The following is a 72,089-nucleotide window of genomic DNA, read 5'->3' on the forward strand; positions in this document are numbered from 1 at the left end:
CTTCTTCCCGATGGCAGTGGTGAAATGAATGTGTGGCTAAGATGATGTTTGGCTCTGATGATGTTGGCTGCCTTTTTGAGGCAGCGACTACGATAAATCTCTTTGATGGTGGGGAGGTCAGAGCCGGCGATGGCCTGGGCAGTGTTTACAACGTTTTGCAGTCTGTTCCGCTCCTGGGCATTCAAGTTACCGAACCAGGCCACGATGCAACCAGTCAATATGCTCTCTACTGTACACCTGTAGAAGTTCAAGAGATTCCTCTCTGACATACCAACTCACCATAACCTTCTCAGGAAGCAGAGGCGCTGATGTGCTTTCTTTATGGTTGCATCAGTGTGCTGGGTCCAGGAAAGATCGTCGGAAATATGCACGCCCAGGAATTTGAAGTTTTTGACTCTCTCCACCATCGTCCCATTGATGTAAACAGGATTGCTGAGTCCTCAACCTTCCTCTTCCAATGTCCACAATCAGGTCTTTGGTTTTGCTGATATTGAGAGCCACGTTGTTGTGCTGGCACCACATGGTCAATCAGTCGATCTCACTTCTATACTCTGACTCATTGCCATCTGTAATTCGTCCCACAATGGCGGTGTCATCAGCGAACTTGAAAATGCAGTTTGCACTATGTCCGGCTACACAGTCATGAGTATAGAGTGAGTAGAGCAGGGGGCTGAGCACACAGCCTTGAGATGCTCCCGTGCTGATTATTACTGGGGATGAAGTGTTTCTGCCAATTCGAACAGACTGTGGTCTGTGGATGAGGAAGTTGAGGATTCAATTGCAGAGGGATGCGCAGAGACCCAGTTCCATGAGTCTCGTAACCAGCTTGGAGGGGGTGATGGTATTGAACGCCAAGCTGTAGTCTTGTTTTGCACCCTTGTTTTGAAGTTCTCGAGTTGTTATTGCCATTGGAACTTGGGCGGCACTGTGGCGCAGCGATTGAGTTGCTTCCTTACAGCGCCAGAGACCCGGGTTCCAACCTGACTACGGGTGCTGTCTATATGGAATTTGTATGGTCTCACTGGGACCACATAGGTTTTCCAGTGGTGCTCCAGTTTCCTCTCACACTCCAAAGATGTACAGGTTTGTAAGTATGAAGGAACTGCAGATGCTGGTTTTAAATTGAAGATAGGCACAAAATAACTCAGCAGTACAGGCAGCATCTCTGAAGAGAAGGTATGTGTGACGTTCGGGTCGAGACCCTTCTTTAGATTGATGTCAAGGGAGTGGGAGGTACATGGATAATGAACTGTGTAGATAAGGAAGTGTAAGGTGTGAAAACAGGACAAAGGGAAAGGAGATCAAGGAGATTATCATTGTTATTTGGGAGAAGGCAGCACAAAGCAAACAGATAAAACCTAGTCGGACATAATAAGACTGGTCGGAGAACTGGGAAGGGGAGGGAACGGAGAGAGGGAAAGCAAGGTTTACTTGAAGTTAGAAAAACTTCTGACTGCTAACCCCTGCTTTCCCCTCTCTCTCCATCTCCTCCATCCCCTCCCCTTCCCACTTTCCCGCAGAATTATACAGGGTTCTATTTCCCATCCCATGTACACAAATACATCGGCACCAAAGAAAACGAACACTTCCTTCAGAGCCACCTTAACACATCCATAAACCGGAGATATAAACATGGCCCTCGTCCAAGGTGACCAATCTCAAGATCCAGAAGCAGGAACATAAAATAACTCCCATCAGATCCAGCTCAGTCTCAATAGTGCACTGTGATATTTTTATTATGTTTGCAATCGTGTGGGTTTTATGTTTTGCTATTAATGTTGTTTTAAATGTTATGCAGACGTTAATGATCCATCAAAAGTTGTTTATGAACCTTTAACCATATTCCCATTCATACTCTCAGTTCCAGAGAATGCAAAGCTAACTACACAGTGTGCATTATTACTTATTCTGAATGTCAAATGTTTAAATGGGCTGCATAGCCAGCCTGAAGCCAGGCAAGGAGAGGTTGGGCAATCAGAGACAGAGGCATAACTTTGTGTCCTTATAGCTCCAATCTTTGTTCCTGTCTCTTGTGAGCCTTCCTTCTTTAGGTTCAGTCCTAGGTTTATTATTGTCAAGTCTAGCAATATACAGTGAAAAGCTTAGCCTTGCATCCAATGTAAACAGATCAGAAAATATCGAAGATGGACACAAAATGCTGGAGAAACTCAGCAGGTCTGGAGAAAAGAATAGGTGACGTTTTGGGTCGAGATCCTTCTTCAGACCCCTCTGCCTCGATATGAAACGTCACCTATTCCTTATCTCCAGAGATGCTGCTTGACATAGACCTCGTGTGAGTGGGTGATCGATGGCCTGAACGGACCCGGTGGGCCAAAGGGCCTGTTTCCATGCTGGATCTCTAAACTAAACTGAACTAAGTGAAAATGAAAAGTGCTGGGGCAACATGTGCTGCCTTGGGGTTAATGTGTGCAGCATCCTTAAACTTCAAGTCGCTGAATTATTTACATTGATGTGGCACCTTTCATATCCTGTGCAAGACCCTAAGCGAGCAACATCCAATGAAAAGCTCTTTGAAATCCTTGGCGGTGGGACTGTAAGATGGTTTTTGAGGCTTGCAGGGTTAGGAACTGCAGAGAAGGTTTACGAGGATGTTACCAGGACGTGAGGGTCTGAGCTACAGAGAAAGGTTGGGCAGGAGATTGGACTTTCTTCCTTGGATCGCAGGAGGATGAGGGGTTATCTTTTCGAAGTGTATACGATTTACCTAGATTTTCAGAAAGCTTTGGATACGGTGCCACACGTGAGGCTGCTGAGGAGGGTGAGAGCCCATGGATACTTGGGCCAGAGGTCATAGCCTCAGAATTAAAGGAGGTTTCTTTACGAAGGAGATGAGGAGGATTTTCTTTAGTCTGAGGGTGGTGAATCTGTGGAATTCTTTGCCACAGAAGGCTGTGGAGACCAAGTCAGTGGATATTTTTAAGGCAGAGGTAGATAGATTTGTGATTAGTATGGGTGTCAGGGGTTATGGGAAGAAGGCAGGAGCATTGGATTAGGAGGGAGAGATAGATCAGCCACGATTGAATGGTGGAGTAGATGTGATGGGCCGAATGGCCTAATTCTGCTCCCATCACTTATGACCTTCTGAGCTTATCATCATGAAAGGAATAGATAAGGCAGATGCACAAGGTCTTTTATGTTGATTAATATCATTCCTTCACATCAGACCACGGCCGCCAAAAACTTCACCACAAATCTCCCCTGCCCAGTTGCACAAGAATAAGTTTAAATTGGGAGAAAATAATATAGTGATCTAAAAGATACTGAACGCGATGTTGGAAAGTTTAGATATTTCAGTTGCAGTCACAAGTTAGTCAAGATCAAAAAGTAATCTTCTAAATGAATGAATATTACTGTAGACGTTACTTTAGATTTTCGAGTCACAAGAAACGGCGAGCCCGCGCCGACCAGCGATCACCCGGTACACTAACACACCAGGGACGATTTACAATTTTTTTTACCAAACCCAATTAGCCTACAATCCTGTACGTCTTTGGAATGTGGGAGGAAACCAGAGCACCTGAAAAAAAACCCACGGGGTCACAGGGGAAAACATACAAACTCCATACAGACAGCACCCATTGTTAGGATCGAACCCGGCTCGCTGGTGCTGTAAAGCAGCAGCACTACCGCTGCGCCACCGTGCCGCCAGTTGAAAAGTTAAGTTTGAACATTTTTACAATGTCTACGGCAAACGTTACAGAAAATGAAAAGCCAGTCGTTCATCTTTTCAGGTGATTCTGCTTCTGCCTCAGGACCTGACAGTTCCAACTGCTGAACCACAAAGAGCCGCAAACATCCCATGATAACTCTGCTTCCAACAAACTCCCCCCGTGGACGCAGACCAGACACAGGCTATCATTCATTGGATCTCCTTTTAATAAAGGAAAACCACACACACAAATTCTTCAGAGACAGGGGTCAGGAAATGCGAAAGACTCGCAGCCAGGAGATATCTGATAGTCAGTCCTGGGTTTAGCAAGGTTGAAACCCTATCGCTGATCCCTTGGCAATCTTAAATGGCACCACTGTTGTACAGGAAGTAATGCTTCAGCAGCACCAAGACGGAAAGCAGAAGGCACAAAAGCCTTATGACCTCTGGCACCAAGAGTTAAAAGCTCAATTTTCCAGTGATAAAATTATCAGGTTGATATAAAGCCTCATCTGTTGTGAACCATCCAAACAGCGTCACTCCTGCTGGACTGCTAAGAAAGTGAGTGGGGCAAAGTTTAAAGGAGATGTACGGGGCAGGTTTTTTACACAGAGGGTGGTGGGTGCCTGGAATGTGCTGCTGGGGGTGGTGGTAGAAGTTGATGTGATGATGGCATTTAAGACTTGAGTTTGAGTGGATTTGAGTTTAGTTTATTGTCACGTGTATCGAGGTAGAGTGAAAAGCTTTTGTCGCATGCTACCCTGTCAGTGGAAAGACAATACATGATTACAATCAAGAGTACAGATACATTTGAGTTTTGGTTTAGAGATACAGCAAGGAAACAGCGATCCCCGTACACTAAAGGGCCTGTCCCACTTTTGCGACCTTTACAGGTGACTGCCGGCAACCTTGATAGGTCGCCGAAATTTTCAACAAGTTCGCTGATGACACAACAGTGGTGGGTCTCATCAGTGACAATGATGAATCGGCGTACAGGATGGAGGTGGAGCTGCTCACAGGTTGGTGCAAATCCCACAACCTCATTCTTAACATGGGAAAAACTAAGGAGATGGTGGTGGACTTCAGGAGGGCGGGGAAACAACACCATACACCTCTGCACATCAACGGAGCTGATGTGGAAAGGGTCAGCAGCGTGAAGTTCCTAGGACTACATCTGTCTGATGACCTGACGTCCACGGCCAACACCACAGCACTGGTCAAGAGAGCCCAGCAGCGACTACACCCTCTCCGAAGACTACGTAAAGCAGGCCTCCCCACTACACACCTACAAACTTTTTATAGGGGGACTGTCGAGAGCACATTGACCTACGGCATCACTTCCTGGTTCGGGAGCTGCAAGGCGTACGAACGGCACCAACTAGACAGGATTGTGAAGACCGCCAGCAGGATTATTGGTGCTCCACTCCCTTTCCTGCTGGACATATACAGGAAGAGATATATCAGCAGAGCCATCTCCATCATCAAAGACCCCTACCACCCATCGCATGACATTTTCTCCATCCTGCCATCTGGGAAGAGGTACAGGAGCATTAGCTGCAAAACCAGCAGGATGCTCCTCAGCTTCTTCCCACAGGCTATAAGACTGCTAAACGGACTTTGCCCCCTGCCAAGTATCGCGCACCAACCACCAACCTGGACACACTGCAGCAGAGCCACTGTTGTGCCGCTGCCGATCGGAACGTCTGTTGAATGTTTAGTAGAGTGTTAAATTTGTTCATGATACATGTATTTTTATTTCTATTTATTTTTAATGCACACTGAATGGACACTGGTTGAGCAACGTTTTTTTTGTTTCCTCTGGGTATGTGAGTACTCAGGAAATGACAATAAAGATATACAATACAATACAAATTCAGTGGCGACCAGAAAGACGCTACGACCCTTTGGAGACCTCTCACGACCATCCAGGCGACCCCTGGCGACAAGTCGCAGGTGACCTCTCACGACCATAGGAGACCTTTCACAACCGTTGTCGTGAGATGTTTCCTATGGTCGTGAGAGGTCTCCAAAGAGTCGTAGCGTCTTTCTGGTCGCCGGGTGCCGGCAGTCGCCTGTAAAGGTTGCGTAAGTGGGACAGGTCATTTACACTATCCTACACATACTATGGACAATTTACAATATTTACCAAAGCCAAATTAACCTGCAAACCTGCACGTCTTTGGTGTGTGGGATGAAACCGGAGCACCCGGGGAAAAACCGATGCGCCCGGGGCCCGGGGATCGAACCCGGGTCTTTGACGCTGTGAGGCAACATCTCTACCGCAGCGCCACCATGTCACCCCCAGAGAATAACCGGAATAACATTTAGTGCAAGAGCTGAAGGTGCAGAAGGAGGAGGTGGGCAAGCTGGTGCGTGAGCAGCAGCTGGTCATGAAGGAGATCAAGGAGAAGGACACGGAGCTGAAGCAGAAGCGGCCACAGTTCATCAAAGCCAAGGAGAACACGTCGCACAAGATCAAGAAGCTGGAGTCGGCCAAGAAGTCCCTGCAGAACGCCCAGAAGCAGTACAAGAAGCACAAGGCGGACATGGACCTGCTGGAGCACGAGATGCTTTCGGTTGAGAAAGGGAGGCAGGAATTCGAGGAGCGGATGGAGGAGGAGAGTCAGGACCGCCTGGACCTGGAGGAGAGGAAGAAGGTGGAGAAGGTCAAATATTAAACAGAAACTCCCAGAAATTGAGGAGAACCAGAAGAGAATTGACAAGCTGGATTACATCAACACCAGCAAGTGTCTGGCGGAGCAGCAGCGCCAGGAGACGAAGCTGACGGAGGAGGAGGAGGAGGAGGAGCAGGCCAAGCAACGCATCGATCAGATCAACATGAACCAGCTGATGGAGCAGCTGGGAGACGCTCGCATCGACCGTCAGGAGAGCAGCCGGCAACAGTGCGAGGCCGAGATCACGGAGATCATCAAATGTCTCTATCCTGGCTCCATGGTAGGTCCCTTGGGTGGTGGGGTGGAGAGGAGAAAGGGTGGTGGCGTTTGAAGGGTGGTGGGTGTATGGAACAAGCTGCCAGAGGCTGGGACTATCCCAACATTAAAGAAACAGTTAGAATGGCACATGGATAAGACAGGTTTGGAGGGATCTGGACCAAGCACGGGCAGGTGGGACCACTGTAGCTGGGACATGTGGCTGCTGTTAGTAAGTTGAGCTGAAGGGCTTGTCTCCACATTGTATTACTCTGATTCTATGATTCTATAAAGCCAGTAGAGTTTTATCAGAGAGTCTGAGGGTTTCCACTGAGGTAGACAGTAGTTTGGATAGGCACATGACTATGCAGGGAATGGAGAAAAATGCATCACGTGCAGGCAGATAAGAGTTGAAATCATTTATGTTTAAGAAAGAACTGCAGATGCTGGAAAAATCGAAGGTAGACAAAAATGCTGGAGAAACTCAGCGGATGAGGCAGCATCTATGGAGCGAAGGAAATAGGCGACATTTTGGGTCGAGATACGTCTTCATGAAATCATGTTCGGCGCAGATATTGCGGGCTGAAGGACCTGTTCCCGTGCTGCTCTTTGTTCTAAAATACATCTTTACAAACACTGCTACACAATCTCCCTAGCAACCCACATTTTCTTGTGGCCTTACATCTGTTCAAGCTGTAATTATTTGGTCGGAATTTGTAACTTACCTACAACAGCCCAAATCATTATCGCTTTCCCTGCGGCTATCTGGTTATTATTTTGGGCAACAACTGGTGACAGGCGGTCGGAACATTGGAATCTTCCTGGCAAAAGACTGTCTTGGCCGAGCCCAAAGGCAAGAGATGGGCATGTTGTTGCAGGTGTTGGCTGCTGAGAATCGGCAGATAGTTCCCACTGTACCTTCATTCCAGACAAGGTGTGAACTTTACAGGGATGTTGTGGGATCAACTTTTGCTGGTACACGGGGAGGATTAGGCACAGGGTGTCTTGGTTTGTTCATATCGTTCATGAAACATGAAGCCAAGGGGAGCAGAGTGGGCTGAAACAGACGCAAAAATTACCCTTTAAAAGAGTTTCAGAAATTAATTCAGAGGTTTAAAATTGAAATGTTGGAGGATAAAAACAAAATAGTGGACCTATTGGAAGTGGTGCAGGGAGTGGATGTGAAAGCAGTTTCATCAAGAACTAACGTGAATGGATGATCGATGGTCAGCATGGACCCAATGAGCTGAAGCACCTGTTTCCATGGTGTATCACTAAACCAAAATTAAACAAAACCATATCAGCTAAAATAACTGGAGTCATGGGAAAACATGGGTGTACAAGTCTTAAGTGGAGGATAGAGTTACCTACGTGCATCCTAGCCTTCTTTCAAGGTTAATCTTGTGAATTCTCCATTGTACCAATGGTGGTGCAACCAAGAGTGTGAGCAAGGGAAGACTGACCTGAAACATCTTGTCCTGGAAGGAGAGAGAAAGTGAGGAAAGCAAAGACCTGCAGGAGTGTTTGTTCTCAAGAGCAATCTTCAACACAGATAAAACGTTTATTTTATTATGGTGTTAAGGGCCTGTCCCACTTAGGCAAATTAAAAGACCTACAGGTTTGTAGGTTAATTGACTTGGTAAAATTGTAAATTGTTCCTACTGTGTGTCGCCCTTAATCAGATAACTCAAAGACAGATCATCCACAGCCTTGATAGACACAAAAAGCTGGAGTAACTCAGCGGGACAAGCAGCATCTCTGGAGAGAAGGAATAGGCGACGTTTCGTGTCGAGACCCTTCTTCAGGCAGGATAGGGGTAAGGGAAATGTGAGATATAGACGATGATGTGGAGAGATAAAGAACAATGAATGAAAGATATGCAAAAGAGAAACAATGATAAAGGAAACAGGCCATTGTAAGCTGATTGCTGGGCGAAAATGAGAAGCTAGTGCGACTTGGGTGGGGAGGGATAGAGAGAGGGAATGCCGGGGCTACCTGAAGTGAGAGAAATAATATTCATACCACTGGGCTGTAAGCTGCCCAAGCGAAATATGAGATGCTGTTCCTCCATTTAGCCTCACTCTGACAATGGAGGAGACCAAGGACAGAAAGGTTTGTGTAGGAATGGGAAGGAGAATTAAAGTGTCCAGCAACCGGGAGATCAGGTTGGTTTAAGTGGGCTGAGGGTAGTTGTTCCGTGAAACGATCTCCCAGTCTGCATTTCTTCTCGCCGATGTATAAGAGTCCACATCTTGAACAACTGATAGAGTAGATGAAGTTGGAGGAAATGCAAGTGAACCTCTGCCTAACCTCATTCATCCACAGCCTGACTGACCTTAATCCTAAATGAGATCACCACCCCCTAACCACACATAACATCCCCCTAGTTGTGAACTTTAATGGAAACTGCAGCTGTGTCCAGTCTGTTAAACCCATTCAGAGTCTCATATGGTTCTCTAATGTAGGGCTATTGTACCAGATCCCACAGGACCCTTCATGGACTCTCCTGTCTCATTACAACACGGAGAAGAGGAAGAGAAACATAGTTCAGGCATGATTAAGAGGATGAAGTTGGTGATGGTTTGGTATAAACATTCCCTTTACTAACTCACATGCACCTAAATTCAAGTGTTTAAGTGGCTGTGCACATGTGTTCCACAGGGACTGGACATGTGTTAATGAGCCAGAGAAAACACAAAGTGCTGGAGTAACTCAACGGGTCAACCATCATCTCTGGAGAACATGTGTACGTAATGTTTTGGGCCTGAAACGTCACCTATAATCTTTCTCAGGAGATGTTGCCGGACCTGCTGAAGTTACCGCAGCACTTTGTGACTTCTTTTATAAAACAACATCTTTGTTCTTTGTTTCTACATGTTAATGGGCCAGATCATTGTGGATTCCTGATCTTTCCATCCTCTGCTGCCCCGTGCAGCTGAGTAGACTGTATTGTGATCGACGGGTAGTTCTGCTATAACATGTGTTTAAATAACACAAATTGGATCTAACATAGAGCCATAGAGTCATAGAGTGATACAGTGTGGAAACATACCCCTCGGCCCAACTTGCCCACACCGTCCAACATGTCCCCTCCTCATTAATCTCACCTGCCTGCGCTTGGCCCATATCCCTCTAAACCTATCCTAACTATGTATGCGTCTAAATGTTTCTTAAACGTTGTGATAGTCCCTGCCTCAACTTCCTCAACTACCCAGCCTGTGAATGCAGAGCAGAACAACAGACGGCCAACCATGTCATCTCTGGGTGTCCGCTCTACCACCCACCAAATAGAGCTCAGGGCCTGGCAGACATTGACGCTGAGACAACAACCTGGCTGCTCAACACCCGGCTTGAGATCTAACTATTCCTTTGGTTTATTTATGTTTCATTCGCAAGAAGTACTACCTCCTCCATACACCCACCACCCTTCATGTCAAGTTTTCCCTCAGGTTCCTATTAAATCTTTCCCCCCTCACCTTCAACCTATGTACTCTGGTTCTCGAATCCCCTGCTCTGGGCAAGTGTGTTTACCCGATCTTTTCCTCTCATGATTTTGTGCACTAACACACGTGATGAACTAGTGAACACCATTGTGTATTACGCCGCCCAAATCGATCATAATGCTATTTAGAATAGAATAGAATAGAATAGAATAGAATAGAATAGAATGCCTTTCATTGTCATTCAAACAGCTTGGTTTGAGCAAAATTGCATTTTCTACAATCTTACATTACAAAAAAAAACACACTCTTAACACTGTTTACACAAATATCCATCACAGTGAATCTCCAACACCTCCTCACTGTGATGGAAGGCAAATTCTTATCTCTTCCCTTTGTAACTTCTCAAGTCAAGTCAAGTCAAGTCAAGTTTATTTGTCACATACACATACGAGATGTGCAGTGAAATGAAAGTGGCAATGCTCGCGGAACAACAAAACAACCAAACAAATTATAAACACAATCATAACACACATATTATTTTACATAATAAATAATAGAAGGAAAAACGTTCTGTACAGTTAGTCCCTGGTGAGAAAGGCGTTTACAGTCTGAATTGCCTCTGGGAAGAAACTCCTTCTCAACCTCTCCGTTCTCACTGCGTGGCAACGGAGGCGTTTGCCTGACCGTAGCGGCTGGAACAGTCCATTGCAGGGGTGGAAGAGGTCTCTCATGATTTTGTTTGCTCTGGTGTTGCACCTCCTGTTGTATAGTTCCTGCAGGGGGGTGAGTGAAGTTCCCATAGTGCGTTCGGCCGAACGCACTACTCTCTGCAGAGCCTTCTTGTCCTTGGCAGAGCAATTTCCGAACCAGATGGTAATGTTCCCGGACAAGATGCTTTCCACCGCCGCTGCGTAGAAGCACTGGAGGATCCTCGGAGACACTCTGAATTTCCTCAATTGCCTGAGGTGGTAAAGGCGCTGCCTTGCCTTACTCACCAGTGCTGAGGCGTGTGATGACCATGTCATATCCTCAGAGATGTGGACTCCCAGATATTTAAAACAGTTCACACTATCCACAGGATCCCCATTTATACTCAATGGAGTGTACGTCCTCGGATGATGTGCCCTCCTAAAGTCCATGATCAGCTCCTTCGTTTTTTTGATGTTCAAGAGGAGGCTGTTCTCCTGGCACCAGAGTGCTAGATCAGCCACCTCCTCCCGGTAGGCCCTCTCATCATTGTCTGAGATCAGGCCCACCACCACAGTGTCATCAGCAAACTTAATTATTGAATTGGAGCTGAACCTAGCCACACAGTCATGTGTGTACAGGGAGTACAATAGGGGGCTGAGGACGCAACCCTGGGGCGATCCTGTGCTCAGGGTGAGGGACTTCGATGTATTCCCTCCCATCTTGACTACCTGGGGCCTCCCGTGGTCCAGCAGTCCAACTGCAGCGTTGAGGCGACAGGGGCTCCCGATGTTAAAGCCCCTGGCGGGCGATGGTAATGTTAGGCCCCACTCCGAGTCCTTTAAACCCCTCGATTCCAGTGGGAGAAGAGTCCGTTGCGGGAGCTCCGAAAAGCGGTCACCCACCAGGGACCTGCAAGCTCCCGATGTTCCTGTCCACCGGGCTTGCAGCCAGAGCCTCCGAAGCTCTGAAGTCGGGTCGCAACCGTGCGTCACCACAGCTCTCCCCGCTCCGAAGACGGCCAGCTCCGCGTTGGCAAGTCCGCAGGCTCCGCGACTGGCGCCCTCAGGTTGGTTCCGGTCGGAAGCCGCCGCCGGCTCCACGATGTTAGGCCCAACGACATCGGAGACGCGACAGGGAAAAGGTTGGGTCCCCGTACAGGGAAGAGACTAATGGTTCCCCCCTCCCCTACATATACATAGTTAAATAAAAATAATAAAAACTAGACTCAATACATACATTTAACAACCAAAAATTAAAAAAAGACAGACGGAATGTAGTCGAGCCGCTGCCGATAGGCGCCGCCACACCAATTTCAATTGGAAACTAGAGAAAGCTGAAAAGTGACTTTGAAAATTGGAAGCAGAATAAAAGGTCTTGGATGTATATAGAACATAGAGCATAGAACAGTAGTGCACACGATGTCAGTGCCGAACATGATTCCAAGTCCAACTCTCATCTGCCTGCACATAGATTCAGATTCAGATTCAATTTTAATTGTCATTGTCAGTGTACAGTACAGAGACAACGAAATGCATTCATTGGCAAGTCCGCAGGCTCCGCGACTGGCGCCCTCATAATCCACATCCCTCCATTCCCTGCATACCCTGGTGCCTATTCCAAAAGTCTGTTAAATGCCACTACTGTGCACTATGATCAGCCATGATCACAGTGAATGGCGGTGTTGGCTTGAAGAGCCAAATGGCCGACTCCTGCACTATTGTCTATTGTCTATTGCCTCCACCACCACCCCTGGCGGTGTGATCTAGGCACTCACCACCCGCCAGTAAAAAAAACTTGTCCCGCACATCCTCTTTTAACTTGGCAAAAGATGTATGTGTTTCAAGTCAAGAGAGTGTTTTATTGCCGCATGTCCCGAAACGGAACAATAAAATTCTTATTTGCAGCAGCAGCATAACAGGTCTGTAAACATCACACTGCAAGCAGAATTTAATAAACAAACAAAAAAAGTTCAAAGAATTAAAAAAAACTAAAATAGTACAAAAACAAAACAAAGTCTAAAGTTCCTAGTGCAACCCAGGTAGTTTGTAGTATGGAGTTTAGTTTGTTAGTGGTGTTCAATAGTCAGATAGATGTTGGGAGGACATTTGATGGTCACAGTGGACTTGATGGGCTAAAGAACCTGCTTCCATGCCTTATTTCTCCCTGACACTGTGACTGAATGATCAAAAAAACAAATTGACCGATCTCTATCCAATTACTATCTGCAAATAGGATGCCAGATATTCTCATTCAGTTTAATTTGTTATCATGTGTAACGAGGTACAGTGGAAAGATTTTGTTGCGTGCTAACCAGTCAGCGGAAAGACAATACATGATTATGACTGGAAGATTATAGGTTTGAAGAAAGGTCTCGACCTGAAACGTCACCCATTTCTTCTCTCCAGAGTTGGTGCCTGACCCGCTGAGTTACTCTAGCTTTTTGTGTCTTTCTTCGGTTTAAACTAGCATCTGCAGTTCCTTCCTTCCTACGATTATAGCTGTGTCCATTGTAAAAAGATATTGTTTTGAATGGTACAAAGGGCAACATCAAGATGCAATCTTTCTATTCTTGCAAAGAAATCTAGATTCGCGCAGCATTGCTCACTGGAGCACTTGGTCCAGTCACTATTCCAGCGCACACTACACAACATGGTTGGTCAGGCCAACCTATTAGTCGGGGAGAATTGCCTTGTGAATCTTCAGCATGCTTTTAAAAAGTTGAAATAGACATTCCTTCATGTAGCTTAATGAGCTTAACCATGCCCATTCCTTCATGCGGTAGAAGACACAGTGCAACCAAAGCATTATGCATACTGTTCAGATAATTACAAAATCATCCCCGCTGACACAGCTGAACTAGTCGCTGTCATCCTCTGAAAGCTGACAGCTGAAGAATAGCCATGAGTATAAGCCCATGATGCGTGAAAACACGTCTTTACATCAGCTTTGTAACCTCAGCAGTGGGTACACAAATCGTTCCTTGACTGGTGAACATAATCTCAAAAACCAAGGAAGGATTCCCGATCTCCCAATCTACCTCGTTGCAACCCTTGCACTTTTTTTACCTGCACTTTCTCTGCAGCTGTAACACTATAATCCAACACCATGTCCTTTCTTTTTGTTTTGTTACTACTTATTGTGCTCATGTATAGTTTGATTGTGCAGATGAATGGCATGGTCTGTATAGCACGTAAAACACCTCCTCTCCCTGTGTCTCGGTGTACATGACTACAATAAACTAATAGCCAATAATATTTCAGGTGGCACAGTAGTGCAGCGGGAAGAGCCACTGCCTCACAGCACCAGAGACCTTGTTGGATCCTGACTACAGGTGCTGTCTGTGCAGAGTTTGTACGTTCTCCCTGGTGCTGTGTGGGTTTTCTCCGGGTGTTCCAGTTTCCTCCCACATCCCAAAGACGTGCAGATTTGTAGGCTAAATTTGTCGGAAGGAACTGCAAATGCTGGTTTATACCAAAGATAGCACAAAATGCTGGAGTATCTCAGCGGGACAGGCAGCAGGTGTGGATTAGGTGTGGACTTGCACCTCCTCCAACCTCATCTATCCTTCCAGGTGCAGACTCCTATATATCAGCGAGACCAAGCGCAGGCTCGGCGATCATTTCACCTAAAACCTCCGCTCAATCCACCTCTCCCGGTTGCTAAACACTTTAACTATCCCTCCCATTCCCACACTGACCTTTCTGTCCTGGGACTTCTCCATTATCAGAGTGAGGCCCAGTGCAAATTGGAGGATCAGCACCTCATATTTTGCTTGGGCAGCTTACACCCCAGCGGTATGAACATTGACGTCTCTAACTTCAAGTAGCCCTTGCTTTCCCTCTCTCTTCATCCTTCCCACTTCCTAGTTCTCCAACCAGTCAGACTGTCCTCCTGATTAAATGTGATCTCTGTATGTTTCATTGTCATCTTATCCTAGCTAACAATGATCTATCCTACATTTTCCTTCAGCTTCATCCCCTTTGATGTCTCGTTCTCACACCTTACCCTTCCTTATCTCAGTATGTCCCTCTGCCCTGAATCTCAGTCTGAAGAAGTGTCTCGACCCGAAGCGTCACCCATTCCTTCTATCTAGAGATGCTGCCTGTCCCGCTGAGTAACTCCAGCATTTTGTGACTATTTTCAAGTTTGTAGTCGAAATGGCTTTGTAAATAAATGCCCTCAGTGTGTAGGATTTAGAACTAGTGATCGGGTGATCGATGGTCAGCGTGGTCTCGTTGGGCCAAAGGGCCTGTTTCCATGCTGCATCTCTAAAGTAAACAAGAATATCTGAGGTGGTAGCAGAGTGATGTGGGATGGACACCAGTGACAAGTGTGGTTTCCTATCAGACTTTACACAGTAGAAATTATATTGTTGCTCTAGGGTAGACACAAAATGCTGTAGTAACTTAGCTGGTGAGGCAGCATCTCTGGAGAAAAGGAATGGACAACTTTTTGGGTCAAGACCCTTCTTCACACTGCGTCTACCTTCGATTTAAACCAGCATCTGCAGTTCTCTATTACACATTTTGTCCTCTCCACTGTGAAATCTCCTCAAGGTATGTCTACTTTGCCCATTCCTTCTTTCCAGAGATGCTGCCTCACCCGCTGAGCTAATCCAGCATTTTGTGTCTGCCTTCGATTTAAACCAGCATCTGCAGTTCTTTCTTACACATGTTATCCTTTGTTGCTCTGTCTGATGAGGTGGGAGAGAGGGAGGTTGGTTGAGAAGTGAGTGGTGGGAAATGGAGAAAATACCAATGATAGCTCCATCAACTTTGGCAGATGTGCACAAGAATTAGGACATTTTGGTGCCCCTGGAAGAGAAGGAGAAGGTGAACAAAATGAGAAAAGGGATGTCATCCTTACCAGAGTGGGGTGGGAAGAAGTACAGTGAGGCTGGTGTGTGGTCACTGGGTTCAGGGAGGATCAATGACAAATCTGTTTCCAGACATGGAGACTGAGAGACCCAAGAAAGGAAGAGAGGTGTCAGAGATAATTCTGGTGAATTTGAAGACAAGTTGGAGTTTGGTGGCAAAGATGGAACGGGATGGAATATTTTATTCTCACATGTGACAATGCCCAGTGAAATGTTTTGCTTGCATACCCAAGGTATGCAAATAGCGACCACCTACGGCACTGACAATGTTACAAAGTACGCCGTTCCCCCTTTCTTCTCCCCCCCCCTCCCCTATAGCAGTTCCTCCACTCCAGGACCGCCATTTCCATGTTCCCCCCCCACCACCCTTCCCTCTCCATTGTCTATTGTTCAATCCTCTTCCTTCACGGCGGTCCCCCTAAGCCAGGTTCTCCATTGTTCTTCCCCCTCCCCCCCCCCCTCCCCCACGGCCGTCCCCCCACGCTCCCATTGACTACCGACCGTAGGACAACCCGTGAGGCCCTGCAGCCGCCGCGACGCCCCACCTCCGCCGCCGCTGAGGCTCCACATCGCCACCGAGGCTCCACCATTTCTGCAGAGGCTCCACACTGCTGTCGAGGCTCCACCATCTCTGCAGAGGCTCCACATTGCCGCCGTGGCTCCACACTGCCGCTGGGGCTTCACCGTCATTGCCACCAAGGCTTCACCGCTGCCGGTGTAGTAAAGTGCAGGGAGGAACTGTAGATGCTCGTTTACACCGAAAATAGACACAGAGAGCTGGAGTAACTGCAGGTCAAGCAGCATCTCTGGAGTGAAGGAATGGGTGACGTTTTGGGTCAAGACCCGTGTGGCATAGATGATGAGATTGGTGAGTTCCGTGTCAGTAGAGGGGAGAAGGTCGGGTGATTGATGGAAAAAGCTTGGACCAAGGCCTAGGCAGGCATGGCTAAGCCCCAGGTGAGTGCCCTCTTTGATCTGCAGGAAGTAGGAAGGATCGAAAGAAAAGTTGTGATGGAATTAGCACCTGGGACTGGAATGGTGAGCACAAGGCAGCTTGTCCAATGGCTCAATGCACCTTAACACTTGTGGTGAGTTACAGAGTGTGGCATGAAACAAGCGCACCACTAAGAACATCTGATTGAATTAGAGAAGACACAGTGCTGGAGTAACACAATGGGTCAGGCTGCATCTCTGGAGGACATGGACAGGTGACGTTTGGGGTCGGGACTCTTCCTCAAACTGATTGTGTGATGGGGGATATGAAGCTTGAAGAGAGGAGGGGCAGGACAAGCCTAGCAGGTAAAAGGCCGACACAGATAAGAATGTTGGAGGATGACATGTTATTGAATTAGTTGATCTAAAATCAGGATAAGAGAAGGGTCTCGACCCGAAACGTCACCTAATCCTTCTCTCCAGAGATGCTGCCTGTCTCGCTGAGTTACTCCTGCTCAGTTACTCCAGTCTATAAGATAAGGCGGGTCGGGAGCCTGATATAGAAAAACGTGTACAAATAACAGTGGTGGACAGCTCACCGGAACACAGAATGGGTTCTCTGTTTACTGGTCAATGGGGAAAGGTTATTCACCTGACTAGTATTTCATGTAAATGTTGCTCATCATCAACCGTGTCCACCTGAGGCCAGATTCGTACAACTGACCTCAATGCAGAGATGAAACCATTGAAGAAAAAACTGTTGTTTTTTTGCAGACGAAGAAAATTTAAATTTAAGTTTAGTTTTATTATTGTCACATGTACCGTGCAGTGAAAAGTTTTGATTAGTATGCTCTACAAACATATAAAAATAATACTATACATAAATACCATCAAATCAAACTCAAGTACAATAAGTAGAGCAATACAGAGTGCAGATTGGAGTTTTCAGCATTGTAGCGCGCACATCAGTTCCATCTGAAGGCGGGTCTCAACCCGAAACGATGCCCATTCCTTCTATCCAGAGATGCTGCCTCACCCGCTGAGTTACTCCAGCATTCTGTGTCTAAGTTCCATGGATGTTCACAATGGGGTGAATCAGACAGTACCCGAGCTTATGGAAGGACGTCCCAGATGCCTGATGACAGAGAGGATCTCAGCCATATCTGAATGGTGGTGCGTGCTTTCAACCTTCTGCATCTTCTGCCAGATGGGAGCAAAGAGAATGAGGATGTGGGTCAAGTATTTGATTTTACTTTGGAGTCACGTGAGTGACTACGTGAAGAGCCCGCTCAGCACGCATGCGCGGCATTGCGTTCAGCAGTGCAACAGCGGCCGCATCGGGAGTCAGGCGCTCCCGCTACAGATTGAAAGACGGACCGTCAGGTAAGTACCCTGAGGTCGGGTTTCCTTCACAGGAGAGCCTTCTGCTTTGTTTTACAGGCAGAGAACAAAAAGGCTCTTGAACAAACCTGTCCCCCGCTCGACTCCAACGGAGGAGCGTTCCATCTGGGGGAGGCAGCAACAGGCGGTAGGACCGCTTACCGGGCGCTCCGCCATCCCCGACACCGGGCCGAGCCCAGTCCCGCTAGCGCCTGAGCAGCGGACTGGTTGTATAGCCACCAGAAAAAGCATCCGGCCGGTGGCTTCCGACTTGTCGGACGAGGACGTCTCTCCACCCGCACGGGGGGAGAGGGAGCCGCCTGAGCCGCATAGAGCGGCTCCTGGAGCAGGTGCTCCAGCGAGACGCGCTGCGTGAGGGGCAGTCTCGCAGGGGGAGTTCAGGCACTCCCTCCACAGTGCCTTGTGCACTGGCCATCGCTTCCTCCTCACCCGAGGGCAGCTTTGGCGACCAGGACTGGGCTGGTCAGGAAGAGGGGATGCTGGCTGAAGAAGTCGGGAGTATGCAAGGGGTGCAGGACCAGGAAGAGCTGCTGGCTGTGGTGGACCGCTACGTGGCAGCCTCACGTGCAGGAAGGCCATTAGAGCCTAAACTAGCGGCCAGCTTTAACCACCTCTCCAACAGGCCCATACAGGAGCAGCTGGTTAATGAGGCCTTAGAATTGTACACAGCTCCAAAAAATTGTGAGTCTCTCAAAGTGCCGGCTGTCAACAGCCAAATCTGGGGGCACGTCGGGACAAATATTCGGAACCAGGAGCTGAAACTGCAGCGGATCCTCAGGCTCCTGACGTCAGCCATCACATCATTTGCTCGTTCCGTGGACAATACGGAGATGACCACAACCAACTCTCGCGCTGTTGTGCAACACGCAGTTCGAGATAAATAACCTCCGTAAATAAATTATAAGACCTGCCCTAAATCCAAAATTCGTGGGGTTGTGCAAAACCCCAGCCACTGAACCAGACACACTGCTCTTTGGCAAAGACCTCACAAAAAAAGTAAAGGATATAGAAGAGGCCTCTAAAAAACTTTCGGTCTCATGAGGGCAGGCCCCGGGACGAGCAAACCCAAAACAACAATACCCAAGCGGCAGCACCCCATCGCGTCCACCAGTCGACGTCTACCCTATGGGACTGGTGAAAGCTCGGGGTCCGCATATCACCACCTGAAGTCTTTTTTAGACCAAGGCCCAGAGCGGACCCCATGGAAAATGCGCCACCCCCAAACATCACCGCCATGTCAGACAACGCGCAAGACTCGCTGGTCTGGGAAGAGACAGAAGAAACACCCATAACCATGGATGTAGGTGGGTCTGGTTCCTACCAGCATATAGAAAGTAGGGGCACAATACTAACAGGGGGGAGATTACACCTGTTTAAGGAAGCATGGGAGTCTATCACGAGTGACAAGTATATACTCAATAGCATTAGTGGATACAAAATACAATTTATACTAGAAAAATATTCACTAAAACTAAAAAAGATGGTGGATGTCGCATCATCATTGACTTAACTTCACTAAATATGTTTGTTAAGGATGGACATTTCAAAATGGAAACGTTTGTTACTGCCAAACAACTGATTTCCAAAGGATACTTCATGGCAAGCATTGACCTCAAAGTTGCTTACTATTCAATACCCATTCACAAGGATCATCGCAGATACCTGGAATTTACCTGGATGGGGCAGTAATGGCAGTTTAAAGCATTACCCAATGAGTTAACATCAGCCCCAAGATTATTCACCAAGATACTAAAACCAGCCCTGGCAATATTAAGAAGACAAAAATATATGGTCATGGCATATCTTGATGATATTTTAATAGTAGGCAAGACCATGGAATTGGCATATCAGCTGTGTCAGCTACCAAACAGTTGTTCGAAACCTTGGGATTTGTCTTACATCCAGATAAATCTAAGTTGAAGCCATCCACAACCATGGACTACTTGGGCTTCACAATTAACTCAGCCCACATGTCTGTAACTTTGCCAAAAGACAAAACAACTGAATTGGCACAAGCATGCAATAATTTAATGGTCAACGAGCGACCAACTATTCGACAAGTAGCAAGAGTAATTGGGGAAATGGTAGCAGCATTTCCGGCTACACAATTTGGACCTTTGCACTGTCAAAACTTACAAAGAGCAAAGGTACAGGCACTAAAACGACATGCAGGTCATTATGATCGTATCATGAAATTACCCACTGAAGCAATATCAGAATTACAGTGGTGGGCAGAAAATGTTTGGCATAGTTTCAGCCCTATCATCATCATTAACCCTACTTTAGTTATCCAAACAGATGCCAGTGCTCAAGGCTGGGGAGTGACTAACTCCATATCCAGCATAGGTGGTAGATGGACTAACCTAGAGTCATCATTACTACTTACACTGGGCATTAACAATCTAGAGATGTTGGGTGCCTTTTATGGTTTAAAAGCATATGTATCCGATATGCATCACATGCATGTACGGTTACAAATAGACAATACCACGGTGGTGGCCTGCATTAACCATATGGGTGGCATAAAATCGATATCATGCAACAAATTGGTCAACACCATTTGGCAATGGTGTGTCGAAAGACATATTTGGCTATCAGCAACTTACCTGCCAGGTAAGCTAAATACAGTGGCAGACACCAGGTCACGCAAATTTAATGACAACACCGAATGGATGTTAAACCCCAAAGTATTTGCAAAGATTTTTAAGCAATATGGCACGCCAGATATCGACTTATTTGCATCAAGGCTAAATCACCAGGTACCTATGTATGTCGCTTGGGAACCAGAACCTGAGGCAGCAGCGGTAGATGCGTTCGCGCTGGATTGGGGAAATTTCTTCTTCTATGCATTTCCTCCCTTCTGCCTCATCAGCCCTGTACTATGCACAATACAAATGGACTCTGCTTCAGGTATTTTGATAGTACCCGACTGGCCTACACAGCCATGGTTCCCATTACTCCACGACATCCCTCCGAACATCCACAAGAAAACAGTACTTGTCCAGCATCAAAAAGTGGGAAAAGTACTGCTTGGATACAGGGACCACCTACTCAACCACTACAGTTACCAACGTACTGGAATTCCTGGCGAACCTTCACCACGATGAAGGACTCAGCTACAGTGCCATCAACACAGCTAGAAGTGCCCTGTCTATTTAAAACAAGCTCCAGGACAACAGACCATGGGGTCCCACCTGCTGGTGGTCAAACTAATGAAGGGTATTTACAACTCTAACCCCCCTAGACCAAGGTACACCCATATATGGGATGTCAGTGTGGTCCTGACATACCTCAGGGGATGGCCACCAGCCAGATCCCACAACCTGGAACAATCTATGCTCAAAACACTCATGTTGATGGCACTTGTATCTGCACAGAGGGTCCAGTCACTACACCTATTGCGACTGGACAACATGATTACAGCTCCAGACCAGATCTTTCATTATCCAGGGACTGATCAAACAGAGCAGACCAAGAACACCTAATCCAAACACCTACACCAAAAATACCGTTGTGTTTTTCTACAAACAGATACCGTTGTGTTTTTCTACAAACAGATTCATTGGTTGATTACTATAACACACTTCCTCCCTCAAGGACTTCGGCAGTGAGTGAAGTAATAACTGTTACATGGTTTGAAATCACAGAGCTTTAAAATCTTCACGTAGTCACTCACATGACTCCGAAGTAAAATGGTAAGATTAAACGAGAACTTACCAGTTTGAAGTTTGATCTGTATTTTATGAGGAGTTACGATGAGGGATTACGTGCCCTCCGCTCCCACCCTCAATAATATGGGTCAAACTGATAACTGATGTCTCCTTTTCTTTACTATGTTTATTTCAATAACTGTGTCTATCTGTGATTCCACACCGCTGCTTTGAAGTATGCCGCGCATGCGTGCTGAGCGAGCTCTTCACGTAATCCCTCATCGTAACTCCTCATAAAATACAGATCAAACTTCAAACTGGTAAGTTCTCGTTTAATCTTACCATTATGTTGGTTGCTTCACTGAGGCGGCATCAAATGTAGACGGAGTCAACAGTGGGGAGGCTGGTCTGTATGATGGACTGGGCTGCATCTACAACCCACCGCATTTTCCTACAGTCTTGGGCTGAGCTGTTCCCAAACCAAGCCGTAATGGAATCGGATAGTATGCTTTCTATGTTGCATCTGTGGATGTTTGTAAGTCATTGGAGGCATGTTGCATATGTTCAGTGTGAGGAAGTAGAGATGTTGCATGTTTTCCTGGCAGCTACATCATTGTGGTTGGTCCACGACAGACTGTTAGCAATATTAATGCCAAGGAACTTGAGCTCTCAACCATTTTCACTGCAGCATTGACGATGATTGTGGCATGTACCCCACCATGCTTTGTGAAGTTGATAACTAACTCCTCCACCTTGTTGACATTGAAGGTGAGGTTGTTGTCCTGACACTATTTTACTAAGCTCTCTATCTCCTTCCTGTACTCCGTCTCATCGTTATTTGTAATCTGGTCCACAGTGCCCTCATCTGCAGACTTTCAGACGTAGTTAGAGCTGAACTTTCCCGTACAGCCATGTGTACAAAGATTATAGTGGAGACTGAGAACATATCCTCGCAGAGCACCAGTCATGCAGTTATAGAGGCATTGAGTCATAGAGTCCTACAGCATGGAGACAGGCCTTTCAGCCCAACATGCCCACACTGGCCAACATGTTTCATCTACACTAGTCCCACCTGCCTACACTGTACATCCCTCTACACTTGTCCTATCCATGTACCTGCCTAAATGTTTCTTAAATGTTGCAATACTACCTGCCTCAACTACTTCCTCGGCAGCTCGTTCCATACATCCACCACCCTTTGTGTGAAAAATTTACTCCTTAGATTGCTATCATCTTTCCATCCTCACCTTGAACCTATGACCTCTGATTCTTGATTCCCCGACTGTGGGCAGGAGACTCTAACGGCAATCTACCTGATCTATTCCTCTTATGTTTTCATACACCTCAATCAGTGTAGAGAGTTAATGTGGAGGTGGTGATGTCACCACCTTCAATGCCTTTGATGCCTTTGATGCCTTCAATGCCTTGCCTTCAAGTGAAGGAATTGGTCCAGGTTGATTCCTAGGTCCAGGAGTTTGGAGATGAATTTGGATGGCATTATGGTGTTGAAGGCAGAGCTACGTTCGATAAATCGGAATCTAACATAGGAGTCCTTGTTGGCCAGGTGAGTTTAGGGCCAGGGAGATAGCGCCTGCTGTGGACCTTTTGAGAGGGCGAGCCAGGCTGTCTGGGAGGCTAGAGTTAACGTTTCAATCACTTCATCCCAAGCACCCCTGATGCCAGGTCAGTGGTCGGGCAGTTCCAAGGTACGCCTTCTACTTACCTGCTTTGATCCAAGATCCACTTGGCTTCCTACACGTAGAAAGGGAAGAAGAGAAGCAGAATTTGCACTCCTATTTCTACCTATTCATTGTCCCAGTGTCCTGGGTGGGAGGAGGGGTGGTTTCCTTGGCGATGCCCCTGCTTTTCAATGCCGAGCAAACGTTTCACATTCAGGCAGGAACAGATGATGCAAACCAGACCGGTGAACTGGAAGGCACACCGTACATCCCCTGCTCCAGAAGGGAAACATTGGAGAAATAAAATGTCTTGCCCACTTTGTCCCGCACACTACTTTGTAACAATGCACAGCATTATACCAGTGCCAACAATGCAAATCGTGCTCAGTGTTAACACATGGAGATTTCAGTATATTGCAGCTGACCCAAACATTCCTCTGGAGTTCATATCCAAGGAAAATAACCACAGCCACTCGAAGCCCAGAGCAACACTTCCTACCGAAGAATGTGGCAACAAAATGCTTCTGTCCTGTTTTCAAGATGAAGAACTGTGCCTCATGGAAAGTCTAATTAACCCTGTTGAAACCACAAGCTCTTCAAGAGTGCAGATGAATTAAGTCATCAGTTATGTCCTTTGGTAATGGGAATGGGGGAAAAAAACCCCACCAATGAAGATTCTGAGACTCATGCCATCAAAAACTGTTTGCTTCCCAAAACTAATGCTGGCAACTTCTCCCAAATCCCCCAGGTGTCTGCAGCCAATAGGCCATAGAAGCGGTGTAGGTTTGCTACTTGGACCACCAGCATGGACAGTAAGGTGCACACAAGTAGTGGTGGACATAAAAGCTACTGCTCTACCGCGCCAGAGACCCGGGTTCGATCCTGACTATGGGTGCCTGTCTTTACGTTCTCCCTGTGACCTGCGTGGGTTTTCTCCAATATCTTCAGCTCCCTCCCACACTCCAAAGATGTACAAGTTTGTAGGTTAATTGGCTTGGTGTAAAAGTAAAAATTGTCCCTAGTGTGTGTAGGGTAGTGTTAGTGTGCGGGTATCGCAGATCGGTGCGCCCTCTATCTCCCAACTAAAACAAACTAAACTAAAAACTGGTGTAATTCAGCTGGTCAGAATGCATCCCTGGTGAACATGGATAGGTGATGTTTTGGGTCAGGACCCTTCTTCAGACCGATGGTCAGCGAGGTCTCTGTTAGTGTTTTAAAGGACATATGTTCTCCCACTGATCATTGCCTCAGAATAAATGGACATACCTTTGGAAAGTAAATGAGGAGGGATTTCTATAGTTAGAGGGTGGTGAATCTGTGGAACTCATCGCCACAGTAGTCAGGGGATATTTTTAAGGTGTAGTTTGAAATTCTTGGTGAGTATGGGTGTCAGGCATTATGGGGGGAAGACAGGAGAATGGGGTTGAGAGTGCAAGAAAGATCAGCCATGATTGAATGGTGGAATAGAATAGATGGGCCAAAAGGCCTAATTCTACTCCTACATTCTCAGCAGCAGCCACATAGTGTGTTTCCATCACAGCCAACAATGGACCATTGTGGGCTCTGCCATACTTTGATCATCGTTATTTTTTGCATATCTTTCATTCATTTGTTTTATATCTTTCTCTATCACCATCTACATCTCTCGTTTCCCTTTCCCCAGACTCTCAGTGTGAAGAATGGTTTTCACCCGAAACGGCATCTATTCCTTTTCTCCAGAAAGAGGTGCCTCCTGACCTGTTGAGTTACTCCAGCTTTCGGTTTAAAACAGCATCTGCAGATCCTTCCTGCAGCATTGTCTGTTCTACATCATTCAATTCATGATGTTAAAGTGTGAACCCACGTCAGCAGCAGACCACAGTTTGAATTACTTTAGCCGCCTATGCTTCCCTGACAATCAGAGTTTTCTCAATGGGGTATTTGAGAAGAACTCACACATTCTTCCCAATCTAGCCTTGTGCCTTGCAAAGGTGCACACTATGGCGGAGAAACAACTGTCACGGTTTTCAATATGGATCGGTGAAGATAATTTTTAGTTTAGTTTAGTTTCGAGATCCAGCACAGAAACAGGCCCTTTGGCCCACCGGGTCCGCACCAACCAACAATCCCCACACACTAACACTATCCTACACACACTAGGGACATGTTTTACATTTACCAAGCCAATGTACCCACATTGCTGCACGTCTTTGGAGTGTGGGAGAAAACCGAAGATCTCGGAGAAAACCCACGCGGTCACGGAGCGAACATACAAACTCTGTACAGACAGCACCCGTAGCCGGGATCGAACCAGGGTCTCCGGCATTGCAAGTGCTGTTTGGCAACCACTCTATTGCTGCGCCAACGTGCCGCCCTAATTGGCAGGACATTATTTCCATGCAGCTGGCTCTTGATGCTCAGCAGCTGATACTGGGCCAGTTTGGCAAGGACATCAGTTGAAATAATGGCTTTGGCTCTCAGCAACATCATCATCACTTGAAGGTGTTTACAGATACGAATTATCTTTGCTTGAAAGACACGGAAATGTGATATTTCACACGTTTCAAGATGACCGATGTTTCATCCTATTAGTAGCAATGTTACAAAATGTTGAGATTTAAAAAATCATCTGCAATTTATCCAATCAGATAAAGCATAACAAGAAGTTTAATTTGACACCTAATTCACTTTCATATCTTCAGTATTAAAAGAATTAAATCCATTTTCATACTCGGAAATTAGTATCTTGTTCCCTATTGCTTTACCATTGACTTAACACACTAGCTGTGATCCAGGACAGTCAAAAGCCCATAACTTTCTTAAAAATCAAGAGAACAGAAATTTTCAGTTATTATAGATTGAAGCATTCTGAAACAAATATAAAACATCTTACTTGGATGACCTGAAATTAAAGCATATAATTAGTTAATTACCTGATTGTAGATCATTAGAAAATTGACGGAAATAATAATATACACCCAGACTGCCTTGAAAATTCAAAAATATGATATTCTCAAGATCAGAACTTTAATATTATTGTATTATGTGCTGTTAGTCCATAACAGATAGGTAAATAAATTACAATTTCTAGCAATAGACCAAGTCTTTATGGAGAAGATCATTTGCTAGCTGGTACATTGGCATATCATAATCAGTAGCATCATCATACTCCTCAGATTGTAACCAATAAGCAACTCTGTACACCTTGTTTTTCCACAACTTTTCAATTTTGGCATTGTAAACTACAAGTTTTTGCTCTTCAAACAACACATGTCATGCCTTTCTGCCCACTACTTTCCCATTAAGAATGTCCTGTAGATTCCATTTCTTAAGAAAACAATATATTTTTTTAAATAGCCTAAGTATCCAAATAACAAACTAATCCCATTCACACAAGAATTCACAATATTACATGATTTTTAAATCTCACTGTCATGAATTTATATGCCAGATGGAAGGAATTTAATGTTTAATTCCCATAAATTAATCTAGAAACATCCACTCAATATAATTAAAATTATTATTTTTTTGAACAATACATGGGACTAAAACTGATATTTAGTATAAAAATATTGTCTATGGATAGACAATAACACAAAATATAGACGATTTAGATGCTCTTATGACATGATTGTCCAAAAAAAAGAGCATTTAAATCATCGTGAGTGGGTTTTCCTGGAACGCTATGGATTGGAACGTTGCATTTGCAGTGAATTTGAAGCCCGTGTCGGCAGGAAAAACACTGTTGGTTCGTATAGGGGGGCCAAATCACATTTTTGCAACATAAAATTAGATTAAAGCCATCCCAAGAAACAAGATTATATGTAAAATAGACGACTTACCCTTTGTTTTGTCCCGTTCATGCGATCCGTCACGTTGTAGGCGTTGAGGGCATTAGAAGTCGCTTTTTATTTTAATATAATTATTAAATTGCCTTGCGATTAAACAAAAAAAAACCTGGGAACGGAAGTCAGATCGATTATTCTCCAGCAGCTAATAGCCCGAGGAAATCCGCCTCGGACAGGCGGTAGAAAACTGGATTTTAATCCTGCCTCCTCCCCCTCAAAGGCGCCAAAGTCGCGCACACGGCCAGTGGCAGAACTGCAGCGCCGCTGAAGGTTAGTTTTGTAACATCACTACTATCTCAAGGTCAGTTACATAGACTCACTGAAAATGTGCCGCACATGCACCTCACATCTCAATGTACACCGTCATATTCAAGGCATATGGGGAAAAAACCGGAACAGGGTACTGATTTGGGATGATCAGCCATGATCATTTTGAATGGTGGTGATGGCTCGAGGGGCCGAATGGCCTACTCATATTTCTATGGAATAGATCATCATTAATCATTGTCCCTATAACCTTTTCACCTTTGTCATTCCCCAGAGTTAACTTTAACGTTACGTTTCTTGTTGTTTTGAAATACTCTTTCCTGTACATTTAACGGTCACCAATAACATTCTGCTCTGCCTGGAGGTTCCAGTATTGCACCACATAAAATGTGTAGAACTCAGCAAGCGATAATGGCCGTGAAGATGATGACAGGGTGTACGGTAGACACAGGAAGGGATGAGTCAATAAGAATCAGGGTGAGGAGGTGATCATTATGGCATTCAACCGATTGCTTTCCATCGGATACTCTACTTCCTGAGAAGGCTCATGATTAGAGTGACTTGAGTGCAAGAAATTGCAGAGAATAGTAGAAGTGGCCAAGGCCGTCACACAAACCAACCTCCCCATCTACACTTCATGCTGCCTCGGTATGGCCAATACAATACAATACAATACAATACGGTTTTATTCGTCACATTGCACATAAAGTGCAAGTGAAATGAATTTGCCAGCAGCGGTACAATGATAAAGAACGCATAATACACAATAAAAATTTAACACAAACATCCACCACAGCATTCATCACTGTGGTGGAAGGCACAAAAATTGGCCAGTCCTCCTCCATTTTCTCCAGTGGTCGGGACCTCCACCCTCCGCAGCCTTCACTGCGGGCTTCCAGATGTTCAGGCAGGTAAAAGTCCAGGTAGGTCCAGAATCGGTGCCTTCCCCACCGGAGACCGCGGCTTTAGGTTGGTGTAGGCCGCAGGCCGGCAGTCGAAGATTTAAAGTCCCCGCCGCGCCGCAGCCAGAAGCACCGCAGACTGCAGGGCCAGCGTTCGAAGCTCCCCTCCAGGGGTGATGGTAAGTCCATGCCGGGCCCACGGTGAAAGTTGGCCGCGGGCCGGCATTCGGAGCTTCTTCTTCCCCCGGGTCCCCCACGAGGGATCCCGGGCTGCAGACGCCGCACCAGCTGCCGCGGGCCAGCGAAACGGAGCGCTCCCCTCCGGCGAGCCCCAGCGAAGACTCGCCCGCTCCATGCCGAGAGCCCACGCTGCACCTGCCGCTGAAGCCCCGGGCGCGTCTCCGGGAAAGGCCACGCCGATCCTAGCTGTTAGGCCATGGGGAAGGCGACCTGGAAAAAGTTGCCTCTCCGTGGAGGAGGCGGCCAAAGCGGTTTCCCCCTTACCCCCCCCCCCCCCCCACCACCCATACAAAGAAACATTAAAAACACACTTTAAAACATACAGCATATAGCCAGCAGCATAATTAAGGATGAGTCCCACCTCTGTCCTTCCCTCTTCTCCCCTCTCCCATCAAAAACGTACACCTCCAGATTCAGGGGCAGTTTCTTCCCAGCTCAATGGTTGAATGCGGCTTTATTTGTCACATTTGTGACTGCACGGTGTAATTTGTTTTTCACAGATTACACATGCAGGTGCCGCTATTTTTGGTGCCATTATTCAGATTTCGTAGTCCGGTCGGCCCGCGTGCTCGATGTACTGGAGCAGTTCCCATGAACCAAGTTCCTCTCCTCTCCTCGCCCGGCCATCTTTGTGTCCCAGGGGCACCTCCTTCACCCGACCTTTGAACCGGCATTATCCCAGTTCACCCTCCTACCAGCCCTTGCTCCTCGCTTCTGACGTCTTCAGTTCCTTCTCAGTCCCGCCGTCCACCAGGCCTTTGGGAGTGTTCCCGGCGCCATTAATTGATTACTTAAATTATTTACTGGACTTTATTGCGCACTAAACTTTAATCCCTTTATCCTGTTTCTGCACACTTTGGATGGCTTGATTGTAATCGAAGATAGACACAAAATGCTGCAGTAACTCAGCGGGACCGGCAGCATCTCTGGAGAGAAGGAATGGGTGACGTTTCGGGTCGAGACCCTCCTTCAGTCTGATGTCAGGGGAGTGGGCGGTACAGAAATAAAATGTAGTTGGAGACAGTAAGACTGGTAGGAGAACTGGCGAGGGAATGGAGAGAGAGGGAAAGCAAAGGGCTACTTGAAGTTAGAAAATTAATGTTCAAAATTGTTATTTTGTATTTATTTACAATATTACAGTTACAATATTTACAATGTTTGCAACATTGTAATCACGTGTAATCTTTCCGCTAAATTAATAGCACGCAATAAAACACCTTTTCACTGTACCTCGGTACACGTGACATTAATAATCAACTAGAGTTAACAAGGACTCTCTCAACTGATCATGTTATTTATCTGGCTGTGTAATATTTTCCTAGAGAACAATACTGACATTGCTTCACCATAGAATATGACTAATATCCTCTGGTACCTGGTCGGGAATTTGACGAGTTAATGGTGATATTTGTCCATCGCTCCGATGTAGTTTATTCTTGTAATTTATCAATGCCTCCCAGGAATCTTGATCTGCAAGGAACAGTAGGTCATATGACACTCATGTGTCCTCACCTTTAGCTGAGGACACATGAGTGAATTTTTGTGAATAATATTCACACCTGCATGGGATGCAGCTGCACCATAATTCTAGGTAGCTGGAGCTTGTGTAGATAATTCATTGCGCCAAGATCCATAAAGATCTCTGGAAAGATGAAGTCCATTCGGAAGCATTCAAGGCAAGGCATGCACTTGCTGCTTTCGGCTAAAAAAGCACGGTGGCGCAGCGGTAGAGTTGCTGTCTTACAGCGCTGACAGTGCCAGAGACCCAGGTTCAATCCCGACTACGGGTGCGATCTGTACGGAGTTTCTACGTTCTCCCCGTGACTGCGTGGATTTTCTCCGAGATCTTCGGTTTCTTCCCACACTCCAAAGATGTAAAGGTTTGTAGGCTAATCGGCTTTGGTTAAAAATGTAAATTGCCCTAGTGTGCGTAGGATAGTGTAAATGTGTGGGGATCACTGGTCGCTGCGGACCTGTCGGTCAAAGGGCTTGTATCTGCGCTGTATCTCTAAACTATTCTACATTAGTCCCATGATAAACCAGCGATATTCTCGAACCCTCAAACTGCAGAATATACCTTACCCTGCAAGTAGATTAGCAATTTGTAGACGTCGCATTTAAATACCAATAACAACTTTTATAATGTATTAAAATAAATCTCTCCCTCCTGACACTGATTACGGCCACTATTTCTTGGGCTTTGTTTCCGAAAGCAAGCAATCCTGATGGTCAGAACCCATTAAAGGGCCTCTCCCACTTTCACGAGGTAATTCACGAAATCTCCCGCGTTTTTCCCTTGATTCAAAGTCGCAGAATGTTCGTAACAAGTACGTAAGAGGTCGTAGGAGTTCGTAGATATATTGTAGCGGCTCGTTATGCTAGCCGTAGGTACTCGTGGCATCAGGTAAGTCGGGACGTTTTTTTCCAGCCCGATACAAAATGTCCACAAGTAAAAATATGGTCGGGACAAAATAAATTGCTACTTTTTACTGGTAAGGAGGGCATCGAAATAGTCGTGGTTATTCGTAGACATACTCGTAGGAGTTTGTGAACATAGTCGTGGAAAATCGTAGGAGTTCGTAGATTACCACAATCTTGATTTCTTTTAAAGTCCTTTAAACTCGGCAGAGGTTTTGAATTAAGTTGTGAAAGTGGGACAGGCCCTTTGGCTTTTCCCATCTAAGTATCATTCTACACCAAGCTTCTGGTTTCATTCCACACACCCATTTTGATTCCCTCATATTTACGGTAAACTGCCTTGAGTTGCAATAGAATAAGGCAACTGGTCCATGGATAAGTTTCCTTGTCTCAGGAACAGCTTCTTCCCCTCTGTGATCAGGCTTCTGATGATCCCCCCTTAAGTAGGGTACTGTCCAATTCACCTCCACCCCATTGCGGACATTGGACTGTCTATGGAACAGATGCGCTACAATGCTGAGAACTATAGCTGCACTCTGTATCTTCCCCTTCACCTATTCAACTTGAAGTTGACGATTGTATTTATGCATCGTACTTTCTGATCTGATTCGATAGCATGTAGAGCAAAGCTTCTCACTCTACCTCGGTACACGGGACAATAATAAATCAAAAATTAAACCCAAATCTAAATGGAGCTTTTATGAGATTTGCTTCCATTAAACTGCTGAGATCAGTGCTGAGTTTTGTGGAGAGACTATGTTTTTGATTAATGAAATGTAAACCGTTTCCTTGATTCCCCAACTCTTACTACTCAAACGTGACAGAAGTTAAATAACACAAAGTCTTGGTGCAGCAGCAATGGAGGGATTTGGTGTAATGAGGCATTGTGAAATCAACAGCAATGTTGGAATGATTCCTTCACCTATTTTACCCTATGAGATGTCAAGGTGTCCAGGCCAAGTATAGCCCTTGTAAAACACAGGTTGAGGTTCCTTTCACGATCATTATCACGTCCATTATAGCAATGTGGAATTAATCAATTGGTTTCCGATCCACAGGGGATCAAAGGTGTAGGAAGGAACTGAAGATGTTGGTTTGTACCAAAGAGAGACACAAATTTCTGAAGTAACTCAGCGGGACAGGCAGCATCTCTGGATAGAAGGAATAGGTGACGTTTCGGGAGTGAGTCCGAGGAAGGCTGTGGATATTTTTAAGGCAGAGATGGGTAGATTCTTGATGTCAGGGGTGATGGGGAGAAGGCGGGAGAATGGGTTTAGGAGGGAGAGATAAATCAGCCATGATTGAATGGCAGAGTAGACTTGCAGGGCCGAATGGCCTAATTCTGCTCCTATCACTTATGTACCCGAAACATCACCTATTCCTTTTCTCCAGAGATGCTGCCTGACCCGCTTAGTTACTCCAGCACTTTGTGTCTATCCACAGGAGATGAATCCTGACACTGTGTGGATTTTACATCTGTCACACTATGGTGACTGGAAGTAATTAAGGTTTGAAGATTTTTTCCCCTTTCTAAGCCTGACAACAGAAGGCAATAGCAAGTACCCTTCACTGTACCATTAAACAGCTTACTCAGCACTAATGAGAGCAACTCCAGGGCACCCCTGTGCCTGCAGCCTCAGAGCCACGCCATGTCTTAGTTACACACCATTACAATCTTACATGACTTATTTGATTTTATTGCTAAACCACAGAGGGATAAAAAAAAAAGAGCTAGCTGTGCTTGTGACTAACTAATCAGACAGCTTGGTTTAGTTAGTCATACGTTCCCATCGGGATGAGGAGCTTGTGGCTTTGAACCCTCCTCCATGATGTGAACATATAAACCGGACTGAATCAGTAGCACAGCATAAAGGGAGCCCTGCCTTTGTGCTGTCTCAAAATACCTCCAACCTTTTGTGGGCGCTGTGTTAGAGTTGCTGCCTTACAACGCCATAGATCCGAGTTCGATCCTGACTACGGGTGCTGTCTGTACGGAGATTGTACGTTCTCCCTGTGAGCACGTTGGTTTTTCCCGGGCTTTCCAGTTTCCTCCCACACTCCAAAGACGTACAGGTTTGTAGGTTAATTGGCTTCGGTAAACAAGAATTATAGGATAGTGTTAGTGTACGGGGATCGCTGGTTGTCACAGACTCAGTTGGCCTAAAGGCCTGTTTCCGCACTGTATCTCTCAACTAAAGTTAACATTGGTAGTTGTATTAATACTTTGGGCTTTTTGCACTAATATTGCGGTCATTTATTTATTTATCTTTTTAATGATCCATTATCTGTGAATAAGGCGTCTACAGACGTGTGATGCTGCTTTAAGGTAGAATGTATTTGTTCTGTTATTAGTGCATACGGCTATTAAACATTCTTGACTCTTGAAACAGAAAGATTCTTCTCTGCTGTTCAAAACAAGACTGATTTGATGATCATTCTTTCCAGAATTAATGGCAACAGATCAAACTAGATGGTCAGAGTTTTCCAAACAGTTTGTGATTTCTGGTGGTGCAGTGGTAGAGTTGTTGCCTTACAGCGCCAGAGACCCGGGTTCAATCCTGACTACGGGTGCTGTCTGTATGGAGTTTGTACGTTCTCCCCGGGACCTATGTGGGTTATCTCCAAGATCTGTAGTTTAATTGGTTTGGTATAAATGTAAAATTGGCCATAGGGTAGTGTTAATGTGCAGGGATCGCTGGTCAATACGGTGGGCGCGCTGTATCTCTAAACTAAACTAAAAAGTACTCAAAACAGTATCTCTATTGCACACGTAGCAATAATCAATGTGTTTCAAAGACATTCATTTTAAAGTATTCCATGTGGATTGAGATTGACTACAAAGGAAGTCCTTCCTTGTAAATCCTTGAAGAGGGGATTTCAGATATTGCAGACACTTCAGGTTTAGCAATAAAAAGTACTGGAAGCCAATCCAAATTAGAGATTTCACATATCATGGAAAAAACAATTTTTGATTCAATGTTTAAACATGTCATGCAACATCTGCAAACAGCCAAAGAAAGTTGAAGGGCAATTTCACAGCAGGAAGTGCCTCGTGTTGAAAGCTTTTTGCTGAATGGAGATTGGTCAGGTGAAAAGGTTAACCTCCTGAACAAATTGGAAAATCAGCACAATGGCACCGATTATCTGCAAACAAAAATATCATTGTTTGACTTGGTTAATCACACCTGCAGTGAAGAACCGCTGGGTTCAAGAGCGTCGATCGGACTCTCTTTTATAGCATTTTGCAATGAAAACATCTCAGAAGAACTGCACACTGATCCACTTTAAAGCTGCCTGTTATCTTAATTCCTCCTTTAATGTATTTTTTTTTCTTCCTACGAGCTTTCTGCCAATTTCATTCCACCACCGTCACATGGCTAGCGATTTATATGTTGTTGCTGCTAGCTACTTATTCCTAATAGCATCTAAATCTTTAATAACCCTCATGAATTAAACAGTAGGTTTACATGAATTGCAGATCATGTAAAGTGTTTCATCATCTGTAATTGGCCAAGGCACAGCATTGCAGTGTCCTTGCGCTGCGCCAATTATATCTACTGTATATCAGAAGTAGATTCCAATCCCTACAGTCAGATAGCAAGCTATTAACTATCATCATCCAAGCACCACAGTCGTCTGCATTCAGATGTCACCAGCTATCACTCTCAGGTCGCCTCTCTATTTAGTTTACACTTTTATTATGATATTTCACTTCTTGCAGTATTCCCTCCTCTGTTCTTGTAGTAAACAATGTAATGGTTGTGTGTTAGACTAGAAATCCAGAGATTCAGATTAATAATCTGGGGAATCAAGAACTAGACGGCACAGGGTTAATGTGAGAGGGATAAGATTTAGGAACTTTCTCACTGAGGGTGGTGGGTAATCAGGATCGAATTCGGGTCTCTAGTGCTGTAATAATGCCCCTGTTCCACTTAGGAAACCTGAACGGAAACCACTGGAGACTTTGCGCCCCACCCAAGGTTTCCGTGCGGTTCCCGGAGGTTGCGGGTGGTTGCCGGAGGTTGCAGGTAGTGGAAGCATGTAGGGAGACTGACAAAAACCTCCGGGAATGCACAGAAACCTTGGGAGGGGCGCAAAGTCTCCAGAGGTTTCCGTTCAGGTTTCCTAAGTGGGACAGGGGCATTAGGCAGTAACTCTACCACTGCGCCACCGTGACACCCTGTTGGAGTGTTACATCACAGGCCAGCTGCTGTTAATCTTGGCCCAGCAACCATTCATCGTCTTATAATAGTGCACAAGTTTGTGTAATCGTCCACTGTAAAAGTGGTGGACCAGAACCTCAGCCCATCTGGGCAGGACCTACACAGTGAATGGCAGGGCCATGGGGAGTGTTGTAGATGGTAAAAGAGAGGGGAAAACAGACCAGATGTGAAAGACAGCAACAAGACTGGATGTTCAAAGGAGAGTGAGAAAGATGGAGAAAGAGAGAGGCAGATAGACAGAGGGAGATAGTGAGAGAGAGTGAGAGTGAAAAGAGAGAGAGAGAGAGAGAGAGAGAGAGAGAGAGAGAGAGAGAGAGAGAGAGAGAGAGAGAGAGAGAGAGAGTGAGAGTGAGAGAGAGAGAGAGAGAGAGAGAGAGAGAGAGAGAGAGACTGAGAGAGAGAGAGAGACAGAGATACAGATACAGAGCGAGAGAGACAAACAGACACAGAGGGAGGGAGAGAGAGAGAGAGAAGGGGGGAGAGGGAGAGAGAGTGAGAGTGAGTGAGAGTGAGAGTGAGAGTGAGTGAGAGTGAGAGTGAGAGAGAGAGTGAGAGTGGAAGTGAATGGGAGAGACAGTGAGACAGCACTCATGTGAGAAAAGGAGGCAATGCGACAACGTTCCACATCTGCCTGCAGATGTTACATTGATACTTTGTCTGCAGTGCGAACCATTGACTTCCTTTCAGTGAACCTGGAAGATTAGCTTAAGCTGATACAGATATTCGATGTGAAGAATTGACATGAAGTGATTTACAGCTCACAGGGAAGCTGCAAAGATGCACAGCTGAAGCATGATGAACCTAGCCAGGGGCTTAATTTGGCTGACAATGCTCGCTGACCATCTGAATGATGATATCAGGGCTTAAGCCATTAAAACACAAAGGGGCACCAGAGCTGTACAAAAATCTAGTGAGGACTCTCTGACATTTGGTAGGTAGCAGAGTAAATGCATCCTTTTATAACAAGTGGCTAGATTCCATGTCCAAAATCAATGGAGCTGAACAGCAACAGCCTATTTTTCACGGGACTAGTTTAAAAATCTACCCCAAAATATAAAAAGACATTTGTAATCTAAACACTGATCAGTATAAGTCTTCTTCCAGAGTTTAAACAATATGTTTTTAGGACTTTCAGGCATGGTGGATGAACTGTAATATTTTGTCCTCAGCACCCACATAACACAACACAGAGAAGCAGCAGGAGAGAAGAGGATAAAACATCAGTCGATAGTCTGTTCCCTGTGATGGAGACAGAGAGAGATCAAGAATGCAGAGAGAAGTATCAGAGATAGGGTTAAAAAAGGGTCCCGACCTGAAACATCACCTATCCATAGAGTCCCTTCATCAGATAAAAGCTGTCCCGGGTCTGACCTCCCCAGAGGAGCATGGGTGAAGCTCAACAGACTTGGTACTGGAGTTGGGCGTTTCAATGCCAGCATGTGGAGATGGGGGCTCCGCCAGAGCCCTGCCTGTCCTATCCTATCTATGTACGGGTCTAAATGATTCTAAAACATTACGATAGTCCCTGCCTCAACTTCCTCAACTACCCAGCCTGTGAATGCGGAGCAGAACAACAGACAGCCAACCATGTCATCTCTGAGTGCCTGCTCTACCACCCACCAAATGGAGCTCAGGGCCTGGCAGACATTGACGCAGAGACAATATCCTGGCTTGAGATCTAACTATTCCTTTGCTTATGTTTAATTCGCAAGAGGATAGTCATCCAGCATGGAAACAGGCCCTTCGGCCCAACTTGTCCATGCTGACTAACATGCCCCATCTACACCACCTGCACTGCCTGCATTAGGCCCATATCCTAAATCTAACCTATCCATCTATCTGTCTTTTTTATTTTTATTTTTTTTTAATTAAAAGCATTGTACATATATCTTAATCATGATATGCAACATAATACATTTTGTGTACAACTTCTCTTTTTTTTAAACTTTAAGCTGTAATAGAAAAAGAGAAAGAAGAGAATAATGAGGATAGTAGTGAAGTGTAGTCCGCAGTAGTTGGCGTTAAATGAATGATGATGTTTAAGTAGACTGCGTGCTTGAGAATGTGAGAAGAGAAAAAAAAGAAGAAAAGAGAAAAGAAAAGAAAACAGGCCCCAAGGAGAAGAGGGCCTTAAGAAGGGAAAGGAAATAAGTAAAAAATCCAAAGAAGGTAGAGCTAAACAAAAAAGAAAGGGAATGTGCCTAATTCATAACAATTCACAACTATCACCTAGTTCTGAAACAATAACTTTCTAGGGTTATGCTGCACCATATTATACTTGTAACAAATCAATAAAAGGTGACCATATTCTGAAGAATTGTTCTTGTTTTCCTGCTAGAACGAGTCTCATTTAATCGAGATGTAATATTTCCGACATATTTGTGATCCACATTTTAAACGTTGGGATAGGAGCGTTTTTCCAGAATTTAAGTATACGTTTTTTTGCCGATATCAAACCATAGTTTAGGAAACATCTTTCAAATATAGTTAGTTCAGAACTGGCTTCCCTTGCTCTGAAAATAATCAATTCTGTATTTGGGTCCAGTTTTAATTTAAATATTTTTGAAAAGCTTTCAAAAATTTCCTTCCAAAATTTCTGAAGTTTTGCACAGGAAACAAATGAGTGTGCTATTGTTGCCTCTTTAGTTAGGCACTTATCACAGATGGGAGAGACATTTAGAAAGATTTGATTTAGTTTTGTTTTTGAATGATATAATCTGTGTAAAATTTTTAATTGGATCAGTGTGTGTCTAACGATAATCGAACATTTGTGTACATATGACACATAATCTTCCCAACTGTCCTTGGGAATTTCTATAGCCAATTCTTGTTCCCATTCTTTTCTATATCTATATTTAAAATAATATTATAAAAATATGTTAAATGATCCAATTCTACCTGTCTATTCATGCCTTGCTCAGTCCATCTTCAAATTTTGATAATCTTGTGAGTGTTTTTTCAAATAATCTTGAGTTTGTAAGTATCTAAAATATTGGTTATTTTCCAAATTGTCCATCTATCTATCTGTCTAAGTGTACTTTAAATGTTGTGGTAGTACCTGCATCAACTATATCCTCTGGCAGCTCGTTCCATACACCCACCACACTTTGTGTGAAAAAGTTGTCCATCAGTTTCCTGTTCAATCTCATCATAAACCTATGTCCCCTGGTTCTTAATTCCACTACTCTGGGTAAAAGGCCCTGTGCATCCACCCGATCTAATCCTCTCGTGACTTTACACACAGAGATGTAGACAAGGTGGATGCCCACTGTCTTTTTCCCAGGATAAGGGAGTGTGAAACTGGAGACATTGATTTAAGAGAGGGAAAAACAATTCTCCACAGATGCAGTCTGACCTGTTGAATTACTCCAGTACTTTGTGTCTTTTAAAAAAAATGCAGAGGTTTGATTCCTTCACGCCATTGTAGATGCACATGCACAGACAGACAGACACAAACACACAATGTAGACACACACACCAACACATACGCACATATGTATGCGCACACACATACACACGTGACAATTAGGCAGCAGTGTGGCATGGCTAGTAGAGTTGCTGCCTCACAGCGCCAGAGACCTGGGTTCGATCCTTGAGTGCTGTCTGTGTGGAGTTTGCATGTTCGCCCTATGAATGTGTTTTGTTTCCTCCAGCTACTGTGGTTCCCTCCCACATCCCAGACATGCAGGTTTGTAGATTATTTTACTTCTGTAAATTGGCTCAAGTGTGTAGGGAGTGGATGAGAAAGTGGGATCGCATAGCAGTGTGAACGGGTGATCGATGGTCAGCGTGGACTCAGTGGGCCGAATGGCCTGTTTCCAGACTGCATCTTTCAATTTAATTGATTACAGCAAAAATATACAGGGAATGATCTTGGTCAGTGAGCCTGCACAGAAACAAGGGGCCAGACCAACTGGCCTTTTATGCTGTAGCAAATGTATGCAACAACCAATGGTACCTTATTGCTCAAAAGTAAAACAAAATCATCTTCTTGTGTTAATGTATCTGGTTGTTAACTTTACTTTACATTACAGAAGGAAGAATTACACATTGCAAGAGCCCAGTGACTTTACTTTTAGAGATACAGATATAGGATGGAAACTGGCCCTTCAACCCATCGAGTCCGTGCCGACCAGCAATCACCTCGTGCATAAGCACGATCCTACACAGTAGAGACAATTTACAATTAACAGAAGCAAATTAACCTACAAACGTTCACATTTTTGGAATGTGGGAGGAAACCGGAGCATTCGGTGAAAACCACACAGTCACGGGGAAAACGTACAAACTCCGTACGGACAGCACATGTAGTCTGGATCGAACCCGGGTCTCTGACGCTGTGAGGCAGCAACTCTACCGCTGCACCGCCATGGCAGCAAGATCTACCGGGTCAGTTTCTTTACTATTAGACACCAAATATAACATTCAGAGCTCAACGCAACATCCCACAGCCTCCAAACAACACCCTCAGCAACATCAACAGTTCCCACACTGGAGAGATGGGCAATTTAGCTCCCAGTCACCTGCGGATTTGTGCAGTGGCCCCGATACACAGAGATCAAGGCATAGGCAGCTAAAGCCAAGTCTGCACAATTCCCTTGGTTTGTGAGATGTTCAGGAACGTTATAAAGATATAAAGTGGTCACGTGCGGTGGCAGGAGTGGTTCGCAACGAAGACCGGAGAGTGGAGGAGGAGGGAGCCGCACTTGGCTACGGACATGAGGAGTGGGCCTTCAAGGTCAGCAGCAGGAGGTGCCCCCAGCACACTGAGGTGGTTGGGCGAGGAGAGGAACGCTGGGTCTCGGGTTAACAGCAGCCTGGGGCTTACCTGGGTTTACCTGGATGGACTGGGCCAGTGGTCACTACTTTTTGCAGTCTTTTCCGCTCCTGGACGTTCAAGTTGCCGAACCAGGCCACGATGCAACCAATCAATATGGTAACTGGGCATTTGTGGGATGTGCAAAAGAATGTCACTGTGCAGTGTACACTTGGCAATAAAGAACCATTGAACCATCGAGAATAAGACACAGGAAATTATCAAAATCATGAGGGTGGCTAGCAGTAATGTAGGAATACATAGTAGGCTTTGACATAAAACATTTAATCTATGCAGTTTCATGTGAAAATATGTCAGCAATCAAAGCCATGGGATAAATGTATAATTTCTAAATTAAGTCAGATGATTGTTCAGACGTGAGGGAAAATCTAGCAGGTCCAGCCAGCGAAACAGAAGAGACTTTCATCCCTTCATTTGGCCCACATCGCGACCCCACGCCCCAGACGAGAAAGGGCAGCGTCTAACCTCTGACCAAGTAGCACTCTGATGTAAATGAGGATTGTCTCGGGAAGCAGCAATGCAATAAAAGGCTCTTTTTTAGCCAGCATTATTTTCATTGGGATTTAGCTTAGTTTTTGGTTTAGTTTAGAAATACAGAGCAGAAACAGGCCCTTCGGCCCACCGAGTCCGCACCAACCAGTGCACATTAACACTACCCTACACACACTAGGGACAATTTACATTTTTATAGCAAGCTAATTAACCTACAAACCCATATGTCTTTGGAGTGTGGGAGGAAACCAAAGATCTCGGACAAAACCCACGCAGGAAATAAGGACAACGTACAAACTCCGTACAGACAGCACCCGTAGTCGGGATCCAACTTGGTCTCCGGCACTGCAAGCGCCGTAAGGCAGCAACTCTACCACTGTGCCACCGTGCCGCACGAGTGGTAACTCCGAGGCAACTCATTAAACCCGCCTCCCCTATACTAGCTGTAGACTGGGCAGATTGACCAATGTCACACGCACATTTCACACGCTCAGCTGTCGGGTGAACTCATTATCACTTTCTCCACAGCCAACAATGGACCATTGTGGGCTCTACCTTTCCTTGATCATCGTTGGTGGCTTTGATTTGTCCTCTTGCATTCCTTTCATTAATTTGTTCTTTTTACCTCTTCATATCTCTAGTTTCCCTCTCCCCTAACTCTTAGCCTGAAGAAGGGTCTCGACCCAAATCTATTCCTTTTCTCTGGAGATGCTGCCTGACCCGCTGAGTTACTCCAGCATTTTGTGTCTATCTTCGGTGTAAATCAGCATCTACAGTTCCTTCCTACACAACAGGGGGGAATAAAGATCACCTGCCAATGGCGTGTTCTGGTAGACCATACCGATGGCTTGAGACAATTATTTGACTTCAGACTCTAGACTTAAGAGATACAGCGCAGAAACAGGCCCTTCAGGCCACCGAGTCCGTGCTGACCTACAATCATCCCGTGCACTAACACCATCCTACACACACTAGGGAAAATATTCAATTTTTTGCCAAGGCCAATTAACCTACAAATCTGTACATCTTTGGAGTGTGAGAGGAAACCGGAGCACCTGGAAAAAACCCATGCGGTCACAGGGAGAACGTACAAACCCCATACAGACCGCACCTGATTTAAGAAACAGTTAGACAGGTTCATGGATAGGACGAGTTTGGAGCGATAAAGACCTGTGTGGCTGGGACATGTTGGCCGGTGTGGGTAAGTTGGGTTGAAGGGCCTGTTTCCTCACAGTATCACTCTATGACCCATGGTCAGGATTGAACCCAGGCGCTGGTAGGCACTACGCCATGATGTCACCCCGAATTATGCTTGTCTTGGAGCTGTCTGTAGATTTAGATTAGACTCCTGATGTATCAGACACAACATAAAAGCACCTTGGGGATAATGTAATCTTCTGGCAATCATGTAAAATGGGAAAGAGTGCATCAGATGCCTATTACACAGCATCCACTGAGTCTCAATTCAATTGATATCAGTGGGAGAAAAGCATAATAGGTGGTTAATCTAATGTCACCCTCTCTATAACGTTGCCCAAAGGAAAATGTAACTGCAGCACATCAACTAACTTGCTATACACATGTTTATTAAACCAACTGTGGTATATATCAGGCTGACACAGAAGAATAAATGCACTCAAATGCAGTTAAAAGTCCAAGGGAGTGATTTCCATTTTGACTGATAAGCGTAGAAGGACTGCAGCCAAATGTTTGATAATTATAGTGAATAAACTCACACAGAGCCCAGAGTTGTTGCCGGTCTCCGCACCCCTAGTGTTGCAAAATCAGGTCACATTCCAGACAGCGGGAATGGATTCCTATTGCCAAAAAAAGGCTTGTATTCCACAATAGAAATGTGTTGCCGAGTGTCAGTTTTAGTCTGCCTTACGAGTGAGTTGCCCTCTGTGGGCGGGGAGATTAGACGATAACATATAATTGAATCTAATGGAAGGTGACAAGGTTAGTTTGATGCTCCACAGAGATAAATAGGAATTGCTCCGTGGCTTGTGATGATAACTGACATAAAATGAAAGATGATCGTAACAGCTGGTGCAACACCACAGTCGACATGCTGAACCAAGGTGACATTTTAAATCCCCCCAAAAAAACCCTCTGTGCAAGTAAATGGGATATCTGGGGTGCAGCCAGCACACCTCATTGACAACTTGCAGCTGCTGTTCAGGGAAAGAGAATCAATGTGTGAAGATTAATCAAGCTAGATTCTTGCATCTTTTGCAGGTGCACAATGCGGACCCTAAAGGGCCTGTCCCAGTTGGCCATCATTTGCGCATAATTTACGAGACATCATTTACGCGTCATGATGCACGACGCGCGCGATGTGACACGCACGTGATGCGTGCATGGTGCGCATTACGCGTGCATGGTGCGTGGTGACATAAGCAGTGACGCGCGGTCGCTCGTGGCGTCCCAGGATATTGGGATGTACAAAATCTTCGCGCACCATCTACGTGAAGCGCAAATGACGGCCAAGTGGGACAGGCCCTCAAGAATGGAGCATTAACTAATGGCCTGTTTTGTACCTTGTTCCTGCAGCTCAGTATTTTTTAGCTTGTTTGTTGGGAAACATAAATATTAGAATAGGTGCAGGCCATTTAACACCATATTGTATCCCAAGGGCTTTTGTGATATAAGCTCTATTTCAACTAATTGTTGCTCATAGTTTCTCAATTGTTGCACACGATCTCAAGGTGCAAAACTTCTCCTCCCTTTATCATATCAGCAACCAGTCCTTCTCCAGCAACCAACCATTTCATTAGTTTAATTTAGTTTAGATACAGAGTGGAAACATGCTCTTCGGCCCACTCAGTCCAAAACGACCAGCGATCCCCGCACATTAACGCTTTCATACCACAGAGACAATTTTTACATTTATACCTTACAGACCTTGTACGTCATTGGAGTGTGGGAGGAAACCGAAAATCTCGGAGAAAACACACGCAGGTCACGGGAAGAACGTATGAACTCTGTACAGGCAGCATCTGTAGTCAGGATCGAACCAGGGTCTCTGGCGCTGCAAGGCAGGAACTCTACCACTGCGACAAGATGCCACCCAATAGGTATCGACCATTTCACACCACAATGCATATTTGCACAATCTCAAGGTGCAATAATTCCTCTTACTTCCCATCATATCAGCAGCCAGTCTTTCTCCACTAGCCAACAGTTTTATTACTAATGACCAAAGATGTCGCATCTCATCCTTATCTATCCCTACAATTCCCCCACTGAAATGTTCAATTCCAGAAGGATGGCAAATATTATGGTTTAGGAAGGGACTGCTGATGCTGGTTTACACTGAGGATAGAGACAAAAAGCTGGAGTAACTCACCAGTTCAGACAGCATCCCTGGAGAAAAGGGATGGGTGACATTTTGGGTCGAGAAAACTAATAATCATCAATTTCCACAGATCTTGGATGGTTCATCCACTTATTTATCTTTGCTCTCCTTTCTCCAAAATCTTTTGCTAATACAAATATATCCTTTCAAAAAATGTAATTCACCTCGACACCCATGGCCATTTTGGTACAGAGTTCTATTTATTTGATGTAATTCTTCCTAAATTAAGTGTAGATTGACCTGGTGATACAGGAGGGGCGGCATGGTGGCATGGTGGCATGGTGGCATGGTGGCATGGTGGCATGGTGGCACGATGGTAGAGTTGCTGCCTTATGGGCCTGTCCCACTTAGGCGATTTTTTCGGGCGCTTGCCAGCAACTGTCAAGTTGCCGGGAGTCGGCTGAAAAACCGGCGACTGGAACGGCAACTGTCAGAGTGGAACACGCACGCACTTCCTTCACCAGCCCGTTATGCAGGCGGGGGACAGGGCAAGCGGGGGGAGCGTTGTCTGAGTGAAATTCACACGGTGCAAAGCCAATGTGATACAGACACACACCGCGATGAACAGGAAGGTAATTAAGATGGTGAAAGCACAGTCTACAGGAAAGGTCATGTAAGTCCTTTAAAAGAGGAGGGGGGGAGGAGGCAGAGGTGGGTGAGCGGGGAGAATGGCGAGAAGGGGGGAAGAAGGAGTGGAGACAACTTTTAAGAAGCCAGAGATACACGGCTGTGAAGCTCGGCGGACATTTAACATTACCAGTCGGTTATCCTTGGTTCTGAAAACTACTGCTTATGGGGTTTTTTTCCGAATGAGCCAATGAAATTCACCGGTCAGCACCGTCTACAACCTACGAGAACCTACGCCAACCTTCGACCCACTGCAACCCACTACCACTGCACTTACGGCACGAGAATTCTTGCTACTCTCGATGGCCATTTCATTCTGGTCGCCGCTAATGTTGCAATGAAAAATTTGCGGAGACCAAAATGAGACTGCGACTAGCTCCCAGAATGCGGAAACTCCTCACGACCATGAAGGCGACTCCCCGGCAACCGCCCGCGAACATGTGGCGACCATGTGGCGATCGCATAGTCTCCTGCAGTCGCCTAAAAAGTCCCCTTAGTGGGACAGGCCCAATACAGCGCCAGAGACCAGGGAGCGACCCTGACTATGGGTGTTACCCATATGGAGTTTGTACATTCTCCCAGTGACTGCGTGGGTTTTCTCCGGGTGCTTCGGTTTCCTCCCACATTCCAAAGACATGTAGGTTTGTAGGTAAATTATCTTTTGCAAATTGTCCCTAGTGTGTAGGATAGAAGTGGTGTATGGGTGAGCATTAGTCAACACGAACTTGGTGGGCAGAAGGTCCTATTTTCACATTGTATCTCTGAACTAAACTAAACTAAAAAACTAAACTAAATTAAATTAAACAAACTATAGTATTATGTTCAATGCTATGAATTTCTCCATCAGAGGAGATAGTTCCTCTGAACTTAATTTATCAGCCTTTTTTATTGTACTCTACACAATTCAGATCACCATACAATCTTGTTTACACAGAGCAAATTTGGTAACATGCATTTATAATCTAACTGTTTCAGCTCTAACATCATAACGATGAGAGCATTGTAGCCCCCTCTCATGTAGGCACATTCATTTCCAAGAACTAGACAATGGGCATGGAGAAAACTCTTTACAACTGAAACAACTTTATTTGCTTGATCTATCACCCCATGTAAGATAACACAGAGTCATAGAGTGATACAGGGTGGCAACAGGCCCTTTGGCCCAACTTGCCCTCGCTGACCAACATGTCCCATCTACACTAATCCCACTTACTAACTTCAGATAGCCCTTGCTTTCTCTCTCCATTCCCTTCCCCTTACCAGTTCTCCCACTAAGCTTACTGTCTCCACCTGCATTCTATCTTTTGTCCCACCCCCTCCCCTGACATCAGTCTGAAGAAGGATCTCGACTAATTTCTATGTTTCTATGTTACTAACTTCAGATAGCCCTTGCTTTCTCTCTCCATCCCCTTCCCCTTCTCTCCAGAGATGCTGCCTCACCCGCTGAGTTATTTGTGCCACCTACCCGTGTTTAGCCCATATCTCTGTAAACCTATCCTATCCATGTACCTGTAAAAATGTTTCTTAAATGTTGTGATAGTACCTGCCTCCACCACCTCCTCCGGCAGCTCGTTCCATACACCCTCTGTGTTTGCTCTCAGTTTCCTATTAAATCTTTCCCCCCCTCACCTTAAACCTATATCCTCTGGTTTTCGATTCCCCTACTCTGGGTAAAAGACTCTGTGCATTAACTATTCCTCTCATGATCTTATCCACTATAAGATCTCCCTTCATCCTCCTGCACTTCAAAGAATAAAGTCGTAGCCTGCTCTTCCTGTAGCTTAAGCCCTCGAGTCCTGGTAACATCTTCGGAAATCTTTTCCGCCCGCATTGCATTGACATCATAATCATCATAATCATAGAAACATAGAAACATAGAAAAAAGGTACAGGAGGAGGCCATTCAGCCCTTCGAGCCAGCACCGCCATTCATTGTGATCATGGCTGATCGTCCCCAATCAATAACCCGTGCCTGCCTTCCCCCCATATCCCTTGACCGCAGCCCCAAGAACTCTATCTAACTCTCTCTTAAATACATCCAGTGATTTGGCCTCCACTGCCCTCTGTGGCAGGGAATTCCACAAATTTACAACTCTCTGGGTGAAAAAGTTTTTTTCTCACCTCAGTCTTAAATGGCCTCCCCTTAATTCTAAGACTGTGACCCCTGGTTCTGGACTCGCCCAACATTAGGAACATTTTTCCTGCATCTAGCTAGTCCAGTCCTTCTATAATTATATATGTTTCTATAAGATCCCCCTCATCCTTTTAAACTCCAGTGAATACAAGTCCAGTCTTTTCAATCGTTCCTCAGATGACAGTCCCGCCATCCCAGAGATCAATCTTGTGAACTTACTCTGCACTGCCTCAATCACAAGGATGTCCTTCCTCAAATTAGGAGACCAAAACTGCACACAAGACTCCAGATGTGGGAGTTTGATGGCAGTCGGGGCAGTCTAAGCTCCTGCATTGGGACGGTCAAAACCCCTGTGGCTTGGAGTTCCCGAATTCGGTTCCGAACCAGGGACAGCGAGCTTCACAATGTGCAGGGGCTGTCCGACTTGGGAGACCTAATCCGCGAGTTCTGGCGAGTTTGCCCTCGATTCATACTCGCTGCATGCTCGACACGAGGTCCTAGGAGGTCTTTGTAACTCTCCTTCATGCTCGAGAGTAGTCCCCGTGTACTCGAGGCCTCAGCTAGGTCGAGATATATTTTTTAACATGTTGAAAAATGCCCGCATGTAAAAAAAGGTCGCCATGGAAAAAATCGATACTTTTTTTACTTGTAGGTTTAGTCGTACTAGGTCGTAGTAGGTCAGCATGTTAGTCATAGGTAATCGAGGGTAGTCAAAGGTAGTCGTAGATAGTCTTCAACATAGTCGAAGGGAGGTCGAAGGAGATCGAAGGAGGTCGTCTTCACTCTCCACTATTCGGCGCACAATTTTCCCGAAGTTAGTCATAGCTAGTCGAAGCTAGTCTTCAACATAGTCGTAGGAGGTCTTCAACATGCCATTTTTTTAAACTCTCTTAAACTCTTCTAAACTCGCCAATTAGGTCGCCCAAGTGGGACAGCCCCTTAAAAGTCCACAGCTCCCGCAGGTTGGAGCAACAAATGCCAAACCCTGGCAAAGGAATCACCCGCTCCAAGATGTTAAAGTCCACAGGCTCCGAGGTTTTTGAGCTCTAGAATTCCCATACAAGAGGCCGCCAACTCCACGATGTTAGGCCGCAGTGCAGGTGGAGATATGACACGAAAAAAGTTGCATCTCCGTCGAGGTAAGAGATTAAAATAAGTTTCCCCCACCCCCACCCCCACCACCCACAAATACAAAACCTAAAGCTAAAACACACATTTTACAACAAACTAAAAACACAAAGGATGAAAAAGACAAAGACAGACTGTTGGCGAGGCAGCCAGAGTCTAGCTGATCTTTAGACATTTGCCAAACTTTATATCTCCATGGGTGTTTGTACATTATCATTTAGAGGAGCATCCTTTTTTTTAACACCTAAAATGGATGACCTGCCATTTTCCTCCCCCGAACTCCATCTGCTAAACTTCTGCCCACTCACTCAATCTCCCGATGGTTACTGAAGCCAATAAAAATAAGAATCAGGAGGGATGTTAAATGGATGACTTATTTTACACTATTGCCCGAAATCCAGCTATCCACTGTCGGTAAAATGCTCGCACATGTTTCCAGGCCAGGATTAAACACATGCCGGTTAGATTACGGAAGCAGGTGTCTGAGGCTTTGGGTTTAGTGAATCTGGCTCCTTACTTTAACTTTGCAGCTGGCGATGTAAGCTCCACACTCTGAGATCAAAGGTTTTAACGTGGCTCAAATCATGCTCAGTGGTAGCACTACTGGCTGTGGGTCAGGAGACTGTGGTTTTAACCCCCTCACATACATTGGAAGACTCCTCCATGTAGTGCAGAGGGGAGGATTGTACAGTCAGAGGTGCTGCTTTCTGATATATAAATCTGAGTCTGGGGAGTCTAAAGGAGGGTCTCGACCCGAAACGTCATCCATTCCTTCTCTCCAGAGATGCTGCCTGCCTCGCTGCCTCGCTGAGTTACCCCAGCATTTTTTGTCTAACTTTGGTCGGCCCTTCGAGACAGCACCGCCATTCATTGTGATCATGGCTAAACGTCCCCAATCAATAACCCGTGCCTGCCTTCTCCCCATATCCCTTAATTCCACTAGCCCCTAGAGCTCCAGATGTGGTCTCACCAGAGCCCTATACAACTTCAGAAACAATTGTGCGATTTTGATTTAAAAAATAGTTGAGGTTTCTCCCCTTGACCCGCAAATTATTCCTTTTACACCAACATAGGTTCAAGGTGAAGGGGAAAAGATTTAATAGGAATCTGAGGGGTAACATTTTCACACAAAGGGTGGTGGGTGTATGGAACGCATTTTCACAGGATGTAGTTGATAAACAGTTAGGCAGGTACATTGATAGGACAGGTTTGGAGGGATATGGGGCAAACGCAGGCAAGTGAGACTAGCGTAGCTGGGACATTGTTGGCAGGTGTGGGAAAGTTGGACCGAAAGGCCTGTTTCCACACTGTATCACTTTATGACTCTATGACTCTAACATCTAAACAAATGATCTTGTAATTTATGATTTTGGTGTTTAGTAAGTCCTTGCAGTGAGAATTGTTTACTGGATTGGGCGGCAAGGTGGAGCAGCGGTGGAGTTGCTGCCTTACAGCGATAGAGACCGGGGTTCAATTCTGACTACGGGTGCTGCCTGCACGAGTTTACACGTTCTCCCCATGACCTGTGTGGGTTTTCTCCGGGAAGCTCTGGGTTCTTCCCACACTCCAAAGATGTCCATGTTTGTAGGATAATTGGCTGTGGTATAATTGTAAATTGTCCCTCGTGTGTGTACGATATAGGGATCACTGATTGGCGCAGACTCGGTGGGCCGAAGGGCCTGTTTCCACACTGTATCTCTAAACTAAACTAAATTTCTTGCACTGAAATGTCTTAAGGTTGTGTTGGGTGCTCTATAATCAAAGTTCTTTCTTTCTTATATAAATAAAACTGCTTTCATTGGTGGGGCATTGTATTTAAGAGTCAAGAAATCACAATGCAACTTTATAGGACTTTGGTTTAGCCATCTTTGAGTATTGTGTACACTTCAGGTACCATTACAGGTAGGATGTGGAGGCTTTGGAGAGGGTGCAGAGGAGGTTTACCAGAGTGGTGCATGGATTAGCTGTAGGGAAAAGTTGGATAAACTTGAATTGCTTTCTCTGGAATGCCAGATGTTGAGGGGAGACCTAAAAAATGTATATACAATGATGGGGGGCTTAGATAGGGTGGACCATCAGGACCTATGGATGGAAATATCAAAGACTAGTTGGCACAGCTTTAAAGTGAGAGGAGCAAAGTTTAAAGGAGATATAGAAGGCAAGTTTTTTACACAGAAGGTGCTGGGTGCTTGGAATGCGCTGCCTGGGGTGGTGGTGGAGGCAGATACATTTAAGAGATCCCTGGATAAGCAGGGAGTGGAGGAATATGGATTACGTGCAGGCTAGTAAGTGTCGGTCTTGACATCATGTTTGGCACAGACATTGCGGGCCAAAGGGCCTGTTCCTGCGCTGCACTGTTCTTTCGAGATACAGAGATACAGCTGGGACACAGTACTTTGGCCCATCAAATCAGCGACAAATAGCCATCCCTGCACACCAGTACTATCCTACACACTAGGGACAGTTTACAATTTTACCAAAGCCAATTAAATTACAAACCTGTACGTCTTTGGAGAGTGGGAGGAAACCGGAGCTCCCATGTGGTGACAGGAGGAACGGACAAACTCCGTACAGACAGCACCTGTAGTCAGCATCAAACCCGGGTCTCTGGTGCTGTAAAGCATCAGTTCTACCGCTACGCCACCGTGCCGTCCTCCTATGTTCTATGTAACTAAAGGAATACCTGAATAATTATCCCTCAAACAGTACTGTGTGTCAGCAGCTATTGAAGGTGCGTACAGTTTTGGTCTCCAAATCTGAGGAAGGACATTATTGCCATAGAGGGAGTGCAGAGACGGTTCACCAGACTGATTCCTGGGATGCCAGGACTGTCTTATGAAGAAAGACTGGATAGACTTGGTTTATACTCTCTAGAATTTAGGAGATTGAGAGGGGATCTTATAGAAACTTACAAAATTCTTAAGGGGTTGGACAGGCTAGATGCAGGAAGATTATTCCCGATGTTAGGGAAGTCCAGGACAAGGGGCCACAACTTCAGGATAAGGGGGAAATCCTTTAAAACCGAGATGAGAAGAATTTTTTTCACACAGAGAGTGGTGAATCTCTAGAACTCTCTGCCACAGAGGGTAGTTGAGGCCAGTTCATTGGCTATATTTAAGAGGGAGTTAGATGTGGTCCTTGTGGCTAAGGGGATCAGGGGGGTATGGAGAGAAGGCAGGTACGGGATACTGAGTTGGATGATCAGCCATGATCATATTGAATGGCGGTACAGGCTCGAAGGGCCGAATGACCTACTCCTGCACCTAAATTTCTATGTTTCTATGTTACGCAGTTTGGCATCACACTCTCTGACAGGGTGCATGGTAGCTTCTGATTAATGATTTATTTATTTTTCTTTACTGGTATAAACATTGTGGGCTGAAGGGCCTGTTCTTGTGCTGTACTGTCCTGTGTTCTGGGTTCTGGGCTGTGAACTGGGTTTGGTGTAACAGCATTTATAGAAGTTTTTACTGCGGCGTATGTGGAAGTAGAGACAAAATTCACAATAAAATTCCTGTCTTAACCCCGAAGGTCAAAGTTAACCTTTTTTGCCATCTCTTCCCATAAGTGGTGTTGGTCTGTTAAATAGCGTGTTCTTTGACTTCAGCAAGACTGATTTATTCTCAATCAATCGACAAGAATGTGGAGGGCACTCACATTGAATGCGACCTTTCACAATGCCCTACTTTGTTGCACTTGGGTCTATTTCCTTTGTCATTTGGGATCTTAACTATATCTCAACTTTATTTAGAGAGATACAGCGCGGAAACAGGCCCTTCGGCCCACCGGGTCTGCAATGACCAGCGATCCCGCACATTAACACTATCCTACACCCACTAGGGACAATTTTTACATTTACAAAGCCAATTAATCGACAAACCTGGACGTCTTTAGAGTGTGGGAGAAAACTGAGGATCTCGGAGAAAACCCACGCAGGTCATGGGAAGAAAGTACAAACTCCGTACAGACAGCACGCATAGTCAGGATCGAACCCAGGTCTCTGGCACTGCATTTACTGTAAGGCAGTAACTCTACCGCTGTGCCATCGGGGCCGCCCTGTGGGAATGTGGGAGGAAACCAGAGCACCCAGAGAAAACCTCTTCTCCTCACCCTCACTATAGCTTCATTTGTCTCCCAGCCTGAAGAAAGATCCGGACCAGAAACGTCACCTGTCCATGCTTTCAAGAGATGCTTCCTGTCCCGCTGAGTTACTCCAACAAGACATTTTGTGTCTTCTTTTGTAAACCAGCATCTGTAGCTCCTTGTGTCTTCTCAAGAGTCAAGAGTGTTTTATTGTCATGTCCCAGATAAAACAATGAAATTCTTACTTGCAGCAGCACAACAGAATATGTAAACATAGTACACTGTAAACAATATAATAAACGAGAGAAAAAAAAAGTTCAATGTGTGTATTATCACAAATACACATATATATAAATCACATATATACATCCAGGGGCGCTGTTGATGGCTCTCTTTTTATCTTTTTTTATTTTTAGTTGTTTAAAGTATGTTTTTAGAGAGTTTTGTTTTCAGTATTTATATGTGGGTGAGGGGGGTAGGGTAAGGGGGAAACCGTTTCAGTCACTTCCTGGCGAGGATGCGACTATTATCCGAGTCGCGCCCTAGCCCCCTGCCTCGCGGCCTACCAACTGGATTGATGCGGCCTTTCCTGCCAGGGACCGCACCAGATACCAGGGAGAAGCACTGGATACATCGCGGAGCGGGCGAGGCCTTACCTGGGATCGCCGCGGAGTGTTGGGAGCTGTGGTTGCACTCAACATAGCGGAGCTGTGGTTGCGCTCCAGCACGGGCGGCGCTGATCAACATCGCGGAGTCCTGGGGCCGCCAGCGTTGAATCTCCGCCCAGCTTGGCCTGTGGACTTCGGGAGCCGCGGACTCAGGTGGGAGGTGGCCGATTCAGAGGTCCAGGCCGCTGAGGATGTTCTTCCATTCGACGTTGTAGTTCCATCGACCCAGCAAGAGGGCCTGATAATCAGGCCGCCCTGTAGCGGTGACTGCAGTGGGCTCGGGAGGCCACGACCATGGGTGAACATCGGGGAACATCAGCAAGGAGGTTGACTGGACTTTGGTGCCTTCCCTCACAGTGGAGAACTTTGGTGCCGCTGTGGGGATGTTTGTGTTGTCGACTATCATGTTCTGTGTTTTTTAATTTTTTTTAATTCGTATGACTGTATGGGAAATAGCATTTTGTTATCTCTTATTTGAAGACAATGACATTAAAGTTGAATCAAATCAAATCAAATCAAATCAAATACTGTATATACACACATATATATTCTTGTCTCGTTTCCTGTTCCGACAAAGGGCCTTTGACATGTGCTTTAACTTGTTTCACTTCCCACAAATGCAACCTGCTGAGTATTTCCAGCATTTTCAGTTTTTCTTTTAACCCAGTTGAAACTTGATGGACAGCATAAACATAATAAACTGAATGTCATATTCTGTTTAAGAAAGAACTGCAGACGCTGGAAAAATCAAAGATGCTGGAGAAACTCAGCAGGTGAGGCAGCATCTATGGAGAGGAATTGGCAACGTTTCAGGTCGAGACTCTTCTTCAGCCTTTAAGTGCCATGGAGTCATACATCATTTCTGATCCAAGTACCTGTAAAGGTAAGTTTTCATTTAGATCTGAACCTTACCAATACACCTGTATACAATATTTCCAGCACAGATTGTTGGACATTTGGCAAGACCTACCAGATTATATTCCTCACTTCGGCAAAAGGCAATTAGGTGACCCTGGGATGCCTTTGTCACTTTAGTGTTGTATAGTGTCCTATTGTATATGGTTACTCGTGATCATGGCTTTAAGGCTACTATACTTTCTTCCCAACAGTAGTAGGAAACAAATCTTAAAAGTCACGTTGTGTTTTGCTTTAAATACTTATTGTGTATCCAATGTGGTAATTATAAATATCGCTCCAGCCACTGATCAGGAAGCCCTGATTTCCTGACATCTTTATGTAGCTACATTGGGTTTATACAGTATCTACCAGGTGTTTCAAGTATTAATGTTATGTGGATTTGCCTAGGTCTTTATGAATTCTGCTTCAATCAACCCCTTAGAACACCAAAAAGATTACTAATGTTAGCAAACCTAAATCTAAAAGTGCACCAAAGTTTCCAGACAGTAGCATCAAGTGTCACCAGAGTGAGATAAACATTTAGGAAGTTCTCTATTTTGACAAGGAGCTCCAGTTTTACAAATATTAGATTAAACACTCACACGGACCTTTAATTATTTATGTGGAAAAAATTCTCTAGACTAACACCTAAACGTGGTCTAAAAGATGAGCTGGAAGCGCTACGAATAACAATAAGATTGTAGCTGCATCCATAGAGGTTTTCACCGTTTTGCTGGTAAAATCGTAAGGAGGACGTGAAAGATGACTTGAGGTGGCCGAGACAGAAAGCCTTCACAGCATTATAATACTACTCGCAAGCCTGCGAGGAATTCCCAGCCCATATATTACTTCTCATTCTGGGTTTGCCTTTCTCATTTGATGGCCGGGCCAGAAGATGAAGCAGCGGCCACTAACTCGGGTGAACTGGGGGCCTCTGTCTCAGTCTAACAGCACCTGCTTTGTCTGTGTGCAGAGACTGGATTCTCCCCTTCACTGACTTCATTCTGTGCTTGGAATAATTAAGATGACAGGACAGATGCTCTTGAACTGAGAGGGTGAATGAACAGGGGAAGAACCTTCTGATGGATCGATTTTCAGTAATACGATTCCCTCTCTTTCAATCATTACCACTGCTTTTATTTCTCTGCCCCATCTATCGGCCTTCCAGACATATTGATGCAGATTCAAATAAGGGAATGGAATGCTCGTTGTCTTTGGCAATGAACTGCTGACATGCAATCAGGGAAGAAAGCGTGGGTCATTGGGAAAAGATTTGGCCTATTACTTTTGAGTGCAATCAGAATGAAATGAACCCTCAAGGGTAAAGCTACGCAACACACACTGCGATCAGCAATCAGGCTTGAGAGATTCAAAACAGAACCGCTGTAGACGACACTTAAAACTGTGGTGATTGTGAAGTGGCCCTCGGGTTTCATTTAGTTCAGTTTGGAGATACTGCAAGGAAACAGGCCCTTCGGCCCACTGAGCCCATGCTAACCATCGATCGGCAGTTCCACGTTATCCCACTTTTGCATCCACTGCCTACACACTAAGGGGGATTTTACAGAGGCCAATTAACTTACAAACCCGCACGTCTTAGAGGCGTGGGAGGAAACTGGAGCACCCATGAGGAAACCCACGCGGTCACTGGGAGAACATGCAAACTCCGCACAGACAGCACTCGAGTTCAGGAGCGAGCCCAGGACTCTGGTGCTGTGAGGCAGCAGCTCTACCACTCTTCCACCATTGGCAGGTTTGTATTTTAGACTCCAGAGACACTCTGAGGAGGCAGAGCTAAAGCCTCTCAGATAAACCAGCCCCATTGACCTCCTGAAGCTGCTGCTGGCAGCCATCTACAGTAACTGTAGCCAAACCATGAATCGAACCATGAACCAGAAACCAGTAACATTGCTGTCTTACAGCGCCAAAGACCCGGGTTCAATCCAGACTATGGGTGTTGTCTATATGGAGTCTGTACGTTCTCCATGTGACCACATGGATTTTCTCCGGGTGCTTCGATTTCCCCCCACATCCCAAAGACGTGCGTGTTTGCAGGTTAATTGGCTTCAGCAAAATTGTGACTTGTCCCTAGTGTGTAGGATAGTGCTAGTATATCCTTCCACATCCCAACGACGGACAGATTGGTAGGCTAGTTGATCACAGTTAATTGTCCCTGGTGTAGGTTTAGGTTTATTATGGTCATGTGTACAGTGAAAAACTGTGCTTTGCATGCTATCCAATCAAATCAGAAAACACTACACATAAATACGATCAATCAATAACCCGTGCCTGCCTTCTCCCCATATCCCTTGATTCCACTCGCCCCTAGAGCTCTATCCAACACTCTTAAATCCATCCAGTGATCTGGCCTCCACTGCCCTCTTTGGCAGGGAATTCCACAAATTCACAACTGTCTGGGTGAAAAAGTTTTGTTCTCACCTCAGTCTTAAATGGCCTCCCCTTTATTCTAGGACTGTGGCCCCTGGTTCTGGACTTGCCCAACATTGGGAACATTTTTCCTGCATCTAGCGAATCCAGTCCTTTCATAATGTTATATGTTTCTATAAGATCCCCACTCATCCTTCTAAACTCCAGTAAATACAAGCCCAGTTGTTCCATTCCTTCATCATAAGACAGTCCCGCCATCCCCGGAATTAATCTCGTGAACCTATGCTGCACTCCCTCAATAGCAAGAATGTCTTTCCTCAAATTAGGAGACCAAAACTGCAGACAATACTACAGGTGTGGTCTCACCAGGGCCCTGTACAACTGCAGAAGGACCTCTTTGCTCCTATACTCTAATCCTCTCATTATGAAGGCCAACATGTCATTAGCTTTCTTCATTGCCTGCTGTACCTGCATGCTTACTTTCAGTGACTGATGAGCATGGGCACCCAGCTCTCGTTGTACTTCCCCTTGTCCTAATGTGATACCGTTCAGATAATAATCTGCCTTCTTGTTCTCAGCATTGTAGCGTAACAGGTCTAGAGACAAATTTCAACCACATTAAGCTGGAGGGAAAAAGAACTATACCTTTACTAAGCTAACCCTAGCTAAGGTGAGCAGCAGGATAGAGGTGACCAACTGGAGTAAAATCCAACGCTTCTACCAACCTACACAGTGTCATAAACAACCCTGTAGGATGGAAGTAGGCCATTCAGCCCATGCCTGTGTAAATTAACCTATTCCATACTACAGGGTTCATAAAGATACTGTGAAAGTTGGTGGAAATGTTGGGATTTACTCCAGTTTTCTGTGGGTTGCTGTGGCTATTGAATGGGGTGCTTTCCTCTGTCTAACCCTACCATGGTTGCAATGATGATACAGCAGGTTGGCTGGTTATAAACCTGCCAATACCTGAAGCCAAAATGGTGGGCTGCCAGTGTCGTCCAGCATTCCTGCTGGTCGTTCAGCAAGATTTACAACTCTGTCAATGAAATGTGAGGAGCAATGTGAAGGTGGTGGGTGCCTGGAACGTGCGGCCAGGGATGATGGTGGAGGCAGATACGATAGTGGCATTGAAGAGACTTCTGGATGGACGCATGTAATGGCGGGATATGGGTTATATCCAGTTGGTGGCACGGCAGTACGGTTGCTGCCTTACTGTGCCAGAGGTCCGGGTTTGATCCTGATTGCGGGTGCTGTCTTTACGGAGTTTGTACGTTCTTTCCGTGACTGCCTGGGTTTTGCCCGGTGCTCTGGTTTCCTCCCACACTCCAAACATGTACAGGTTTGTAGGTGAAATGTATTCTGTAAAAATTTTAAATTGCCATTAGTGGGTAGGATAGTGCTAGTGTGTGGAGATCGCTGGGCGGTGCGGACCTGGTGAACCGGAGGGCCTGTTTCCGCACTGTATCTCTTAACCAAACTAAATGAAACAAATCCAAACTAAACTAAACTAAATGAAACTAAACGGTCTGATAAGAGTTTGTCCTGCAATCTTGTTTGGCACGAACGTTGTGTAACGGAGAGCCTTTATTGTCTGTGCCGAACATGATGCCAAGACAATGTCTGTGCCTGTGCTGTACTCTTCTAAGTTCTATTTTCTATTTTCTGCATCTTTGACATGAAATTCATGTTTCCATGCCCAAATATTCCTGGTGTGGGTATGACAAATTTTGATTGATAATAAAGTAAACCGTCATTTTTACGGACTTCTTTATAACGGTTTTCCGTCATGGTGAACAGTCATTATGAATAGGGTGTCTACACAACAATAATTATAGAGGAGCACGGTGGCGCAGCGGTAGTTGCTGCCTTATGGGCCTGTCCCACTTAGGCGATTTTTCAGGCGACTGTCAAGTTACCTGAAAAACCGGCGACTGGAACGGGGTCTGTCATAGTGGAACACACACGCATCGCTTCATTCACCAGCCCGTTATGCAAGCGGGGGACAGGACAAGCTGGGGGAGCGCTGTCTGAGTGAAATTCACACGGTGCAAAGCCAATGCGATACAGACACACACCACGATGTACAAGGCGGTTGGCGCTGTAATTAAGATGGCTAAAGCACAGTGCATGGTAAGTCCATTAAAAGAGGGAAGTAGAGGGGGGAGAAGGAGTGGAGACAACTTTTAAGAAGCCAGAGATACACGGCTGTGAAGCTCGGTGGACATTAACATTACTGGTCGGATATCCTTGGTTCTGAAAACTACTGCAAACGTTTTTTTTCCCAATGAGCCAACGAAATTCATCGGTCAGCACCGGCTGCAACCTACGAGAACCTTCGACCTCCTGGCAACCCATTAGGACCTCCTTGCGACCCACGTACGACACGAGAATTCTCGCTACTCTCCATGGCGGCTTCATTCTGGTCACTGCTAATGTTTCAACATGTTGAAAAATTTGCGGCGACCATAATGAGGCCGCGACTAATTCCCAGAATGCGGGAACTCCTCACGACCATGAAGGCGACTCCCCGGCAACCACCCACGAACATGTGGTGACCATGTGGCGACTGGATAGTCTCCTGCAGTCACCTAAAACGTCGCCTAAGTGGGACATGCCCATAACAGCACCAGACACCCAGGCTCAATACTGACTACAGGTGCTGTCTGTACGGAGGTTGTACATTCTCCCCGTGACCACATGGGTTTTCTCCAGGTGCTCCAGTTTCCTCCCACATCCCAAAGATGTATGGGTTAGCAGTTTAATTAGCCCCGGTAAAAATTGTAAATTGTCCCTAGTGTGTGTAGGATAGTGCTAGTGAACGGGGATCGCTGGTCGATGCGGACTCGGTGGACCGAAGGGCCTGTTTCCGCGCTGCACCTACAAACTAAACTAAACATGAAATGCCATATATTACCCTCGGACATTCGGCAATATCGATCACCATTCCCTCCGTTATGGTCCATTATAACAAGAGTTTACTGTACGCCAGCTGCACTGTTCTATGTTCAATGTCCCAGTCTGACTAGCGGAGAGGTGTTGGGCTAGAACATGACCTCAGACACTGTCACCAAGGTAAATGTAAGAAAGGACCATGTCTCCCAAAATAGTAGCATCTGCGGATGATAGCCACAGCATGCTGGAGTAACTCAGCGGATCAGGCAGCATCTCTGGAGAAAAGGAATAGGAGACATTTACTCCAACATTTTACTCCAACATTTTGTGTTTTTCCAGTGTAAACCAGCATTTATTCCCAAACACCATGGGCTGGGTGATTGCTGCTAATTGTCCCTCGGTTGGTGTAAGTGTAATTGTGTGTGGCACAGCTGCTGCTTTTGGTAGACCAGAGGAGGATGGAGTACGACAGGTGCCTTGGGCCTTTGCAGCTCAAGTCTACACAATACGACACGATACGATACGATACAATATGACATGATACGATACAGTGTGATGCGATACCATATGATACGGCACGATACATTGCGATACGATGCTACACGATGTGATATGATACACTACGATAAGCTGCGATACGATGCAATACGATACGACTCGATACGTTACAATACCATACGATACGATGCGACACGCCATGATCTGTGCTGCATTTTGGTGGCGCTACGATACGCTGTATGCAAGATACGATGAGGATGGCATATAAATGTTACAGCCCAGTACACGATACGATGCAATACCATACGTTACGATACCGTTTCAATATAATTATGGAGATACGCCGTGATGCACGCGCTACGATACGACACTTTATGTCCCTGTCGGTTGAAAGGAAATAGTAAAAATTGGAAAGAGCCATGGTTTTCAAGGGACACGATGCGTTACAATACGATACGATGCGATGCAACATGATATGACATGATACTACGTTATTTATCCCGGAGGGAAATTGATCTGCCAGCTGTCAAAAGATCCAATTAAAAGGCTTTGAAAGAGTCATGTGCATATTATTCATTGATAATTATGACATTTAAGTGACCAGTTATTGCACAGCACATCTGTAACAAACATGAAATTAAATTATTGAGTAGAAAAGTCCAGGTTGAGGGATGTGCAAAGATGGGGGGAGGGTGGAGCTGTACAGTTTGATAGCCATAGGGAAGAAGGGTCTCCTGCGGCATTCTGTGCTGCATTTTGGTGGAACCAGTCTGTTGCTGTAGGTACTCCTCGGGTTGACCAGTGTGTCATGGAGGGGGTGAGCTGTATTGTCCAAGATGCTCCGCAGTTTGAGGATGGCATATAAATGTTACAGCCCAGTACATCCACTGAAGCTTCACCTTTCCTTGATAATCGTTGCTTTCTGCATATCTTTCGTTCATTTATCCAATGTACCATCTATATCTCTAGTTTCCCTCTCCCCTGACTCTCAGTCTGAAGAAAGGTCTCGACTCAAAACGTCACCTACTCCTTTTCTTCGGAGAGGTTGCCTGACCTGCTGTGTTACTCCAGCTTTTTGTATCTATCTTTGAAGAGAAACACAGTATTGGGTTAGACACAAAGTGGTGGAGTAACTCAGCGGGCCAGGCAGCATTGTGGTTAATACTATGCCTGATGGTGACCGATAAACTCAGGCTAGGTGGTGGATCTGATTTTATTCTGTTTAAATGGCTTGTAGCCGAATGAATTGAAAAGCAGCACGGGGTGAACGGAACTGCTAATCAGTGAACCTCCTGCGGTATTTAATTTTAGTTGGCAAATACACTGTGTAATTACCAAACATACAGTATGCACCATAATTGGAGGGAGATTATTAGGGACATTATTGGCTAATCAAGGTGTCTTTTTGATATGCAGGGACCCCGTTGATTGAAGAGACACCTTGTGACTACAATGTTAGAGGGTTTGATGGTTTATTTATGATAAGCAGAGATTCCTGAGCGGGATTAGCTGCAGCTTTTAATAGCACCCCTTCCAAGTACAAAGGACTTTCTACCAGTCATCTGTTTATCCTTCTCCTAAACTCAGTGACCTTCAGTTTGGCCAAACAAATGATAAGAGCCTTCAAGCAGTTTACCTTTCTTTAGCTGGCTCGTGTGATCTCTTCATCAGGATAATGCTACTGATGGGGAGTGGGTGTCTACAAAGGGAACTACATCACCAACACCCTTCTGCTCCCCATTCCAGGCAGATTACACTTTAAAAACTTGAATTAGCAACTGCTTTCCGTGGAGAGAGGCGCCTCGGATCCCATTTCTTCCACACAGCCGGAGACTTCAGTAATCCATTAACACTCTTTAGCTGTTAAGAAAGGGATTAGCAAAGGAGCTGAATGAGAGGCAGAATGCTTCTACTCCTCAAACCACATCCATTTCAGACCACACAAAATAAAAACCCTCATAACCTGGGCACTTCTGTGAATCGTGGCTACTTAGGTTAGTGTGGGAACATGAGAGGTAAAGCATTTACTGTGCAGGTTCAGCGATGCAAACGTGACCCTGTTGAGGAATGCAATATTTTGGTTGCAGAGCGAATGCAATCGATGTGCCACGTATCATGTTTAAACTTAGTTTGGTTTAGTTTAGAGATACAGCGCAGAAACAGGCCCTTCTGCCCACCGAGTCTGCACCAGCCAGCAATCCCCGCACATTAACACTACCTTACACACTCTAGGGCCACTTTTACACCAAACCAATTAACCTTGAAACCTGTACATCTTTGGAGAGTGGAGGAAACCGAAGATCTCAGAGAAAACCCACGCGGTCATGGGGAGAACATACAAACCCCGTACATACAAGCACCCGTAGTCAGAATCGAACCAGGTCTCTGGTGCTGACAGCGCTGTAAGGCAGCAACTCCACCACTGTGCCACCGTGCCATCCCAACTTTTCCTGATAAATCACCTGAGTTTTGAAATGCAGTTTATTTCTGTGTTTGTGCTTTATCAATCAAAAGCATGTGCCCCAGACTCTGCATTGATCTTAGCAGTTTAGAAGAAGGCAGTCTCAGGAAAGCTGCATTTAGGCTCAAGTTTAGGTTTAGGTCTAAGTCCACCAGAGACCTGTTACGTGTACTGAGGTACAGTGAAAAGATTTGTTTTGCATGCTATCGAATCAGATCAGATATAATACTTTACATAAATACGATGGTCAAACTCAAGTACAATAGGTTCAGTTCAGTTCTCTTCAGTTTAGTCTATTGCCACTTGTACCGAGGTACAGTGAAAAGTTGCGTGCTATCCTGTCAGCAGAAAGACAATACATAATTACAATCAAGCCATTCACAGTGTACAGGTACATGATAATGGAATAACGTTTCGTGCAAGGTAAAGCCAGCAAAGTTCAGAGCAAAGTGTGAGACGAAGGGCCTGTTTCCAAGCTAAGTCTATAATAAAACACATGGCTGGAGTAGGCCTAAGGGCCTGTTTCCATGCAGTATTACTCTAAACTCTATGACTCAGTAGCAGGGCATTTGAAAGGGAGAAGGTTAGCTCATGGTCCACATTAATGTGAACAACATACTTTAAACAAGGGATGAGTGCTTGGTTGCAATGTGAATTTTGGGCACTATATTGTAGATTAAAGAGCAGGACTTCCAAGGTTATGATCCCAGAATTACCTCCAATGCAAAGAAATTAGCAGACAAACTAAGGTTATGCCATCCAATACTTGACATTCTCCAGGGGACTGTGGACTGCACGGGTAGAGCCAGCTTCAACTTGTCCACGAAGGGGCAATTGTGCAATGCATTGTATCATTACTCCTCTTGATACAATCCACCCTGGGTTATGAACAGCAAATACATGGACAACCTGAACATGCAGACTTCAGACTTAGAGATACAGCGTGGAAATGGGCCCTTCAGCCCAGCGAGTCCACACCAACCAGTGATCACAACGTACACCAGCACTCTCCTACACATACGGGACAATTTACAATTTAACCAAAGCCAATTAACCTACCAAACCTGTACGTCTGTGGAGTGTGGGAGGAAAACGGAGCAACCGGGGAAAACTCTCAGGGTCACAGGGAGAACGTACAAACTCTGTGCAGACAGCACCCGCAGTCAGGATGGAACCCGGGTCTCTGGCGCCGTAAGGCAGCAACTCTACCACTGTGCCACCCTGGGGGTGGCCTGTGAGCATCAAAATGAATGCTGGGCATAGGTAAGGAGAGACCTTGCTAGACATACGGTGGTGCATTTGTCTTTCAAACCATTCCCTCTGATTCTCCTCTGCCCCACAAACTACCTACTGTCCCGTCTACAGTAAAATTGTTTATTGGAGACACAAAGAACTGCAGATGTTGGAATCTTAGGCAAAACACAAAATGCAGGGGGAACTCAGTGAATCAGGCAATACATGTGAAGGAAATGGACAGGTTTTTGGGTCTGGACCCTTCAATAATTAACAATTAATTACTCCAAAGACGTGCAGGTTTGCAGGTTAATTGGCTTGGTATACATGTAAACTGTCCCTAGTGTGTAGGATAGTGTTAATGTGTAGGGATTGCTGGTCGGTATAGACTCGTTGGGCCGAAGGGCCTGTTTCTATGCTGTATCTCTAAACCTAACTAAATTTAACCTCCATCCAGACAGCACCCATAGTCTGGATGGAACCAGTGTCTCTGGTGCTGTCAGGCAGCAACCCTACTGCTGCACCATTGTGCCAGCCTCTCTCACTCATAGAGCACAAAGTGCTGAAGTAAATCAGCGTCTCAGGCTGTATCTCTATGTTCCAACATCTGAAGTTCCCTGTTTCTACAAACTCACTCATTCATTCACTTGGTCCCTGATGCTGGATGGAGACTGCTCCTCCCATCCCTGCTCCATCTGCCCTCACAGATGTCTATGTTCAGTTCTGTCTTCCAACCTATTCCAATTATGAACACTTCTCAGTCTGAAGAAGGGTTTCAGCCCGAAACGTTGCCTATTTCCTTCGCTCCATAGATGCTGCTGCACCCGCTGAGTTTCTCCAGCACTTTTGTCTAACTTCTCGGGAAGGGGTCACTGTATGTGTGTAGGGAAATACAAGGATAAGTCAGATGAATGTGTGGCTGAAGGAAGGTGTAGGGGAGAGGGCTTTGGATTTCTGGATCATCAGAGATCCTTTCTGGGGAAGGTGAGACCTAGAGTTATAGTCATTGAATTATACAGTATGGAAACAGTCCTTTTGGCCCAACTGGCCCACACTGACCAACATGCACCATCTTCATTAATTCCACAGGCCAATATCCTTCCCTATCCATGTACCTTGCCGAATGTCTTTTACATGTTGTTATAGTATCTGTCTCAACTTCCTTTTAATAATAATGAATAATTCCACATAGGGATAGGGCCTCATCCTCGGGAATTTTCTTCGGGAATAAACTTAGGGAATCTTAGGCAAACATATGTGTCAGTTGGAGAACATTTTGAAAATCGTGGCAATAACTCTGTAGGTGTCAGATATTTATAGAAAAGTATCGTGATACAGCGTGTATCGTGTGGAATAGTATCGGGTGGAAATGAAAGGTCCTAAATTTGGGGAAAGCTGATTGCAAAATCTTAACTTGGAAACCTGTCAAAAGTAAACCGGGAACAGCAACTTGCAGGTTGTGTCGAACAAATGGGAGTCATTCAAAAGTGAAACAGTGAGAGAAACCAACATTTTCTTATATAATACGATACAATACGATATAACTTTATTTATCCGAAGGAGGAAAATTGATCTGCAAACAGTCATAAAATACGAGGTACAGGAAACATGAAATTAAAGTGACAAGTGGAAAGGTTTGGAGATGCACAGATTGGATGGGGGGGTCTACCCCACGATAGAAGGGAGAGGAGTTGTACAGTTTGATAGCCACAGGGAGGAAGGATCTCCTGTGGCGTTCTGTGCAGCATCTTGTTGGAACCAGTCTGTTGCTGAAGGTATTCCTCAGGTTGACCAGTGTGTCATGGAGGGGTGAGCTGTATTGTCCAGGATGTTGTGCTGTTTGAGGAGCAACCTCCCCTCCAAGGCAACCTCCCATGAATCCAACTCCGCTCCCCAAGACGGAGCCAGCCTTCCTGATGAGTTTGTTAATTCTATCTTCATCTGCGGCCTTCGCCCCAGCACACGGCAGGGAAAAAGATGGCACTGGCTACCACCGATTGGTAGAACGTCTGCAGCATCTTACTGCAGACGTCGAAGAAGCGGAGCTTTCTCAAAACGTACAGCCAGCTCTGTCCCTTCTTGTACAGGGCCTCAGCGTTCCTGGACCAGTCCGGTTTACTCTTCAGTTAAACTCCAAGGTATTTGTACTTTTCATTCAACCTATGTCAAAGAAAGGTAAGGACAGCAAGTCCACGAAACTCTGGATATCAAGGGATACCCAGGAGACACAAGAGAAGGCAGGTACTGGAATCCTGTGCAAAAAAAGCAAACTGCTGGAGGAACTCAGTGAGTCGGATTGAGCATCTGTGAAGGAAAATGGACAGTCGATGTTTCAGATTGAGTCCCATCCTTAGAACTGTGTTGCGAGTAGAGGCTTTACAGCATTCAAGACCAGACAGAGGAATATGGTGGATAAAACTCCAGATGGAGGTGGTTACGGCAGATTAGGTGACAAGAAGATGGGTTGGACAGGCTAGATGCAAGAAGATTGGTCCTAATGTTGGGGAAGTCCAGAACAAGGGGCCACAGTTTAAAGATAGGGGGGGAAGTCATTTAGGACCGAGATGAGAAAAAAAAATTCACACAGAGAGTGGTGCATCTGTGGAATTCTCTGCCACAGAAAGTAGTTGAGGCCAGTTCATTGGCTAGGGAGTTAGTTGTGGCCCTTGTGGCTAGATGTTATCAGGGGTATGGAGAGAAGGCAGGTACAGGATACTGAGTTGGATGATCAGCCATGATCATATTGAATGGCGGTGCAGGCTCGAAGGGCTGAATGGCTTACTCCTGCACCTATTTTCTATGTTTCAATGTTTCTAAGAAGCATGTACACTGATCAAGAGGGAGCTTGTTTATAGAAATATGGTGAAAATGAGGTGAAGAGCAGGTACAGCGTGGCGTACAAGTCCAACAATTCTTGAAGGTGCCCGCACTGGTAGATAAGGGTATGAAGAGGGTTTGGGATATATGCCTTCATTGGAGAGGAAGCAGATTATAGCACAACTTTGTGAAACTTTGTTAGGCCACTGATTTGGTGTGCAGTTTTGGCTGCCACACAGGGCGGCACAGTGGCCCAGCGGTAACGGTGCTACCTTACAGCCCCAAGGACCCGGGTTCGATCCCGACTACAGCTGCTGCCTGTACTGAGTTTTACGTTCTCCCCGTGACCTGCGTGGATTTTCTCCGAGATCTCCAGTTTCCTCCCACACTCCAAAGACATATAGATAGGCTTGTGGGTTAATTGGCTTGGTGTAAATGTAAAAATTGTCCCGAGAGTGTTGGGTAGTGTTAATGCGTGGAGATCGCAGGTCAGCGCAGACTCGGTGGGCCAAAGGCCCTGTTTCCACACTGTATCGCTAAAATAAACTGGCGGCGTTCTGGCGGCAGCGACCTGAATCCGGGGCTTGGCCGCGGGCCAGTGGACGACAACGTCGGGAGCTCGCAGGTCACAGGCTGGTGCCTGTTTTCCGGAGCTCCAGTTGTAACAACTGCATCCGCTGGACTGGAGGGCGGCAGCTTCGACCACCCCCGGGCCGCGGAGCCTGAACCGCGGGGCTGACTTACCATCGCCCGATGGGGTATCGCCTCAGCGCAGAGGGAGAAGAGGAGGGAAGAGACAGTAACTCTAAGACTTTTGCCTCCATCACAGTGAGGAGGTGCCTGGTGAACTCACTGTGGTGGATGTTAATTTGTGTTTATTGTGTGTTGTTATTATTACATGTATGGCTGCAGGCAACGACATTTCGTTCAGACCGAAAGGTCTGAATGACAAATAAAGGATTCAATTCAATTCAATTCAATTCAGAATCACCAGGATGTTACTAACATGGTGCAGTTCAATTTCCATGAACAAGAGGATGCTGAGAGGGGACCAGATAGAGATGCACATTACAAGCCATCTGAGATTTGAATGAGTTGAGGTTTAGGTGAGGGTTTCATCATCATGGAGTTTTAGTTTCAGTTTAATTTATTGTCACATGTTCCAAGGTACCGTGAAAAGCATTTTGTTGCATGCTAACCAGTCAGCGGAAAGACTATATACATGTTTACAATCGAGCCATCAACAGCGTACAGATACACAATAACGAGAATAATGTTTAGTGCAAGATAGAGTCTAGTAAAGTCCGATTAACGATAATCCAATGTTCTTCGGTGAGGTAGATTGTATGTCAGGATCACTCTCTAGTTGTTGGTAGGATGGTTCAGTTACCTGATAATAGCTGGGAAGAAAGTGGCTCTGAATCTGGAGGTGTTCGGTTTCATACTTCTGTAGCGCTCGGATTTTTTTGGGCTTTATCCTGCACTAAATGTTATTTATGAATTTCCTTTATCACATCTGTACACTGTGGACGGCTCGATTGTAATCATGTATCAGTCTTTCCGCTGATCAGTTAGCACGCAACAAAGGCTTTTCACTGTACCTCGGTACATGTGTCATTAAACTAAACTCAGTTAACTTTTGCAGATAATGATAAATATCTTGGCTTAGATGCATTAACTGTTGTTTCAGTTCTTCTGGGAAACGTATACTTGCCAATTTTTGAATGCCTTAAAAGTTGGCAGGGATAGGGAAAAAGAATCATCAATTTCTTCTAAGAGTTCTATCAGTGTGCATTGAAAGCAGACAATGGTGGACAGCATTAGTAGTTATCTCTGTTTATGAAACAAGTAAGTTGATCAGGACTCCCCCAGATCTTCAGGCAATCCATTACATCACAGTCCCACTGAAGATCAACTTCAGGCATTGTAAACACTTCATTCTGCAAAAGCAGATTGTCTCTGGAACCCGCTTAGTTTTCTGTGAAAATGTATAGGGACACCTATTTCTTCAAATCAGGATCAACCCTTTTGTAAATCAGCACATCCTCTTAAAACAGTGTCCATTTGGTGCAAGAACAAGCAAGAATTTATAGACATTCCAAACCATTTTCTCGGTTTTACTGATCGGCCAGTCAACCCTGAACTGCAGAAGTGCCTCTCCCAAAGTGAAACCGGGTCGCAGAACCATCGCTTCTTGATGAGCTCAATTCCTTTTGTGTAGACTTTGAAAGGGTGGACATTGACACATCTACACAATTCCCACAGCCTCTGATGACGCTGTGATCTCAGTCCCTGAGGCCAACGACACAGCTTCCTTCAAGAGGGTGGATTCATGAAAAGCATCAGTGGACCTGGATGTGATTTAGTTTTAAGTTTTTAGTTTTTAGTTTTAAAGAAACAGGCCCTTCAGACCCACCGAGTCCGCACTGACCATCGATCCCCACACATTAACACCATCCTACACATACTAAGGACAATCTACATTTATACCAAGCCAATTAACTTACAAACCTGTACGTCTTTGGAATGTGGGAGGAAACCACTATCGTAGTCAGGATCGAACCCGGATCTCTGGCGCTGGAAAACAGCAACCCTGCTGTGCCGCCCCGCTATTTAACAAACTTCACCTGGTAATCTAATAATCATATTTCCCTCAACGTCGGCCAGTTTAGTTTTAAAGACTTGGTTGAAAGAACTGGCTGAAATATTCAGTCTTTCTCATGCAGTCTAAGGTTCCCACCTGCTTCAAAAGAGCATCAGTCGTACCAGTACCCAAGAACAGCAGTCCCTCCATCAAAAGCATCTATGCGAGACACTGCTTCAAGAAGGTGGCATCTATCATCAAGGATCCCCACCATCTGGGCCATGCCCTCTTCTCATTGCTACCATCGGGGAGGAGGTACAGAAGTCTGACGTTCTACATCACCAGGGTCAGGAACAGCTACCTACCTCCAACTATGATGTTCTTGAACCAACCTGCACGATCCAAATCCTTCCTCAACAACGGGAGGTTCACTGCCATGGTCGTGTTGTTTCTTCTAATTGGGTTTTGCACTAATGTCTTGCTTTTTGTTTCTCTTTAGAAACTTTACGTGCACTAAAGGTATCATTTATGTTTCTGTGTGTTGTCTGAGTCTAGCTGCCTGCAAAGCCGCTGCAAGCAACTTTTTTCATTGTATTTGTACCTCATCATGCTTGGGAATACAACAATAAACCCAACTTGACTTTAATTTAGTTTAGTATAGAGATACAGCGTGGAAACAGACCCTTCAGCCCACCGAGCCCATGCTGACCAGCGATCCCCACACACTAACATTATCCTACACACACTAAGGACACTTTACAATTAGACCATGCCAATGTCGCCTAGAAACCTGAATGTCTTTGGAGTGTAGGAGGAAACCAGAGCTCCCGGAGAAAACCCATGCAGGTCACTGGGAGAACGTACAAACTCCGTACAGACAGCAACCCGTAGTCAGGATCGAACCCGGATCTCAGGCGCTGTAAGGCAGCAACTCTACTGCTGCACCAATGTGCCACACTAACTTGACGTGTGTTGATATACGGTCAAAATGTTATACTGCGGATGAAAATATTCAACCTCTAATGGAGCAGAGTTTGTTCAGAGACATGAGGTGCTATTACACTGCTGCTGCGTTCAGTGGCATTGAATGAGACACCAAGAGACTCTGGGTCCATTTCACCAACTGGCACAGTGAAGAGCAAGATTTTACATTAAATAATGTAGACAGGACTCAGGCGACATAGCATCATAGCCTCATAGATGTACACAGCACGAAAACCTGCCCTCAAGTCTCTGCCCGACCATCAACCATTCATTCACACCAATCCTACCTTAATCACATCTTTTATTCTGTGTACTTTTTCTTTACCTCCCCAGAGATTCTACCACACACACACACACACACAAGAGACAATTTCAGCTAACTCACCGACTTGCATGTCCTTTAGATGTGGGAGAAAACTGGAGGACTTTAGAGGAAATACACAGAGAGAATGTACAAACTCTACACCGCTTGTACCAGAGTTCAGGATTGAACCAGGATATCTGGTGTCTTGGGGCATCAGTTCCACCATCATTCATCCTTTGAAAGAAATAGGGAGCAAATAATAGTTCTAATGTGCAGCTGACCTTGTGGTTAGGATGGGTGTTAGATCACCAAGTCAAGCCAACTTTATGTTTCATATACACATACAAGATGTACAGTGAAATGAAAGTGGCAATGCTTGCGGGATTGTGCAAAACAACAGAACAGAACAGGACCAGTATTTACATTAAAAAAAGAAGACACTTTGGCGGATGCAGACAAAAGTCGGATTTTTGAATCAAGTTTTATTCACAAACTGTTCAACGACAATGAAACTAACATAGAAACATAGAAACATAGAAAATAGGTGCAGGAGTAGGCCATTCGGCCCTTCGAGCCAGCACCGCCATTTAATATGATCATGGCTGATCATCCAACTCAGTATCCTGTACCTGACTTCTCTCCATATCCCCTGATCCCTTTAGCCACAAGGGCCACATCTAACTCCCTCTTAAATATAACCAATGAACTGGCCTCAACTACCTTCTGTGGCAGTGAATTTCACAGAATCACCACTCTCTGTGTAAAAAATGATGTTCTCATCTCGGTCCTAAAAGACTTACCTCTTATCCTTAAAATGTGACCCCTTGTTCTGGACTTCCCCAACATCACAAACAATCTTCCTGCATCTAGCCTGTCCAGCCCCTTAAGAATTTTGTAAGTTTCTATAAGATCCCCCCTCAATCTTCTAAATTCTAGCGTGTACAAGCCGAGTCTATCCAGTCTTTCTTCATATGAAAGTCCTGCCATCACAGGAATCAGTATGGTGAACCTTCTCTGTGCTCCTTCTATGGCAAGAATGTCTTTCCTAACAAACGCTTTGAATACAGTTCTTGCCACAACAGTGGTCTCAGCGCCGACTTAAGGTGCCGATGGAACCTTTCGACCAGTCTATTAGCCTCTGTGTGATAAGCGGTCGTTTGGTGCAGTCGGGTGCCATAGAGATGTGCCAGGGTCTTCCACAGGGAAGAGTTGAACTGGGCCCCACGGTCTGTGGTGATGTCGGAGGGCACCCCAAACCTGGCTATCCAGTGGATTGCCATAGCCCAGGCGCAAGCCTCGGCTTCTGGCCACCTCGTGTACCTGTCTATGATGGTGAGCAGGTGTGTGGCACCATGAGAATGTGGTAGGGGACCCACGAGATCCACATGAACATGCAGGAACCTGCCTCCGGGACAGCGAAATCCTGCACGGGAGGTCGCACATGACGTTGGACCGTTTTTTTAAATGAAAAAATTGATTCTATTATTAAAAAATAATATTTACACTACAATAAAACAAGCTAGAACCAACCACCATAATACAATACAAACATATACCCATAATAAACTACTATACAACTATGTTACGATCCTTATTGAGGATACATTCAACACCCTGCGGAGCCCAGCGGTCCCGGAACTCCCTCAGGGTGCCCGTGAACAGGGCGTATTCCCTTTCAATATACAGTTATAATGGGTGACTGCAATCTACATATAGATTGGATGAATCAAATTGGCAAGGGTGCTGAGGAAAAGGATTTATTGGAATGTATGCGGGATAATTTTCTAAACCAACATGTAGAGGAACCAACGAGAGAGCAGGCTATTCTAGACTGGGTATTGAGTAATGAGGAAGGGTTAGTTAGCAGTCTTGTTGTGCATGGCCCCTTGGGCAAGAGTGACCATAATATGGTTGAATTCTTCATTAGGATGGAGCGTGCCATCGTTAATTCAGAAACAAGGATCCTGAACTTAAAGAAAGGTAACTTTGAGGGTATGAGTCGTGAATTGGCCAAGATAGACTGGCGATTGATTCTTAATGGGTTGACGGTGGATATGCAATGGAAGGCATTTAAAGACTGCATGGATGAACTACAACAATTGTTCATCCCAGTTTGGCAAAAAAATAAATCAGGGAAGGCAGTGCATCCATGGATAACAAGGGAAATCAGGGATAGTATCAAAACAAAAGATGAAGCATACCAATTAACCAGAAAAAGCAGCCTACCAGAGGACTGGGAGAAATTCAGAGACCAGCAGAGGAGGACAAAGGGCTTAATTAGGAAAGGGGAAATAGATTATGAAAGAAAACTGGCAGGGAACATAAAAACTGACTGCAAAAGCTTTTATAGATATGTGAAGAGAAAAAGATTAGTTAAAACAAATGTAGGTCCCTTGCAGTCAGAAACGGGTGAATTGATCATGGGGAACAAGGACATGGCAGACCAATTGAATAACTACTTTGGTTCTGTCTTCACTAAGGAAGACATAAATAATCTGCCGGAAATAGCAGGGGACCGGGGGTCAAATGAGATGGAGGAACTGAGTGAAATCC

This window comes from Leucoraja erinacea, chromosome 27, assembly GCF_028641065.1.
Source record: "Leucoraja erinacea ecotype New England chromosome 27, Leri_hhj_1, whole genome shotgun sequence".
Classification (NCBI taxonomy): Eukaryota; Metazoa; Chordata; class Chondrichthyes; order Rajiformes; family Rajidae; genus Leucoraja; species Leucoraja erinaceus.